The sequence below is a fragment of the Gorilla gorilla genome, chromosome 10 (assembly GCF_029281585.2).
Source record: "Gorilla gorilla gorilla isolate KB3781 chromosome 10, NHGRI_mGorGor1-v2.1_pri, whole genome shotgun sequence".
NCBI classification, from domain to species: Eukaryota; Metazoa; Chordata; class Mammalia; order Primates; family Hominidae; genus Gorilla; species Gorilla gorilla.
Genome location: NC_073234.2, coordinates 43,368,362 through 43,430,588, shown reverse-complemented (window position 1 = coordinate 43,430,588; position 62,227 = coordinate 43,368,362). Strand labels below are relative to the sequence as shown.

The following is a 62,227-nucleotide window of genomic DNA, read 5'->3' as shown; positions in this document are numbered from 1 at the left end:
GGGGTAGGATGAGGGGTGAAAAATTAACTATTGGGTACAATGTTCACTGTTTGGGTGATGGGTACACTAGAAGCCCAGACCTCACCACTACACAGTATATCTGTATAATAAACCTACACATAAACCACCTGAATCTATGTATTAAAAAAGAAAGCATGAAAAATAATCCAAATAGTATTTCAAATGTGTATAGGCTATGGTCCATTTCTAGGCATATCTAGCCTGCCTTCAGTATTCCAAACTAATCACACTGAATTGTAATGGCTTAGTTTTCCATATGTGTGTTTTAGTTCAATAACTGGATTGAAAGCTAGTTGTGTGGTCCTAGATAAATTATTGAATTTTGCTGAGCCCACTTTATCTGCAAATTAGAGAGAATACTTACTTTGCAGGGTTGTAGTGAGGATTGGAAATAATGTATCCAAGGTGAATTTAATTAAAAAGTAGTTACTATTTTTTTTGACTTCTGGCTTTAATAGTGTATGTACATAGGAGTTGTTTGTATTTTTATAATATTCCAAATGAATGACTATCCTAGCATCCCACTCAATTTAGATATTGAGCATCTATGACACATAAAGCACTGTTCATAACCCTAAAGGCCTGGTGAGCCTATATTTTTCAGATATGTTTCTTACATAAACCACATGCTGCTCTTCATCTTCAGCAATTTTCTTAGTCATGTGTTTCCTCAGTCTCTCACACCTTGCCTGGCCCATCATAGTAGGTGCTGAATAAATGTGTGAGCTGAGTGGAATAATTTAGTAGGAAAAGAGAAACACACAAATTGGATAAAACCTGGCAGGCTACGATGAAAATGATTAACAGGTACAAAGTACTTTGTACATTGGGAGATCAGGAGACATTAATTTTGATTAAGGTATCTGGGAATGCCGTGTGGAGTAGGCAGATTTGACCTGGGCCCCAATCATAGGGGCTGAGGCAAGGAGCTTAAAGATGGAAATGACAGTATGAGTTAAGGCTGAGAGGTAGAAGTAAACAGGGTGCACTTTGTTATCAGGGAGTTATTGGTGGGGGGTGGGGCAGAAGAGTAGGGTAAGCGAATGGGTACAGATGGGAAGAAAAAATGTAGTTAGTTCCTACATTTTGAGGATTTTGATGTGACTAGTCATTCTTTATAGTTTTAAAACGTTTCTGAAAAACACTGCTTTCAGTATGGCCAGAGGCATCTTTGGGCAGAGTGGATCTGAGGGATGGCAGGGGTCGGGAAAGTGGCGGGCCAGAAATGACAACTGGCTTGCCCCGGAAGAAGGCAGGGAGTGGGAGGATGGCCGAGACCTTCGGCGGCACAAGAGCAGTTAGTGGCCAATATTCGCCCCGAGGTGAGGAAGGAGTGTCTGCGAGGAGGCGGGACACCCTTAGAGCTCAGCAGGCAGCAGGAAGCTGCAGAACAACGCTTATAAAGACACGTCACCCACACTGGGAGAGCAGCAGCTAAGTCCGCGGCAGCCGGGGTGTTGCCTTTGAGGGAAGTCGCAAGACCCAGCTCCGCCCATCAGCATCCGGCCCCGCGCCCCGCCCCATGCCCTCGCCCCGCCCCTCATCCCTCGCCCCGCCCCTCATCCCTCGCCCCGCCCCTTATCCCTCGCCCCGCCCCCTCACCTCTCGCCCCGCCCCTCGCCTCTCGTCCCGCCTCCCGCGCTCCCCGTCAGGTTCAAAGCCCCCTCCCGCCTAACGTCTTCAGACCAGCCAGGCTGCCCTTCTTCCCTACGGAGGGAGAGCCTGGGCGGTCGGGTTGGCGGGAGGGAGGTTACGTTTCCCAGTCTCGCTCTGGCCGCCCGAGCCAGGAGGAAGCAGCGGCGAGGTCTGCGGGAGGCATGGCGGGAGCTCCGGACGAGCGCGGGCGGGGCCCCGCGGCAGGGGAGCAGCTGCAGCAGCAACACGTCTCTTGCCAGGTCTTCCCCGAGCGTCTGGCCCAGGGGAATCCCCAGCAAGGGTTCTTCTCCAGCTTCTTCACCAGCAACCAGAAGTGCCAGCTTAGGCTCCTGAAGACGCTGGAGACAAGTAGGAGCCATGACCTGGAGGCTGGGGTTCGGCAGAATGGGTCTGAGACCGGGTGGGCGAGGAAGGGCCTGGGCAACACCTGGCCAGGGGCTTCAGGTTCAGCACAGAGTCTAGACAGACTGGGCATCATGGGGGCTGGGTTGGGAGCCTGGGGCTCAGTTTCCCCACTAGAGGTGGCGCTGAGACCCTTTTCGTCGCTGTTTTTGGCTTGTGGAATGAATTTGTCTGCCCTTTTTTGTCACTCACTGTTGTGACAGATCCTCCGATTTCTTACGTAAGTTATGCAGCCACACTGTGACTTCAGGGTAAGGGTGAGGCCGAGTTTTAAAGTGCCAGCCAGGTTAATTAAGGCACACAAAGGCTGTAAAAATGTAAAAATGTAATTAAGGCATACAAAGGCTGTAAAAATATAAAAGCAGTTTTGCAAACCTACCGTTCCTTGGAAGCGGTTCGTGCATGAATGGGCTTCAGAGCTTAGAAATCCCTGAAATGGTCTGTGAAATCGTGTGTATGCGTGTGTGTGTGCCCCTAAGTGCATTTTTTTTTTTTTTTTTTTTTTTTGAGACGGAGTCTCGCTCTGTCGCCCAGGCTGGGGTGCGGTGGCGCGATCTTTGCTCACTGCAAGCTCCGCCTACTGGGTTCACGCCGTTCTCCTGCCTCAGCCTCCCGAGTAGCTGGGACTACAGGCGCTCGCCACCACACCCTGCTAATTTTTTGTATTTTTAGTAGAGACGGGTTTTCACCGTGTTAGCCAGGATGGTCTTGATCTCCTGACCTCGTGATCTGCCCGCCTCGGCCTCCCAAAGTGCTGGGATTACAGGCGTGAGTCACTGCCCCCGGCCCTAAGTGTATTTTTTTTTTGGTCGGGGGAGAGAGTTAATAGCTTCATCATATTCTCAAAGAGGCCAACGACCCCACAAAGGTTAAGAACTGCTGTGGGTTAAACAGGGACACAACTACCCATTGACAAATTTCTCTCCCGTCCCAGAGACATTGCACTAGAGAAGATTTTTTAATTCCTTTACATTGACAGAGACTTCTTAAGTTTACTTTCAGATACATTTAGAAAATTAGTCTTAAACATACTTGTCCCAAAGCAAGGTTACTATTTCATAGCTAGTCAGTCACAGTTCAAAAGTCAACCACCGAAAGATTTTCCAACCTTCTTGGGATTACCTGCTTGTAGAGACTCAGGGAGGTAGGAGGAGGAAGGGGAGTCGAGGGTAAAAGGGGAGAGAATGATGATATTGTATTTACTGTACAAATATGTATTGAGTGCCTCCCAGGTTCTGGTGGGGGAAGTAGAAAGATGAGTTAGCACCCTGCCTTGAAGGTGCTTCAAAGTGGAATAGAGTGGAAAGAGTATGGGTTGCAGAGTTAGATGTGGGTTCAAATGCGGATCCCTTTCCTCAGGTGTGGAAGGTGACTTAACTTCTCTGATCCTCACTATCCTTATTGTAAAAAAAGAGAAGGGGAAAAATACCTTTTTTAGGGTTGTTGTGAAGAATAGATTTTATGGGGCTGGGTACGGTGGCTCATGCCTGTAATCTCAGCACTTTAGGGAGCCAAGGCAGGGGGATTGCTTGAGCTCAGATGTTTAAGACCAGCCTGGGTAATATAGGGAGACCCTGTCTCTACAAAAAATAAAAAAAATTAGCTGGATGTGGTGGCTCATGCCTGCAGTCCCAACTATTTAGGAGGCTGAGGCAGGAGATTTGCTTGAACCCAGGAGGCTGAGGCTGCAGTGAGCTGTTATTGCATCACTGCACTCCAGCCTGGGCAACAGAGCGAGACCCTGTCTAAAAAAAAAAAGTATTGATTTTATGAATGTAAAGTACCAGCATATCAGGAGCTGAGCTGAATAAATAGTAGGTGTTTTTACAGTGGAAGGGCCACACAGTGGAGGAAGAGTGGAAATAGATAGGATGTGAGGAAGGCGGGGTGCTGAACATGAGCCCCAGTAGGAGTCAATGGACCTTGATCTTCCAAGAGCAGGGTGGCTGGGAGGGCCTGTTGGTGGTATTAAAGTGTCAACCTGCAGCTTTAAAATGCTATCCCTGGGTGGGGCGTGGTGGTGGAAACCAGACCTCATGGGAGACTCTTTTTTTTTTTTCACCAAAGCAATTTTATTCTAAATATTGCTGCAGGTCCTTTTTGAAGTACTAAACCATGGTGCTGCCTGCATTTTTTTTTTTTTTTAAGTACAAGGACTACAGACTTTTGAAACTGTTTTAATTTTGTAAAATTCTCCTAGTTGCATGAATAATAATGTGCTTAATATGGTGCCTGCTACCTGGTATTCACTCAATTAATAATACTTATTGTTAACAATAATTATTCTACTGTGAACACTCTTGCAAGGGGCAGGTTGGTAAAGCAGTAACCTATACCTGACTTTCTCATCTCACATTTCTTTTTCTCACCTATTTTTGCCTTCAACATTTTTTTTAAACCTTAGTTTCTTTTTCACTTTTTTTGGGTTATATCATATAATTGGCTGTGCATTTATATTCGCAGACAAGATGCCTATGTGAAAAGTTAATATCAGAAGCATTTGGGTTCCTTGTACTTTCCTGTAGTAGTCACAGGCCCATAGAGTCTTAGATGTGGAAGGGCCCTCAGGAATCGTCTAGGCCTCCCCATCCCCTTACAGGGAAACCTCTGTGCTATTGCTGGCCAGATACTCTACAGACCTCTCCTGGAATACAGTTACCTGTTCCTTGAGGCTCTTTCAATCTACTGTCTATTGTTTCACCAGCTTTAATTGTTGGAGAAAAATCCTTTCTCATACTGAGCTGAAATCTGCCACATGTAACTTCCATACTTTGGTCCTTGTTCTGCCCTTTGAAGAAATATTAACTGGATCTAGTCCCACATGGCACCCCTTCAATACTTGAAAGTACTGTGGTCCTAGTTAAGTCTTCTGTCTCCTTTCCAACCCCCCAAATCCTTTCTTGCTTCTTACTGGAAATAGTCCTGTAGTACCCTAGTCACCATCCCCTGTGGAAGAGCTTCAGTGGCAGGTCCCATTTAGAAGGTGGTAGTACTCAGCATGGGACATGGTATTGCCGGTATGATCTGATCAGGACGGAACAGTGTGGCTACTGGCTTCCTCAAATCTGGGTACTGTGCTGTTGTTCACTTCTAAGAATGTGGCCCTAGATTCCCTCAGTCTTTTGGTATATACTGTAATACAACATGTTTGATCATTTAACTAAAAATGAACTTTAAAAGCATAGTTGATATTGTCTAAGATGCTTAGTAGTACCATCTTGGTATTTGTATTAGTGTTTTATTTCAGTACAAACTTGCTTTGATGTTGATTTAAGCTTGGCCTCTCATGTCAATTTTTACCAATTTTAAGATAACATTACTTTTTTTTGAGACAGAGTCACTCTATCGTCCAGGCTGGAGTGCAGTGGTGTGATCTCAGCTCACTGTAATGTCTGTCTTCTGGGTTCAAGTGATTCTCATGCCTCAGCTTCCTAAGTAGCTGGGACTACAGGCGTGTGCCACCATGCCCAGCTAATTTTTGTATTTTTAGTAGAGATGGGGTTTGCCATGTTGGTCAGGCTGGGCTTGAACTCCTGGCCTCAAATGATCCACCCGCCTCAACCTCCTAAAGTGCTGGGATTACAGGCATGAGCCACTGCATCTGGCCTGTGAGTTACTTTTTGATAATATCTTACACTGCTATTTGGGTAGTTTAATTGGTGCTACTTTTCCAATTACTTAATTAAATCAATATCTTTTTTAGATCCATATGTCAAACTTCTGCTTGATGCTATGAAACACTCAGGTTGGTAAGTAACTCTTTTTGAAGTGCTGCTCTGAGGTCTGGCTGCTGAAAACAAAAACCAAGTTCTCTTCTTAAGAGAACTGCTTAAGATTTCTCTGAGGTCACAAAGTCTTTTCCATAGGGTAAATAGAGGTAATTGGCTGCATTGTCTCCAGGCAGGCCTTGTTCTCTTTGAACATCTTCTGCCCTAACTCATGTTTTTTTTTTTTTTTTTTTTTTTTTTTGGGATAGAGTCTTGCTCTTGTTGTCCAGGCGGGAGTGCATTGGCGCTGTCTCGGCTCAGTGCAACCTCCGTCTCCCAGGTTCAAGCAATTCTTCTCCCTCAGTCTCCCAAGTAGCTGGGTTTACAGGTGCACGCCACCATGCCTGGCTAATTTTTGTATTTTTAGTAGAAATGGGGTCTTACCATGTTGACCAGACTGGTCTCGAACTCCTGTCCTCAAGTGATCCACCCACCTCGGCCTCCCAAAGTGCTGGGATTACAGGTGTGAGCCACTGCGCCAGCCCAGCTCATTTTCTAGTTCTTAACATTCACCTTGGGTGATTAATAAAGACAGTACTCAAAATTTTCTTGTAAGTAATTACCAAGCCTGGCCTTTCTGCTACACCAGCCTGAGCACTGTTTTTAATGGAAAAGAAATCTCAGCTTGTTATGTAGGAACCTTGCAGATGTTGTATAACTTTGAGGGGTTTAAAGGAAGTGACTTCTGACATCCACTTCTTAACATTCTGGCCCAAGGGCAGGAACTCCAGCATACTTGCAATATGGCCATAATCAGTTGAACAAATTTTTTTTTTTTTTTTTTTTTTTTTTGAGATGGAGTTTTGCTCTTTTTTTTTGCCCAGGCTGGAATGCAGTGGCACGATCTCGGCTCACCGCAACCTCCGCCTCCCGGGTTCAAGAGATTCTCCTGCCTCAGCCTCCTGAATAGCTGGGATTATAGGCGCCCACCACCACCCCGGCTAATTTTGTATTTTTAGTAGAGATGGGGGTTCTCCACGTTGGTCAGGCTGGTCTTGAACTCCCGACCTCAGGTGATCCACCTGCCTCGGCCTCCCAAAGTGCTGGGATTACAGGCGTGAGCCACCGCACCTGGTGGACAAATGTTTTATGGAATCATATCTATAGAATTTGAACTAGAATGGATTTTGCATACAACCTCCTTATTTTACAGGTGAGATAACAGTCCTCAAGATGTTGTTTCTTTCCCAAGATTTCCTGTGTGTTAGTAGTAGAGGGGATTTACTATATGGTGGAGGGTCTCCTGAGCCCTGGCCCAGGGCTGTTTGCCACATACACACTGTTTCTGGACATTGTCTCCTTTTCTTGCCTTTTAGTGCTGTTAACAAAGATAGACACTTTTCTTGCGAAGACTGTAATGGAAATGTCAGTGGAGGTTTTGATGCTTCAACATCTCAGGTAGGCATTATTGCCAAATTGTTTCCTTCCCTTTAATCCTCTCTCTTTATATTTTTTGAGCATCTTCCACATGCTCGGCATTCTGTTTGGTAGACTTTATGTAGGACTAAAAAAGTGAATTAGTTATCCTTACTCTAAGGAGTTTACTCTTAAAATCTCTTAAGGAGTTTACAGTCTTACAGGAAAGATAAGACATGAACACAGATAATTATAAAATGAGGCAAGCTAAACCATTTTAGGTGGGCTTGGTTACCACAGTGGAACAGTGATGTGATTGATTGAAAGATGCCAACAGATTCGACTAGAGGATATAAAGCCTCCTTAGGGGCAGAGCAGGGACAGAGCAGGGGCAGCATGAGCAAAAGTGCATGCTACGAAACTGCATGGCAAGTGTAGGGAATGGCATATTGTCTAGTTTATCTGGAGGGCAGGAACATGTGGGGAATGAGGGAAAATAGGATTGGAAAGAAATGTAAGCCCTATGGTGGGAGGTTTTGAATGCTAAATTAAAGGGTTTTTACCTTTACGTGGTGAGAAGTGATACTGCCTGTGAAAATTTTTTATTAGGGGAGTTTTCTAATCTGTACAATTTGGGCAACGATTATATCTATTTTATGGAATGATTATGAGAATTAAATGAGATATCTCTTATAGAGTTGCTTATCTTAGTGCCTGGCCCATAGTAAGCATTCAATAAATTTTATTATTAGTTTTAAGTCATCAGAGAATTTCGACAGAGTCTTGGAGGTGGTAGATAATGTCATGTGATCAGGGTAAATGATGGTGTTATAAGTAACTGTTTCCCACTTGAATGTATAATTCACACTTAACTACACTTAACTGTTCCCTGCTGGAGAATTTTATATGTATTTAGGTTATTTATAGCATTTTTACAGTAATCATGTGAAGTGGCAATATAGAACAAGGATGAGAAGTCTAGATTTTGGAGTCAGACTTGAGTTCAAATCCTAGTTTCCTTGCTTATTATCTGTGGGGCTTGGGCAAGTTATTTTTCTTCTTCTCAGTTTCCTCATTTGTAAACTGGTAATCACAATACCTATAGCTCTCAAAATGGCTCTGGATAAGTTCACTCCCTTCTCGGTCCCCCCAGGGTTAAATAGAGTGCACATCTTGAACTTTCATCCTAATTCTCAGCAGTGTTGAACACAGTTGGGCACCCTCTCCTTTTATTTTATTATTATTTTTTAAATTATTATTATTTTTGAGACAGAGTCTTACTCTGTCACCCAGGCTGGAATGCAGTGGTACAATATGGGCTCACTGCAACCTCTGCCTCCTGGGTTCAAGTGATTCTCCTGCCTCAGCCTCCTGAGTAGCTGGGATTGCAGGCATGTGCCACCATGCCCAGCTAATTTTTGTATTTTTAGTAGAGTCAGGGTTTCACCATATTGGCCAGGCTGGTCTCGAACCCCTGACCTCAGGTGATCCACCCATCTTGGCCTCCCAAACTGCTAGGATTACAGGTGTGAGCCACTGTGCCTGGCCTATTTTTTTTTTTTTTTTTTTATTGATCATTCTTGGGTGTTTCTCGCAGAGGGGGATTTGGTAGGGTTACAGGACAATAGTGGAGGGAAGATCAGCAGATAAGCAAGTGAACAAAGTTCTCTGGTTTCCCTAGGCAGAGGACCCTGCGGCCTTCCGCAGTGTTTGTGTCCCTGGGTACTTGAGATTAGGGAGTGGTGATGGCTCTTAACGAGCATGCTGCCTTCAAGCAACTGTTTAACAAAGCACATCTTGCACCGCCCTTAATCCATTCAACCCTGAGTGGATACAGCACATGTTTCAGAGAGCACAGGGTTGGGGGTAGGGTCACAGATCAACAGGATCCCAAGGCAGAAGAATTTTTTCTTAGTACAGAACAAAATGAAAAGTCTCCCATGTCTACCTCTTTCTACACAGACACGGCAACCATCCGATTTCTCAATCTTTTCCCCACCTTTCCCCCCTTTCCATTCCACAAAACCGCCATTGTCATCATGACCCGTTCTCAATGAGCTGTTGGGTACACCTCCAAGCCGGGGTGGTGGCCGGGCAGAGGGGCTCCTCACTTCCCAGTAGGGGCGGCCGGGCAGAGGTGCCCCTCACCTCCCGGACGGGGTGGCTGGCTGGGCAGTGGGCTGACCCCCCCACCTCCCTCCCGGACGGGGCGGCTGGCCAGGCGGGGGGCTGACCCCCCCCCCACCTCCCTCCTGGACGGGTTGGCTGGCCCGGTGGGGGGCTGACCCCCCCACCTCCCTCCCGGACAGGGTGGCAGGCTGGGCGGTGGGCTGACCCCCCCACCTCCCTCCCGGACGGGGCGGCTGGCCGAGCTGAGGGGCTCCTCACTTCCCAGTAGGGGCGGCCGGGCAGAGGTGCCCCTCACCTCCCGGACGGGGCGGCTGGCCAGGCGGGGGGTTGACCCCCCCACCTCCCTTCCGGACGGGGTGGCTGGCCGGGCGGGGGGCTGACCCCCCCACCTCCCTCCCGGACAGAGCGGCTGGCCGGGCAGAGGGGCTCCTCACTTCCCAGTAGGGGCGGCCGGGCAGAGGCGCCCCTCACCTCTCGGACCGGGTGGCCAGCCAGGCGGGGGGCCGAACCCCCGCCTCCCTCCTGGACAGGGCGGCAGGCTGGGCGGTGGGCTAACCCCCCCACCTCCCTTCCGGACGGGGCGGCTCGCCGGGCGGGGGGCTGGCCCCCCCACCTCCCTCCCGGACGGGGCGGCTGGCCGGGCGGGGGACTGACCCCCCCCCCACCTCCCTCCTGGACGGGTTGGCTGGCCCGGCGGGGGGCTGACCCCCCCACCTCCCTCCCGGACAGGGTGGCAGGCTGGGCGGTGGGCTGACCCCCCCACCTCCCTCCCGGACGGGGCGGCTGGCCGGGCTGAGGGGCTCCTCACTTCCCAGTAGGGGCGGCCGGGCAGAGGCGCCCCTCACCTCCCGGACGGGGCGGCTTGCTTGGCGGGGGGCTGACCCCCCCACCTCCCTCCCGGACGGGGCGGCTGGCCGGGCGGGGGGGGCTCCTCACTTCCCAGTAGGGGCGGCCGGGCAGAGGTGCCCCTCACCTCCCGGACGGGGTGGCTGGCCGGGCGGGGGGCTGACCCCCCCACCTCCCTTCCGGACGGGGCGGCTGGCCGGGCAGAGGGGCTCCTCACTTCCCAGTAGGGGCGGCCGGGCAGAGGCGCCCCTCACCTCTCGGACCGGGTGGCCGGCCAGGCGGGGGGCCGAACCCCCACCTCCCTCCTGGACAGGGCGGCAGGCTGGGCGGTGGGCTAACCCCCCCACCTCCCTTCCGGACGGGGCGGCTCGCCGGGCGGGGGGCTGGCCCCCCCACCTCCCTCCCGGACGGGGCGGCTGGCCGGGCGGGGGACTGACCCCCCCCACCTCCCTCCTGGACGGGTTGGCTGGCCGGGCGGGGGGCTGACCCCCCCACCTCCCTCCCGGACGGAGCGGCTGGCCGGGCAGAGGGGCTCCTCACTTCCCAGTAGGGGTGGCCGGGCAGAGGCGCCCCTCACCTCCCGGACAGGGTGGCTGGCCGGGCGGGGGGCTGATCCCTCCACCTCCCTCCCGGACGAGGTGGCTGCCGGGCGGAGACGCTCCTCACTTCCCAGACGGGGTGGCTGCTGGGCGGAGGGGCTCCTCACTTCTCGGGCGGGGTGGCTGCCGGGCGGAGGGGCTCCTCACTTCTCAGACGGGGCGGTTGCCAGGCAGCGGGTCTCCTCACTTCTCAGACGGGGCTGCCGGGCAGAGACGCTCCTCACATCCCGGACTGGGCGGCAGGGCAGAGGTGCTCCCCACATCTCAGACGATGGGCGGCCGGGCAGAGAGGCTCCTCACTTCCCAGATGTGATGGCGGCTGGGAAGAGGCGCTCCTTGTTTCCTAGATGGGATGGCGGCCGGGCAGAGACGCTCCTCACTTTCCAGACTGGGCAGCCAGGCAGAGGGGCTCCTCACATCCCGGACGATGGGCGGCCAGGCGGAGACGCTCCTCACTTCCCAGACGGGGCGGCAGCCGGGCAGAGGCTGCAATCTCGGCACTTTGGGAGGCCAAGGCAGGCGGCTGGGAGGTGGTTGTAGTGGGCCAAGATCACGCCACTGCACTCCAGCCTGGGCACCATTGAGCACTGAGTTAACCAGACTCTGTCTGCAATCCCGGCACCTCGGGAGGCCGAGGCTGGCTGATCACTCGCGGTTAGGAGCTGGAGACCAGCCCAGCCAACACAGCGAAACCCCGTCTCCACCAAAAAAATACGAAAACCAGTCAGGCGGGGCGGTGCGCGCCTGCAATCGCAGGCACTCGGCAGGCTGAGGCAGGAGAATCAGGCAGGGAGGTTGCAGTGAGCTGAGATGGCAGCAGTACCGTCCAGCTTCGGCTCGGCATCAGAGGGAGACCGTGGAAAGAGGGGAGAGGGAGAGGGAGAGGGAGAGGGAGAGGGAGAGGGAGAGGGAGAGGGAGAGGGAGAGGGCTGGCCTATTTTTTTAAATGAAAATTTTTATTATGAAGTATCTCATTCATACAGAAGAGTAAAACATCTATATGTACACTTTCAGTAATAATAAAGTGCACACCTATGTAACCACCACCCAGACTAGAGAAAAAGAACATTACTAGGACTTCAGAAGCCTTTGTGGTCCTCTTGAATCAGGTCCTTTTCCCTTCCTTATCCTGACTTTTGTGGTAACCATTCCCTGCTTTTCTGAATGGCTTTACCATCTACATATACAATCCAACAGTGTGTTATTTAGTTGCCTGCTTTTGAGCTTTATACATATTATACTTTGAGTTTTATGTAGCATTTTGTAGTATGAAATTGTACAGTATATAGTCTCCAATTACTTTCCACCTTCAGCATTTGTGAGATTCTTTCTTGTTGTTGTGTGTACCTCTCTGGTTTATTTAGTTTCCCTGTTATATAGTATTTATTCTGTTGTGTGTTTATACTACGGTTTACTCTAATATTGATTGTTTCCAACTTTGTTATTATGAACAATGCTGCTATGAATATTCTTGACCTTCGCTACTGGTGCACATGTGCAAGAGTTTCTCTAAGGTATATGCTCAAGAGCAGAATTACTGGATCATATAGTTTGTATACACTTGACTTCAGCTGTTAATGCCAAACACTTTCTTTGGTTTCTAGTATACAGCACTCTTCTGGTTGCTCCTTTGCTAGCTTACCTTCCTCTACTAGCATTTAAATGTCAAAGTCCCTCAATCCTTGGTCATAGAGCCCCTTCTTTTCTTACTCTGTACTCTGCCAAGGAGGTCTCATCAATTTTCTGGGGTCAAAGCTCACTTTTAAGAACTCCACATTCCATATATCCAAGTGCCCATTTAACACTTCTACTTGAGCATCTTTTTATTTATTTATTTATTTTTATTTTTAAGGAAAAAAAATTTTTTTGGGACAGGGTCTTGCTCTGTCGCCTAGGCTGGAATGCAGTGGCGCAATCATGGCTCACTACAGCCTTGAACTCCTGGGCTCAAGCGATCCTCCCATCTCAGCCTCCTGAGTAGTTGGGACTACAGGAGTGCATCACTGGACCCGGCTAACTTTTAAAATTTTTTGTAGAGATGAGGTCTCACTATGTTGCCCAGGCTGGTCTTAAACTCCTGGCCTCAAATGATCCTTCCACCTCAGCCTCCCAAAGTGCTGGGATTACAAGTGAGAGCCACTGCTCCCCACCTACTTAAGTGTCTTAAGGACACTTCAGACTTGAAATGTGTAAGTCCAAATTCATGATTTTTACCATCCCCCATCCCCACCCAACCCAGTCTTTTAGTTTTGCATGTGTCAGTGAATGGTGCTACCATCGATCCTATTAGCCAAGCCAGAAATTTATGGATCATCTTTGATACCCCTGATTCCTTCCCCATATTCTATCAACATATTTTGTCTAATTTACCTCCTAAATAACTCTTTCGGCTTCCACCATTCTAGCTGAAGTGCTATTCTCTCTTGCCTAGAATATTAGCCTTCAGCTAATTTCTCTGCATCCAGTTTTGGCCATCTCCTGCCTATTCTTCCAACTATAGTTAAAAGGATAAAAGCAAAATAAAACAAAAGCAGTCTTCTGTTTCAACATTCCCTTTATCCTGAGAGCTTCCCATTGCTCTTAGGGTAAAGACAAGGTCTTCAGGGATTTGGCTCCCCGACCTCACCAGCCGTATCTGTTGCCTACCACCCCCACCGCTGTGCTTCAACTCTAGGGCTCTCCTTTTAGCTTCTCAAGCATTTTCTTCCGTCAACCCTCCCTCTACGCTTTGCATAGGTTTTTCTTTTTCTTTTTCTTTTTTTTAAATTCAAGAGCTTTATTGTACAACATAGTGACTATAGTTAATAATATATTGCATTCTTGAAAAATGCTGAGAGTGGATGTAAAGTGTTCTCACCACAAAAATAATAACTATGTAACATAATGCATATATGTTAATTAGCTAGATTTAGTCATTTTACAATGTATATATAATTTAAAACATCATGTTGTATGTGGTAGATACATTCAATTTTGTCTGTCAATTTCATTTTATTTTATTTTATTTTTTTTCCAGAGTGAAATATTTTGGGATTTCTTTTTTTTCTTTTTTTTTTTTTATTATACTTTAAGTTTTAGGGTACATGTGCACATTGTGCAGGTTAGTTACATATGTATACATGTGCCATGCTGGTGCGCCGCACCCACTAACTCGTCATCTAGCATTAGGTATATCTCCCAATGCTATCCCTCCCCCCTCCCCCCACCCCACAACAGTCCCCAGAGTGTGATATTCCCCTTCCTGTGTCCATGTGATCTCATTGTTCAATTCCCACCTATGAGTGAGAATATGCGGTGTTTGGTTTTTTGTTCTTGCGATAGTTTACTGAGAATGATGGTTTCCAATTTCATCCATGTCCCTACAAAGGACATGAACTCATCATTTTTTATGGCTGCATAGTATTCCATGGTGTATATGTGCCACATTTTCTTAATCCAGTCTATCATTGTTGGACATTTGGGTTGGTTCCAAGTCTTTGCTATTGTGAATAATGCCGCAATAAACATACGTGTGCATGTGTCTTTATAGCAGCATGATTTATAGTCCTTTGGGTATATACCCAGTAATGGGATGGCTGGGTCAAATGGTATTTCTAGTTCTAGATCCCTGAGGAATCGCCACACTGACTTCCACAATGGTTGAACTAGTTTACAGTCCCACCAACAGTGTAAAAGTGTTCCTATTTCTCCACATCCTCTCCAGCACCTGTTGTTTCCTGACTTTTTAATGATTGCCATTCTAACTGGTGTGAGATGATATCTCATAGTGGTTTTGATTTGCATTTCTCTGATGGCCAGTGATGATGAGCATTTTTTCATGTGTTTTTTGGCTGCATAAATGTCTTCTTTTGAGAAGTGTCTGTTCATATCCTTCGCCCACTTTTTGATGGAGTTGTTTGTTTTTTTCTTGTAAATTTGTTTGAGTTCATTGTAGATTCTGGATATTAGCCCTTTGTCAGATGAGTAGGTTGTGAAAATTTTCTCCCATGTTATAGGTTGCCTGTTCACTCTGATGGTAGTTTCTTTTGCTGTGCAGAAGCTCTTTAGTTTAATTAGATCCCATTTGTCAATTTTGTCTTTTGTTGCCATTGCTTTTGGTGTTTTGGACATGAAGTCCTTGCCCACGCCTATGTCCTGAATGGTAATGCCTAGGTTTTCTTCTAGGGTTTTTATGGTTTTAGGTCTAACGTTTAAATCTTTAATCCATCTTGAATTGATTTTTGTATAAGGTGTAAGGAAGGGATCCAGTTTCAGCTTTCTACATATGGCTAGCCAGTTTTCCCAGCACCATTTATTAAATAGGGAATCCTTTCCCCATTGCTTGTTTTTCTCAGGTTTGTCAAAGATCAGATAGTTGTAGGTATGCGGCGTTATTTCTGAGGGCTCTGTTCTGTTCCATTGATCTATATCTCTGTTTTGGTACCAGTACCATGCTGTTTTTGTTACTGTAGCCTTGTAGTATAGTTTGAAGTCAGGTAGTGTGATGCCTCCAGCTTTGTTCTTTTGGCTTAGGATTGACTTGGCAATGTGGGCTCTTTTTTGGTTCCATATGAACTTTAAAGTAGTTTTTTCCAATTCTGTGAAGAAAGTCATTGGTAGCTTGATGGGGATGGCATTGAATCTGTAAATGACCTTGGGCAGTATGGCCATTTTCACGATATTGATTCTTCCTACCCATGAGCATGGAATGTTGTTCCATTTGTTTGTATCCTCTTTTATTTCCTTGAGCAGTGGTTTGTAGTTCTCCTTGAAGAGGTCCTTCACATCCCTTGTAAGTTGGATTCCTAGGTATTTTATTCTCTTTGAAGCAATTGTGAATGGGAGTTCACTCATGATTTGGCTCTCTGTTTGTCTGTTGTTGGTGTATAAGAATGCTTGTGATTTTTGCACATTGATTTTGTATCCTGAGACTTTGCTGAAGTTGCTTATCAGCTTAAGGAGATTTTGGGCTGAGACAATGGGGTTTTCTAGATAAACAATCATGTCGTCTGCAAACAGGGACAATTTGACTTCCTCTTTTCCTAATTGAATACCCTTTATTTCCTTCTCCTGCCTGATTGCCCTGGCCAGAACTTCCAACACTATGTTGAATAGGAGCGGTGAGAGAGGGCATCCCTGTCTTGTGCCAGTTTTCAAAGGGAATGCTTCCAGTTTTTGCCCATTCAGTATGATATTGGCTGTGGGTTTGTCATAGATAGCTCTTATTATTTTGAAATACGTCCCATCAATACCTAATTTATTGAGAGTTTTTAGCATGAAGGGTTGTTGAATTTTGTCAAAGGCTTTTTCTGCATCTATTGAGATAATCATGTGGTTTTTGTCTTTGGCTCTGTTTATATGCTGGATTACATTTATTGATTTGCGTATATTGAACCAGCCTTGCATCCCAGGGATGAAGCCCACTTGATCATGGTGGATAAGCTTTTTGATGTGCTGCTGGATTCGGTTTGCCAGTATTTTATTGAGGATTTTTGCATCAATGTTCATCAAGGATATTGGTCTAAAATTCTCTTTTTTTGGCTGTGTCTCTGCCCGGCTTTGGTATCAGAATGATGCTGGCCTCATAAAATGAGTTAGGGAGGATTCCCTCTTTTTCTATTGATTGGAATAGTTTCAGAAGCAATGGTACCAGTTCCTCCTTGTACCTCTGGTAGAATTCGGCTGTGAATCCATCTGGTCCTGGACTCTTTTTGGTTGGTAAACTATTGATTATTGCCACAATTTCAGCTCCTGTTATTGGTCTATTCAGAGATTCAACTTCTTCCTGGTTTAGTCTTGGGAGAGTGTATGTGTCAAGGAATGTATCCATTTCTTCTAGATTTTCTAGTTTATTTGCGTAGAGGTGTTTGTAGTATTCTCTGATGGTAGTTTGTATTTCTGTGGGATCGGTGGTGATATCCCCTTTATCATTTTTTATTGTGTCTATTTGATTCTTATCTCTTTTCTTCTTTATTAGTCTTGCTAGCGGTCTATCAATTTTGTTGATCCTTTCAAAAAACCAGCTCCTGGATTCATTGATTTTTTGAAGGGTTTTTTGTGTCTCTATTTCCTTCAGTTCTGCTCTGATTTTAGTTATTTCTTGCCTTCTGCTAGCTTTTGAATGTGTTTGCTCTTGCTTTTCTAGTTCTTTTAATTGTGATGTTAGGGTGTCAATTTTGGATCTTTCCTGCTTTCTCTTGTGGGCATTTAGTGCTATAAATTTCCCTCTACACACTGCTTTGAATGCATCCCAGAGATTCTGGTATGTTGTGTCTTTGTTCTCGTTGGTTTCAAAGAACATCTTTATTTCTGCCTTCATTTTGTTATGTACCCAGTAGTCATTCAGGAGCAGGTTGTTCAGTTTCCATGTAGTTGAGCGGCTTTGAGTGAGATTTTTAATCCTGAGTTCTAGTTTGATTGCACTGTGGTCTGAGAGATAGTTTGTTATAATTTCTGTTCTTTTACATTTGCTGAGGAGAGCTTTACTTCCAAGTATGTGGTCAATTTTGGAATAGGTGTGGTGTGGTGCTGAAAAAAATGTATATTCTATTGATTTGGGGTGGAGAGTTCTGTAGATGTCTATTAGGTCCGCTTGGTGCAGAGCTGAGTTCAATTCCTGGGTATCCTTGTGACTTTCTGTCTCGTTGATCTGTCTAATGTTGACAGTGGGGTGTTAAAGTCTCCCATTATTAATGTGTGGGAGTCTAAGTCTCTTTGTAGGTCACTCAGGACTTGCTTTATGAATCTGGGTGCTCCTGTATTGGGTGCATATATATTTAGGATAGTTAGCTCCTCTTGTTGAATTGATCCCTTTACCATTATGTAATGGCCTTCTTTGTCTCTTTTGATCTTTGTTGGTTTAAAGTCTGTTTTATCAGAGACTAGGATTGCAACCCCTGCCTTTTTTTGTTTTCCATTTGCTTGGTAGATCTTCCTCCATCCTTTTATTTTGAGCCTATGTGTGTCTCTGCACGTGAGATGGGTTTCCTGAATACGGCACACTGATGGGTCTTGACTCTTTATCCAACTTGCCAGTCTGTGTCTTTTAATTGGAGAATTTAGTCCATTTACATTTAAAGTCAATATTGTTATGTGTGAATTTGATCCTGTCATTATGATGTTAGCTGGTGATTTTGCTCATTAGTTGATGCAGTTTCTTCCTAGTCTCGATGGTCTTTACATTTTGGCATGATTTTGCAGCGGCTGGTACCGGTTGTTCCTTTCCATGTTTAGCGCTTCCTTCAGGAGCTCTTTTAGGGCAGGCCTGGTGGTGACAAAATCTCTCAGCATTTGCTTGTCTGTAAAGTATTTTATTCCTCCTTCACTTATGAAGCTTAGTTTGGCTGGATATGAAATTCTGGGTTGAAAATTCTGTTCTTTAAGAATGTTGAATATTGGCCCCCACTCTCTTCTGGCTTGTAGGGTTTCTGCCGAGAAATCCGCTGTTAGTCTGATGGGCTTCCCTTTGAGGGTAACCCGACCTTTCTCTCTGGCTGCCCTTAACATTTTTTCCTTCATTTCAACTTTGGTGAATCTGACAATTATGTGTCTTGGAGTTGCTCTTCTCGAGGAGTATCTTTGTGGCGTTCTCTGTATTTCCTGAATCTGAATGTTGGCCTGCCTTGCTAGATTGGGGAAGTTCTCCTGGATAATATCCTGCAGAGTGTTTTCCAACTTGGTTCCATTCTCCGCATCACTTTCAGGTACACCAATCAGACGTAGATTTGGTCTTTTCACATAGTCCCATACTTCTTGGAGGCTTTGCTCATTTCTTTTTATTCTTTTTTCTCTAGACTTCCCTTCTCGCTTCATTTCATTCATTTCATCTTCCATTGCTGATACCCTTTCTTCCAGTTGATCGCATCGGCTCCTGAGGCTTCTGCATTCTTCATGTAGTTCTCGAGCCTTGGTTTTCAGCTCCATCAGCTCCTTTAAGCACTTCTCTGTATTGGTTATTCTAGTTATACATTCGTCTAAATTTTTTTCAAAGTTTTCAACTTCTTTGCCTTTGGTTTGAATGTCCTCCCGTAGCTCAGAGTAATTTGATCGTCTGAAGCCTTCTTCTCTCAGCTCGTCAAAATCATTCTCCATCCAGCTTTGTTCTGTTGCTGGTGAGGAACTGCGTTCCTTTGGAGGAGGAGAGGTGCTCTGCGTTTTAGAGTTTCCAGTTTTTCTGTTCTGTTTTTTCCCCATCTTTGTGGTTTTATCTACTTTTGGTCTTTGATGATGGTGATGTACAGATGGGTTTTCGGTGTGGATGTCCTTTCTGTTTGTTAGTTTTCCTTCTAACAGACAGGACCCTCAGCTGCAGGTCTGTTGGAATACCCTGCCGTGTGAGGTGGCAGTGTGCCCCTGCTGGGGGGTGCCTCCCAGTTAGGCTGCTCGGGGGTCAGGGGTCAGGGACCCACTTGAGGAGGCAGTCTGCCCGTTCTCAGATCTCCAGCTGCGTGCTGGGAGAACCACTGCTCTCTTCAAAGCTGTCAGACAGGGACATTTACGTCTGCAGAGGTTACTGCTGTCTTTTTGTTTGTCTGTGCCCTGCTCCCAGAGGTGGAGCCTACAGAGGCAGGCAAGCCTCCTTGAGCTGTGGTGGGCTCCACCCAGTTCGAGCTTCCCGGCTGCTTTGTTTACCTAAGCAAGCCTGGGCAATGGCGGGCGCCCCTCCCCCAGCCTCGCTGCCGCCTTGCAGTTTGATCTCAGACTGCTGTGCTAGCAATCAGCGAGATTCCGTGGGCGTAGGACCCTCCGAGTCAGGTGTGGGATATAGTCTCGTGGTGCGCCGTTTTTTAAGCCGGTCTGAAAAGCGCAATATTCGGGTGGGAGTGACCCGATTTTCCAGGTGCGCCCGTCACCCCTTTCTTTGACTCGGAAAGGGAACTCCCTGACCCCTTGCGCTTCCCAGGTGAGGCAATGCCTCGCCCTGCTTCGGCTCGCGCACGGTGCGCGCACCCACTGGCCTGCGCCCACTGTCTGGCACTCCCTAGTGAGATGAACCTGGTACCTCAGATGGAAATGCAGAAATCACCCGTCTTCTGCGTCGCTCACGCTGGGAGCTGTAGACCGGAGCTGTTCCTATTCGGCCGTCTTGGCTCCTCTTGCATAGGTTTTTCTCTCTGCCTAGAATACTCCCTTCCCCTCCGCACCTCAAATTTCACTTCTATTCCTCCATTAGATACCAGTTTAACCATTCCTTCCACAGAGAAACCTTTCCCCACCTCCAGAGTAGGTCAGGCATTCTTTCTTTTTCTTTTTTTTTTTTTTTGACACAGGGTCTCCCTTTCTTGCCCAGGCTGGAGTTCAGTGGCGTGTTCCTGGCTCACTGCAGCACCAACCTCCTGGGCTCAAGTGATCCTCCTACCTCAGCCTTCCAAGTAGCTGGGACTATAGGCATGTGCCACCATGCCTGGCTAATTTTTATTTTATTTTTTTTATAGAGATGGGGTTTTGCTCTGTTGCCCAGGCTGGTCCCGAACTCCTGGGCTCAAGCAATCTGCCTGCCTCAGCCTCTCAAAGTACTGGGATTACAGGCATGAACCACTGCACCCAACCTCATTGTATATGCTCATGACAACCTGGGTTTTTCTTCATGACAACTGTCATTGCATGTATGTAAACATTTTGGTAAATATTTGGTTAGTTTCTATCTCCATCAGTAGATTATAATCTATTATTAGGTCTCAATAAGTATTAGTTGAATCAATGGATGTTGAATGAATGTATATAAATATCTGGCACATATCCCAGTGTCTGGCAGTAGTACATAATCAATGGCAGCTATTACTATTAGGATCCCTTGTGTCTTTCTTATTCTTATAGGGTCCTGCTCAGTGTGCTGTTGCATTTTGCACTTCTTTCTGAAGGTCTTTCTGAGGAGTTTTCCCTGGCATTTGCCCTCATTCTAGTAAAATGAGGACAGTGGTGGTCATTCCTTGTTCATTCAATGCTCATTCAGAAACTTGATAAGAAGTATTTTACATATATTCTCATTTAATTCTCACAGTTCTATGAGGTAGCTACCCTAATTATCTCCTTTTTATAGTTGAGGAAACTGAGGTACAGAGAGATTAAGAAACTTGCCCAAGGTCACTGAGTTAGTAAGGGGTGGAGCTGGAATTTGAATCTGTGTGCTTCATTCCAAAGCCCACTCTCTTAACCATAATGCTGTGGAGTCCGAGACAGACTAGTATGATCAGCCCAGTAAGGATGGTGTGTGAATACGTGTCCTTAATCTAAGTACTGCTGTAGTCCAGAGAGAGGAGAAGGGAGAAGTTAGTCACTGGGCGAGGCAATTGGAGCATGTACACTTAGGACTAGGACTTGTCCCATGGGTAGATGTGCGGCCAATGGAGAAGAGTGGGTAGAGATATTCCAGGCAGGTGAACTTGTGGGGGAGAGGTGAGGTCATGTGGGAGAGAAGATCGAGTCTATGGAAGGAGATTTTAGAAATCACTGAACTTCTTTTATTTTGGTGTCTCCTAGATAGTTTTGTGCCAGAATAATATCCATAATCAGGCCCATATGAACAGAGTGGTCACACACGAGCTCATTCATGCATTTGATCATTGTCGTGCCCATGTCGACTGGTTCACCAACATCAGACATTTGGCGTGCTCAGAGGTGAGTTTTATTGTATTTTTCTCCAGAATACTCTATGCTTGAATATTTTATTCAAGTGTAATTTATTTAAATGTATTCCTTTTCTTACTGTCATAGTTCTACCTTAGTCTTGAATTTCGGTTTTTAACTAACATTGAATACCATTTTTGATATACAGTTAGAGAAATTTAAAGTGTATTTTTAGAATTCTCTTAACTATATCCTGTAAGTCCTAGTAATAGTGATGACTGACGTTAATAAGCTATTAATTTTTTCCTATGGAATATATTTTATAATGTATTCCATAGGAGACATTAATAATAAAAATAAAAATAAAAAAATAGTTAAAATTTACTGAGGGCTGTGTTCCAAACACTGTTCTGTTTGCACAGATTCTTATTTAATCTTCACAGTAACCTACTGAGATAGATATTATACTATTATTGTCCCTGTTTTACGTATGTGGAAAGTGAGACAGTTGTTTAGATTCCAAAGTTAGTAAGTGGCAGAGGCAGGATTACAACTAGTGTTTTTAACTAGCTTGCCCAGCTGCCTTCCATAGAGCTCCTTGCTTGCCCTAGAGTAAAACATGCTCTTTTCAAAAATACAACATAAAAAGATATTTATTACTAAGCACGTTGGATTGCTCTTGGAATATGCTCCTAGAGAGAGCATATTCTGCATATGCATATACTTGGATGTCATTAATTGAAGAGTTAATTAAAATAATCTAAATCTCAAGCCTATACTATATAACTTAGATTATTTCCCTTTCTCTTGAAATTAATATGTAGCCCCCTGCATCTAATTATAATTCCAATTATTTGGAGAATAGACTGAAACCTGAGTTTTTAAATAGGTCTCTTTCTTGGGTACTGTGAGAATTAATGCCTTTTAGCTAGTTAAAGTGTGTTAAGTACTTTGAGCTCCTCAGAGGAATGAGGCCATAATATTGAAGAAGGAACAAGAAGTGGGCCATTCTGTTAGCAATGAATTAGCAAAAATTTGGTCAAGCTGCCTGTAGAATCTATGTGGGTAGTTCTAAGACTTTTTCATTCATTGAAGTATAGTAAATCTGAAAATATGTCCTAATTTCAGGCTGTCATGCTCATAGCGTGACCAGTTTGGAATGTTCTTGATTCTTTGTGTTTTGTATTGCTTCATTTTTCATAGGACAATCAAGTCCCTAGAGGAAGGTCATGAACTTATACAGGTTTGAGGGAAGCTCCAAGGGAGATTCGGGCAAGGGTTGGGAGGGGCATATTCTCAAAGTCTCAGATATTAATGCATTCAGTTTTAAGCTCACATTGAAACTCAGTTTATTTCAAGAATGCTTCCTTGAAGTACTTTTGGCAATTTCTACAAGTATTTGTATCTTGTAGAGTGTGTAGTTTAACTCTGAGGTCTAGCTCTCTGACTTTTGGTTCCAAAAGAAATTAGTTCTGTCAGTAAAGCTACGCTTAAAGTTTAGAAAATTTCCTTTGGTAGGTGATTGAACTTTTCCCCATCTCTCCAGTGTATTTGGCATTGTCTAGCGTAGCTCATAGATATTTGCTCTCGTTGTCAATAGAGTTTAAAAAGTCCTTTAAGAAGAAGTGTTACAAATACTCATTTCTCAAAGATGCTAATTTTATATTCTTTTCTAATTTTTAAAAATTGGTTGATATCATAAAGATATATAGAGCATGAGCGTTTATTTCTTTTTATTTGTCTTCTGTGTAATAGGTTCGAGCTGCTAACCTTAGTGGAGACTGCTCACTTGTCAATGAAATATTCAGGTTACATTTTGGATTAAAACAACACCACCAGGTAAAAACTAACATGAAATCACCTCCCCTCCAGAGTGTTACGAGTGGAAATAATGAATAAAGAAATGAAAAGTACATTCAGTATTTGAAATTTGTAAGAACTTCGTATGTGAAAAGAATACAAAGTATGTACCATTTAAACAAAGTAGATGGAATTTAGTTCTACTTTGTAATTATGGGCAAGCTATGTGACTCAATGAGTGTGTGAGATAGTCTAATAATGAAAAGAGGCCTGGCGCGGTGGCTTATGCCTCCCAGCAGTTTGGGAGGCCGAGGCAGGGGGATCATGAGGTCAGGAGATCGAGACCAGCGTGGCCAACATGGTGAAACCCCGTGTCTACTAAAAATACAAAAAAATTAGCGGGGCGTAGTGGCGCACACCTGTAGTCCCAACTACTATGGAGGCTGAGGCAGGAGAATCACTTGAATCTGGGAGATGGAGGTTGCAGTGAGCCGAGATCATGCCACTGCACTCCAGTCTGGGCCACAGAGTGAGACTCCATCTCAAAAAAAAAAAAGGAGCTAAGATCTTGCATCTGGGATACTTTTCGATGGGGGTGGATAAGGAATGGAAGTGAAATCACAGCATGTCTTACTGTTATTCTAACAATTCTTGACTTCTATTTTGAATCTACCATAGCATTCTGGAGACAAAAGATGTAATCCCTTTCAGAACAGAGAGTGTGTTGCTGCACAAGTTATGGCTATGTGTCAGTGTACCTGTAAAGGCTATATAATGTGATAGAAAACCTTTGGCTTAGCACAGACTTGAGTATGATGAGCTTAGCTGAGAGGGATTTGTGTAAACAAAACAAAAACAAAAAACAAAAGAGAGCTATAAGGCAAGATTATCCTGCTAGAAAGGCTTTGAGATCTGTATTAGGTGGACGTGGGGAAAGGAAGTATAGGACTCATGGATTGATAATGAATGTGAGCAGTTCTGCCTGGGCCTGTGTCCACATTTAGGAGAAAGGCTGGTCAGTCATTTTCTACAGTAAGAGCCTGCTGAGTCAGTTTGTGAAGTATATGAGCATCACGATATCAGTTCCAACTAGATGAAAGAAGATAGGCTTAGGACAACAGGAAGGCCCTTGGTTTTCTGGAGAAGACAGTAACTCAACTCTGGAGTGGGGGGTGGAAAGTCACAGTGAGCTACTCAGAAATTGTGAACTTAGTGAATGGGAGGGAGAAGAAAAGCCTTCTGCCTGGAAAGGGTGATTACTTTAGACAGTGAGGTGTTCAGCCTCTGCCAGGTCAGCTTAGTGATATGCCAGTGACTTGTCTTGTGCTGCATGTTTTCTGTGCCCTTGAGTCCCTGCTTCTGTGGTGAATTCTGTGTGTTCTGGCTGTCAGTGGAGAGGGTGGAAGCAGGGTACACATCAGCACGCCCCTAGAGAAGAGAATAATGTGGTTAAAGCATGTGCTGGCATAGCTCATGGATATCTGCTCTTGTCAATAGAGTTTGAAAAATTCCTTAAAAAAAAAAACTATTACGTATACTCTGTTTTTAGAAAAATATGCCAATTTTATATTCTTTTCCAATTAAAAAATCAGTTGATATACTAAAGAAATAGAGCATGATTTTTTTTTTAATGCACCTTCTATCTTTGTGATAGGTTTGTGATGCACACAATCTTTGAAAGAGGAAGTTTTCCTCTTTTTACCGTTGGGTAGCAGCAGCAGAAAACAAATAGAAACAGCAATAGGACAGAAAATAAGTGGAGGTAGTAGGAATCTGGCTGAGGGAGAAGAGTCTTAGAGAATGGAGTCCCTGCTTTTGTACAGCATGTACCCAGGAAATAGAAACAGCAAGTACAGTTACTGATTGTAAAATTGCATAGTCATATCTTTATTTTAACATAAATTTATTATGTCTGAAAAGAAGTAAATCTGTGGTCTACACTTGTGTCTCCCAACCCTGTGGCTTCAGGATACAAATTTTTGTACCTTTTTTCCCTGGAGGGGAGAAATTTCCTCTCTTTTTAGCAACTGTTGTTTTGGCTTCACATGGTTCTTACTTTTCTTGTTCCTTTATGCCTGGGGTTTATTTTTTAAAATCAGCGTTTAGTAAAATTCAGGTTGAGAAACACTATATTCCAATGTTAGTGAGTATCTCCAGCTTGAGCACACTGACCAGGCCAATGAAAAACTGGGAACATGCAGAGAAAACGGATGGCTGTCAGGATGCACAGCCATCCAAACCAGTGTTTGATTATTTTTAGGAAAAGGTCAAATGCCATTCTTTTGAGTTTTAGATTGGTCCTGGGGAGAAATAAGTGGATTAAAAGCTCTCCAAGAATTGGAATGGCAGGGCCTTATGTTTCTTAAATATTTAAATTAGAGTATTGAGAAATTCTAGCCTATTACTATGAAACATTAGGTAAATTATTATCTTAGAACTTTAATATCTGTGTAAAGAACAATCAGGAAAAAAAAGTTGTTTAATTTCCACCCCCCCTAAAAAATTAAGGTACTTTCCAAGTTTGGGTGGATATGTGTATGGTTTCCTGTTGCCTCCAGAGAGGACTTACCCTTCTCAAAGGAAAAGTGATCTAGCATTGGTCAACTGAAAAGAAAGAGAGGTACAGAAGTGAAGTATATTTTAAATTTAATTAAATTTTATCAAAAAGTCAATCAGGACCTTATAGACTTTTTTTTTTTTTTTTTTTTTTTTTTTTTTTGGCGAGTTTGCAAATTGGGAGATATTGTTTGGCAGACACTGCCAAGAATTTCTGAGAATGACATCTGCTTATATCAGTGGGAAAGATGAGAAAATAGAGAAGGTCTTACTTATGCCTAAATAATTTTAGGTTGAGCTAAAAATACTCCTTAAGTGTTATGGATCTTTGTTCATTTTGTTTTCTTCTTTGGAATGACAGAAATTAGTAAAATAATGAGGAAATTAATTTTAATTAATTCAGACATTAGATAAAATGTATTATTTTGTGATTAAATGTTTATATAAAATTAGAGCCTCATACTTTTCCTTCTTTTTAGACTTGTGTGAGAGACAGAGCCACTCTTTCTATCCTGGCTGTTAGGAATATCAGCAAAGAAGTAGCTAAAAATGCTGTTGATGAAGTTTTTGAATCTTGTTTCAATGACCATGAACCTTTTGGAAGGATCCCACATAACAAGACTTATGCAAGATATGCTCATAGAGACTTTGAAAACCGTGATCGGTATTATTCAAATATATGAGCGCAATGACATTTTTATATTACAGAGCTTCCATCATCATGAAGAAAAAAAATTTGGTTCTCAAGTGAACAAACATATAAAATGTAAACAATCCTACAATCCAGATAAAACAGAGAAGACTGTGATTCTAGCATATTATCAGAAAAAGTAACTATGGCAAAAAATGAAACTGCTTTAAACTCCAAGGCAGAAATTGTATCTTTATAGCTAACCATTTAGTAAATAAATATATTACATTTTTATATTTTAGTCATTTGTTTTTATTACATGTGATTATTTTAAAATTTGATTATGAAATCTGTGAAGTGTGCTCTTCCATGATGTTGATAGGTGACCACTGTTGGTATTTACATTAAATGTAAAGAAATGCGTACTGATCTCATTGTAGGATACTTATTGAGCTGTTGTTATGATGAAAATTGGAAATAATTCATTCAGTGGTCAATGCTATCCTCTCCCTATTCTTTTATCATATATGTGGGACCCATATGGCCTAATTTTCTGGGGACAGTCCTGGTTAGATCTTTTTCTTTTTAATAAAGGCAGTGCTCGAATTTTAGCTCCAGATCGACTGCAAGAACAAACCAGCAATACTGAGAGGACCCACAGACCCTCTGAAGGAAGCGACTGCTCCTACAGTACCCAGGAGACACCCCAAATACTGTGAGTGCCCAACTGCAGAAGTGGGAAAGGGAGACCCTCCTCTCCCACACACACACCCCCACTGGAGAAACTGAAGGTCTGTTTGTGGGAGAAGTTTCCGACCTTACCTGGAACTGAGTTAATTTAGAGAGCCGAGCGAAATACAGGGGTAGAGCAAGCAGCAGGAAGGCCCAGGGAGCTCGCTGGGTCCCCAAGCAGCCCATTCCTGCCTGTCACCACAGGGATCCATTGCAAGGGCAGCCAGAGGAGCAGCGGGTAAAACTCCACAGGGAGAAGGACATCTCTAGCTGAACTTTGTAACTATTTCAATGGGGCAAGAAGCCTCCCAGCCAGAACTTGGGAGAGGGCGCAAATCCCATGTGCAGAATCCACAGAGGGGAAGAACCAAGCTCTTTTCTTTCACAGCTGGGAGGTGGGTAGCCTGGGGCAAGTTTTCAAGCCTGTCTCACCCACCACCTGGAAGCAGACTGGGGGCTGTGGTTGGGGGGCATGGTGGGAGTGAGACTGGCCCTTCGGTTTGTGTGGGAGCTGGGTGAGGCCTGTGACTGCCGGCTTTCCCCCACTTCCCTGACAACCTGCATGACTCCCCAGAGGCAGCCATAATCCTCCTAGGGATACAACTCCATTGACCTGGGAATCTCACCCTCATCTCCCACAACAGTCACAGCAAGACCTGCCCAAGGAGAGTCTGAGCTCAGACATGCCTATCCCTGCCCCGACCTGATGTTCCTTCCCTACCCACCTGGTATCTGAACAAAAAGGGCATACAATCTTGGGAGTTCTAGGGCCCCACTCACCACAAGTTCTTCTCCATACTACCACAACTGATGCTCTCTGGAAAGGGCCACCTCCTGGCAGGAGGCCAGCCAGCACAAAAATAGAGCCTTCAACCACCAAAGCTAAGAATGCTCATGGAGTCCATTGCACCCCCCTGCCACCTCCACTGGAACAGGTGCTGGTATCCACAGCCGAGAGACCCATAGACGGTTCACATCACAGGATTCTGTGCAGGCAACCCCCAGTACCAGCATGGAGCTGGGTAGACTCACTGGGTGGCTAGACCCAGAAGAGAGACAACAATCACAGAAGTTTGGCTTACAGGAAGCCACATCCATAGGAAAAGGGGGAGGGTACTACATCAAGGGAACACCCTGTGGGACAAAGGAACCTGAACAATGGCCTTCAGCCCTAGACCTTCCCTTTGACAGAGACTACCCAAATGAGAAGGAACCAGAAAACTAACCCTGGTAATATGACAAAACAAAAGCTGTTTAACACCCACAAAAAAATCACACTAGTTCACCAGCAATGGATTCAAACCAAGAAGAAATCCCTGATTTACCTGAAAAAGAATTCAGGAGGTTAGTTATTAAGCTAATCAGGGAGGCACCAGAGAAAGGCAAAGCCCAGTGCAAGGAAATCCAAAAAATGATACAAGAAGTGAAGGGAGAAATATTCAAGGAAATGGAGAGCTTAAAGAAAAAAGAATAAAAAGTTCAGGAAACTTTGGACACACTTTTAGAAATGCAAAATGCTCTGGAAAATCTCAGCAATAGAATTGAACAAGTAGAAGAAAGAAATTCAGAGCTTGAAGACAAGGTCTTCAAATTAACCCAATCCAACAAAGACAAAGAAAAAAGAATAAGAAAATATGAACAAAGCTTCCAAGAAGTCTAGGATTATGTTAAGTGACCAAAACTAAGAATAATCAGTGTTCCTGAGGAAGAAGAGAATTCTAAAAGCTTGGAAGACATATATGGGGGAAATAATCAAGGAAAACTTCTCTGGCCTTGCGAGAGACCTAGACATTCAAATACAAGAAGCACAAAGAACACCTGGGAAATTCATCACAAAAAGATCATTGTTTAGGTACATTGTCACTAGGTTATCCAAAGTTAAGATGAAGGAAAGAATCTTAAGAGCTGTGAGACAGAAGCACCAGGTAACCTATAAAGGAAAACCTATCAGATTAACAACAGATTTCTCAGCAGAAACCCTACAAGCCAGAAGGGATTGGGGCCCTATCTTCAGCCTCCTCAAACAAAACAATTATCAGCCAAGGATTTTGTATCCAGTGAAGCAAAGCATCATATATGAAGGAAAGATACAGTCTTTTTTCAGACAAATAAGTGCTGGGAGAATTCACCACTACCAAGCCACCACCACAAGAACTGCTAAAAGGAGCTCTAAATCTTGAAACAAATCCTGGAAATGCAACACATCAAAACAGAACCTCTTTAAAGCATAAATCACACAGGATCTGTAAAACAAAAATACAAATTAAAAAGCAAAAGTAAAAAACCAAAATACAGAGGCAACAAAGAGCATGATGAATGCAATGATACCTCACATTTCAATTATAACATTGAATGTAAATGGCCTAAATGCTCCACCTAAAAGAAATAGAACCACAGAATGGATAAAAACTCACCAACCAACTATTTGCTGCCTTCAGGAGACTCACCTAACACATAAGGACTCGCATAAACTTAAAGTAAAGGGGTGGAATAAAGCATTTGATGCAAATGGACACCAAAAGTGAGCAGGGGTGGCTATTCTTATATCAGACAAAACAAACTTTAAAACAACAGCAGTTAAAAGAGACAAAGAGGGACATTACACAATGGTAAAAGGCCATGTCCAACAGGAAAATATTACTGTCCTAAACATATATGCACCTAACACTGGAGCTTCCAAATTTATAAAACAATTACTAATAGACCTAAGAAATGAGAGACAGCAACACAACAAGAGTGGGGGACTTCAGTACTCCACTGACAGCATTAGACAGGTCATCAAGACAGAAAGTCAACAAAGAAACAAGGGATTTAAACTATAACTTGGAACAAATGGACTTAACCGATATATACAGAACATTTCATGCAACAACCACAGAATACACATTCTATTCAACAGTGCATGGAACTTTCTCCAAGGTAGACCTTAGGATAGGCCATAAAATGAGCCTCAATAAATTTAAGAAAATCAAAATTATATCAAGCACTCTGTCTGACCACAGTGGAATAAAACTGGAAATCAACTCCAAAAGGAACCATCAAAACCATGCAAATACATGGAAATTAAATAACTTGCTCCTGAATGAGTATTGGGTCAAGAACGAAATCAAGATGGAAATTAAAAAATTCTTTGAACTGAATGATAATAATGACACAACCTACCAAACCCCTGGGATAAAGCAAAGGTGGTGCTAGGAGGAAGGTTCATAGCCCTAAATGCTGATATCAAAAAGACTAAAAGAGCACAAACTGACATTCTAAGGTCACACCTCAAGGAACTAGAGAAACAAGAACAAACCAAACCCAAACCCAGTAGAAGAAAGAAGTAACCAAGATCAGAGCAGAACTAAAGGAAATTGAAACAGCAACAACAACAACAAAAATACAAAAGATAAATGAAACAAAAAGCTGGTTCTTTGATAAGTAAAATTGATAGACTATTAGCAAGATTAACTGAGAAAATAAGAAAGAAAATCCAAATAATTTCACTAATAAACAAAACAGGAGATATTACAACTGACACCACTGAAATACAAAGGATCATTCAAAGCTACTATGAACACCTTTATGCACATAAACTGGAAAACCTAGAAGAGGTGGATAAATTCTTGGAAAAACACAATCCTCCTAGCTTAAACCAGGAAGAATTAGATACCCTGAACAGACTAATAACAAGCAGCGAGATTGAAATGGTAATTAAAAAATTACCAACAAAAAAAGTCCCGGACCAGATGGATTCACAGCAGAATTCTACCAGACATTCAAAGAAGAATTGATACCAATCCTTTTGACACTATTCCACAAGACAGAGAAAGAAGAAACCCTTCCTAATTCATTCTATGAAGCCAGCATCACCCTAATACCAAAATCAGGGCAGGACATAACCATAAAAAAAACTACAGACCAATATCCTTGATGAACATAGATGCTAAAATCATTAACAAAATACTAGCTAACTGAATTCAACAACATATCAAAAAGATAATCCACCATGATTAAGTGGGTTTCATACCAAGGATGCAGGGATGGTTTAACATACACAATTCAATAAATGTGATACACCACACAAACAATTAAAAACAAAAATCATGTGATCATCTCAATAGATGCAGAAAAAGCATTCAACAAAATCCAGCATTGCTTTATGATTAAAACTCTCAGCAAAATGGGCAGACAAGGGACGGGTATGTCCCTTGTAATAAAAGCCATCTATGATAGACCCACAGCCAACATAATACTGAGTGGGGAAAAGTTGAAAGCATTCCCTGTGAGAACTGGAACAAGACAAGGATGCCCACTCTCACCACTCCTCTTCAACGTAGTACTGGAAGTCCAAGCCAGAGCAATCAGACAAGAGAAAGAAATAAAGGGCATCCAAATTGGTAAAGGGAAAGTCAGACTGTCACTGTTTGCTGGTGATATGATTGTTTACCTTGAAAACTCCAAAGACTCCTCCAGAAAGCTCTTAGAACTGATAAAAGAATTCAGCAAAGTTTCTGGATACAAGATTAATGTACACAAATCAGTAGCTCTTCTATATACCAACAGCAACCAAGCAGAGAATGAAGTAAAGAACTCAGCCCCTTTTACAATAGCTGCAAAAAAAAAAAAAAAAAAAAAAAAAAAAGGAATATATCTAACCAAGGAGTCAAAATAGCTCTACAGGGAAACTACAAAACACTGCTGAAAGAAATCATAGATGACACAAACAAATGGAAACATCCCGTGCTCATGAATAGGTAGAATCAATATTGTGAACATGACCGTACTGCCAAAAGCAGTCTACAAATTCAATGCAATCCCCATCAAAATACCACCATCATTCTTCACAGAATTAGACAAAGCAATTCTAACATTCATATGGAACCAAAAAAGAGCCCGCATAGCCAAAGCAAGACTAAGCAAAAAGAACAAATCTCGAGGCATCACACTACCTGATTTCAAACTATATTATAAGGCCATAGTCACCAAAACAGCATGGTAGTGGTCCTGGTATAAATAGGCACATAGACCAATAGAACAGAATAGAGAACCTAGAAATAAACCCAAATACTTACAGCCAACTGATCTTTGACAAAGCAAACAACATTAAGTGGGGAAAGGACACCCTTTTCAACAAATGGTGCTGGCAGAATTGGATAGCCACATGTAGAAGAATGAAGCTGGATCCTCATCTCTCACCTTATACCAAAATCAACTCAAGATGGATTAAGGACTTAAACCTAAGACCTGAAAGTATTAAAATTCTAGAAGATAACATTGGAAAAATTCTAGACATTGGCTTAGGCAAGGATTTCATGACCAAGAACCCAAAAACAAATATGACAAAAACAAAGATAAATAGCTGGGACCTAATTAAACTAAAGAGCTTTTGCATGGCAAAAGGAACAGTCAGCAGACTAAACACAACCTACAGAGTAGGAGAAAATATTCACAGTCTATACATCTGACGAAGGACTAATATCCAGAATCTACAATGAACACAAACAAATCAGTAAGAAGAAAACAATCCCATCAAAAAGTGGGCTAAGGACATGAATAGAAAATTCTCAAAAGAAGATATACAAATTGCCAACAAACATATGAAAAAATGCTCAACATCATTAATGATCAGGGAAATGCAAATCAAAACCACAATGCAGTACCACCATACTCCTGCAAGAATGGCCATAATAAAAAAGTCAAATAACAGTAGATGTTGACGTGGATGCGGTGATCAGGGAACACTTCTACACTGCTGGTGGGAATGTAAAGTATACAGCCACTATGGAAAACAGTGTGGATATTCCTTAAAGAACTAAAAGTAGAACTTCCATTTGATCCAGCAATCCCACTACTGGATATCTACCCAGAGGAAAAGAAGTCATTATTCAAAAAAGACACTTGCACACACATGTTTATAGGAGCACAATTCACAATTGCAAAATTGTGGAACCAACCCAAATGCCCATCAATCAACGAGTGGATAAAGAAACTGCCATATATATATATATATATATATACATATATATATATGTATATATATATATATATGATGGAATACTACTCAGCCATAAAAAGGAATGAATTAACAGCATGTGCAGTGACCTGGATGAGACTGGAGACTATTATTCTAAGTGAAGTAACTCAGGAATGGAAACCCAAACATCATGTGTTCTCACTGATATATGGGAGCTAAGCTATGAGGACACAAAGGCATAAGAATAATTCAATGGACTTCGGGGACTTGTGGGGAAGAAGAGGAGGAGGGCCGAGGAATAAAAGACTAAAAATATGGTGCAATGTATACTCTTCGGGAGATGGGTGCACCAAAATCTCACAAATCACCACTAAAGAACTTACATAACCAAATACCACCTGTACCCCAATAACTTATGGAAAAAAAATTAAGCAAACTAAAACCATAACAGAAAAAAGGCAGTGCATTAAATTCATAATACAATCCAATTTAATTTTTATATATTTATAATATTTTTCATATAATCATTCTCAAATCTTTTTTAGGCACCATATCTGAATTTTGGATCCAGAAAGCATGGTCATTGTATCTATACCCCTTAACACAGGCATTAGCTGCATCTTCTACCTGCTCTTAGCAGCTGCATCTTTAACCCGCTCCTAGCAAACATCATTTGGCCTATGTCTAGATTGATAGGTGATGATGCCTATGTGTAGATGTGACTGATTAGAGGTTTAAAGACTGAAGCTAGCAGGATTCATTCTCTTGAGTTAAAATTTTATTAAATATAAATTATAAAGTAATACCTGAAGCCTTGTCAAACATTTAAAACAAAATTTGAGGATTCTGGGAAGATAATGGAGAAGGAAGCACCAGAAATCTGTCTTCCCACTTAGGTAAAAATTATAGTAGTAGAACCTCTCTGATGTAACTGTTTTGGAACTCTGGGTCTATTGAAGGCTTGCAACGTCCAGGGGAAAGCTTGGATATTAAATTGTGGTTCATTTTGGTCAATTTTAGTTCTTAGCACAGTAGCAGCTACCCATCCCTCATCCCCTATCCTTGTGGCAGGTGGGTGTGCACATGTTCCTCGAGCAGCTTGCATGCAGGTTGTGGGAGCCAGGGTGGACAAAAAAAGACTCTGTCCTCCAAATAGTGGAGATCTGTGCTTTGATTGCTAATTGCTGCTTCTGATTACAGAGGTTCAGAGGTGGACATTGTGGTTTCACCTCCCTCCATTGTTGCAAGCTCCCCCTACCCTCTGGCTGAAGTGACTTCCTGGTTATTTAAAAGGCTGGTGCCTTTTTGTTTTTCCTGTGCCCTTCATTTTTCTCTTTTCCCCCCTTTGGGAGCCAGACACTGAAGACTATGACATTCAAAAGTAACCTCATATACAAGAGAAATTAGAAAGTTACAGTACATGTGCAGGGGAAGGTGCAAGCTCTGAAAACACCCTAATTTTATACCTCAGACTGATCCTCAGCACAGGGATAGCTTACAACAAAAATAAAAACACAAAACAGCAAACCCTGGAGAGAGAGTATCTGACTTTTAGACTTACCAGATTATTAGATTAAAATGTCCAGTTTTGAACAAAAATCACAAGAGATAGAAACAGGAAATTATGGCCCATTCTATGGAAAAAAGCAAACAAACAGAAACTGTCCCTGAAAAAGACCTGTTGGCAGATTTACTAGAAAAAAACTTTAAAATAACTGTCTTAAAGATGCTCAAAGACCACACGATCCAGCCATCTCACTCTTAAGTATATCCCCAAAAGAAAGGAAATTAGTATATCAAGTGGTATCTGTACGCTCACATTTATTGTAGCACTATTCACAATAGCCAAGATTTGGAAGCAACCTACACAATGGAGTACATTCAGCCGTATAAAAGAATGAGATCCTGTCATTTGCAGCAACATGGGTGAAACTAGAGGTCATTATGTTAAGTGAAATAAGCCAAACTTTGCATGTTCTCACCCATGGGAGCTAAACATTAAAACAATTGAACTCATGGAGATAGCAGAATGATAGTTACCAGAGGCTAGGAAGGGTAGTGGGGTGGGGGTGGGGGCATGGGGGTAAGGGAGAGGAAATTGGGGATGGCTAATGGGTACAAAAAAATAGAATGAACAAGACAGTATTTGCTAGCACAACAGGGTGACTGTAGTAAAAAGTAATTTAATTGTACATTTAAAAATAACTAAAAGTGTATAATTGGATTGTTCATATCACAAAGTGAGGGACTGAGGGGCTAAATTGGCTGGACTTCCTGGGTCAATAGGGACGTCCCTAAGGGGACTTTCCCCTAAGCCAAAATGAGTCACAGCTGCAAGCTAAGGGATTGAACTTCAACCAGTCACATAGGGAGTTTAAGCTCTAGCTGCAGCCTGATGTTTTTAACCAATCAGGCCTGCCAACCCGCAAGCAGATTGAAAAATAAGCTAATTCTATAGGACAGAAAAAGGAAAAGAGGAGGGGTTTTAAGGGGATATAAGCATAAGACACCCAAGCGAAAAACGGCAACTCTTCTGTGTCCCCTTCCACCGTGTGGAAGCTTTACTTTTGCTTTACTTTCACTTTCACTTTAATAAATCTTGCTGCTGCACACTCTTGGGGTCCGTGCGTTTCTCTAATCAAGTTGTAACACTCACTGTTGCAGTCCATGGCTTCATTCCTTGAAGCCCTTGAGACCACGAACCATTCAATCTAGAAAAACCTTAGATTGGAAGAAGACTTCTTGTCTCAAAAGGATAAATGCTTGAGGTGGGGGATACCCCATTTATCCAGATGTGATTATTATGCATTGCATGCCTGTATCAAAATGTCTCATGTATCCTATAAATACACCTAATGTGTTCCCACAAAAATTAAAAATAAAAATTTAATTAAAAAAGAACTAGCAAAAGATGCTCAAAGAACTAAAGGAAGACATGGAGAAAGTTAAGAAAACTATGTATAAACAAAATAGGAATATTAAGAGAAAACCTAGAAAGGAAAAAGAAATTCTGAAGCTGAAAAGTTCAATAATTGAAATAAGAAATTTACTAGAGAGATTCAAAGGCAGATTTGAGCAAGCAGAAGAAAATCAGCAAACTCAAAGATAGGACAATGGAAATTAGCAAGTCTGAGGAACAGAAAGGAAAAAGATTGAAGAAAAGTAAGCACAGCCTAGGAGTCCCATGGGACAATATCAAGCAGACCAATATATACATTGTAGGAGTTCCAGCAGAAGAGAGAAAGGGGCAGAGAGAATATTGGAAGAAATAATGGATGAAAACTTTTCAAGTTTGATAAAAGACATGAATATAAACATCCAAGAAGCTCAGCAAACTCCAAGTATGATGAACTCAAAGATAGCCACATTGAGACATATTATAATCAAACTGTCAAAAGACAAACACAGGCCTTTGTCTCTCACTGCAGCCAGAGCTCCCAGTCTTGTGTTCACTTCTCTGTTTCTTCTGCTTCTAGAGGCCCAGCCTCTGTGGCCCTGTGACCTGCAGGTATTGGGAGATCCACTGCTAAGATGCCAGGACCCCCTGGAAGCCTAGAAATGAGATCATTGACATTTACGGAGGTGGCCATAGAATTATCTCTGGAGGAATGGCAATGCCTGGACACTGCACAGCAGAATTTATATAGGAATGTGATGTTAGGGAACTACAGAAACCTGGTCTTCCTGGGTATATTGCTGTCTCTAAGCCAGACCTGATCACCTGTCTGGAGGAAAAAAAAAAAAGAAAAAAAGCCCTGGAATATGAAGAGACATGAAATGGTAGCCAAACCCCCAGTTATATGTTTTTCTTTTGCCCAAGACCTTTGGCCAGAGTAGGACACGGAAGTTTTTTTCCAAAAAGTTATACTGAGAAGATATGGAAAATGTGAACATTAGAATTTACAGTTAAGAAAAGCTATAAAAGTGTGGATGAGTGTAAGGTGCACAAAAAAGGTCATAATGGACTTAACCAGTGTTTGACAACTAATGAGAGCAAAATATTTAAATGTGATAAATGTGTGAAAGTTTTTTTATAAATTTTCAAATTCAAATAGACATAAGATAAGACATACTAGAAAGGAATCTTTCAAATGTGTGTCAAACATTTTGCATGCTTTCACACCTAATTCAACATAAAAGAATTTACACTAAAGATAATTCCTACAAATGTAAAGAATGTGGCAAAGCCTTTAACTGGTCCTCAGGCCTTACTAAACATAAGATAATTCATATTGCAGAGAAACCCTACAAATGTGAAGAATGTGGCAAAGTTTTTTAACCAATCCTCGCACCTTACTATTCATAAGACAATTCATACTGGAAAGAAACCCTACAAATGTGAAGAATGTGGCCAATTTTTTAACTGGTCCTCACAACTTACTATACATAAGTAATTCATATGGGAGAGAAACCCTACAAATGTGAAGAATGTGGCAAAGCTCTTAACCAGTTCTCAAACCTTACTAAACGTAAGAAAATTTATACTAAAGAGAAACCCTCCAAGTGTGAAGAATGTGGCAAATCCTTCAGCGAATCCTCAATTCTTAAGAGACGCAAGATAATTCATACTGGAGAGAAATTCTACAAACCTGAAAGATGTGACAATGCTTTTGGCAACACTTCAAACTTTTCTAAACATAAAATAAATCATACTGATGAGAAATCCTAGAAATGTGAAGAATGTGACAAGCCTTTAAATGGTTGTCACACTTGATTATAGGTCGGATAATTCATAGTGGAGAAAACTCCTACAAATGTGAAAAATGTGGCAAAACTTTTAACCAATCCTCACACCTTGTTGCAGAGAAAAGCATTTATACTTGAGAAAAAATTAACAAACAAAAAGAATGTAAAAAAGCCATTAATATCTGTTCACATCTTACTATCAGAGAGTTCATACTTAGTGAAAGCATTATAAGTGCAATTACTGTCAAAAATGTTTTTCAGAAAATATAAGCTTTTAAAGTGAAGAAAAGTATGTATTTTGAAGACAACATTATAGATATAAAGGAGGTTGTAGCACCTTTACTTGTATCACAGATCTTATTGTACACATTTTTACTACAATAAGAGCCTGAAGCAGTTGCTTAAACTTTGTTCAACATCAAATAATTTATATTGAAGAAAAACCCGGCAAATGTAATAAATTTGGAAAAACATTTTTTCAATAACTACAGCTTAAAAATACCAGAGAGTTTATACTAAAATATAATTTTGCAGATGCAGTAAACTATGTAAATATCAGAGAATTCAGAGTAGAAATAACTAAGGCACCAACACTTCAGACATTACACTAAATCAGAGTACTGAGTAGAGAAAATAATCCAAAACCAAAGCTGGTAGACAAATTATTTGTATATAATTAAAAAGGAGTAGAAGATTTTTTGAAGAGTTATAATTATGTTTAAAGTGTACTTTTTTTGAAAAATCTACTTTAAAAAAAATTCAATAATGATATAATTCAACTCTAAAATTCATGCTGTTTCTTCATTCCTATTGTGTTTACATGTGAAAGCATGTGATAAATTGTTTCTGCATTAAAGATATGACAGATTCTTTTTTATTAGGTGGACATTATTTATGACCTTTTCTATGGAGGAGTAATGACATTAAAATGTAAAATGCATGATGAATATCTTAAAAAGGCTCTTTGTGGTTATTTTGTGATACATTAGGTAGGTGTTCAGAGTAATATTCTTCTGCATTATCATGAGAGAAAAACATTCTTAATTCTAGTTAAAATTATATTAAAGTTAATTAAATTAGTAGTATATTATTTTACTAATTGTACTTTTATGTAATAAAATGCAGTACATACAAAAAGACAAATACAAAGAGAATTCTGAAAGCAGCAAGAGAAAATTGACTTGTTGCATACAAAGGCTGATCTTCAATAAGATTGTTAGCATATTTATCATCAGAAACTTTTAACAAAGCAGAGTGGACTGATATATTTAAAGTGCTAAAAGAATAAAACTGGCAACCAAGAATCCTATATCTGGTAAAACTGCCCTTCAAAAGTGAGTAAGAAATTAAGACACTCCCAGATAAACAAAAGCAGAGGCACTTCACTACCATTAGATCTGTCCTGCAAGAAATGCTAAGAGAGTCCTGCAGGTTGAAATAATGACTGGATAGTAACATGAAACCGTATGAAGAAATAAAGATTTCAGTTAAGGTAAACACATAGGCAATTATAAAAGCCACTATTATTGTAACGATGTGTAATTTTACCTTTGCTTTCTACGTGATTTGAGACTAATACATTAAAAAAACAATGATTACTCTAAAAGTATTATTGTAATTTGGTTTGTAACTCCATATTTTGTTTCCTACATAATTTAAGAGACTAACACATTAAAAATTTTTATGTTTTTGGACCCACACTATTAAAGATGTAATTTTGCAGCATCAACAATGGAAAGGGATGGGGATAGAGCTGTTAAAGAAGTAGAGTTTCTATATGTTATTAAAGTTAATCTAGTATAAATTCAAATTAGAGTGTTATAACTTTATGATGTTAAATGTTATCTGCATGGTAACCATAGAAAAAATAGCTAAATAATGTACACAAAAGGAAATGAGAAAGGAATTTAAAGATTTCACTAAAAAAATGAACTGAACAGAAAAGAAGATAGTAATGCATGAAATGAGGCATAAAAAAGCTATAAGGCATATAGAAAGAAAATAGCAAATTGATAGAAATCCCTCCTTATGAGCAATTACTTTAAATGTAAATGAGTTAAACTCTCCAAGCCATAAGGATTTAACTATATGCTGCTTACAAGAGACTCATCTTGGATCCAAAGATACAAAAAGATTGAAAGCAAAAGGATAGAAAAGGTTATTCCGTGCAAATAGTAATTAAAAGAGAGCAGGGGTGACTACACTAATATCAGACAAAATAGACTAAACAAAAAATCTTACTCGAGACAAGGACAGTGTATATCAATAAAAAGGTTCAATGCAGCAAGAAGATATAACAATTATAAGCATTTATACAACTAATGACAAAGTATAAGAAGCAAAAATTGACAGACTCAAAGGGAGAAATAGTTCTGCAATAATAGTTGGAAACATCAATATTCCCCCTCTGAATAATGGATAGACCAGCCAGCCAGATGATAAGAGTGACATATATATATATACACACACATATATATGTGTATATATGTGTATATATATATGTATATATGTATGTGTATATATATATATCTCTTATCATCTGGCTGGCTGGTCTATCCATTATATATATACATATATACATATATATATGTGTGTATATATATGTGTACGTGTATATGTGTATGTGTGTATATATATGTGTCTGTGTGTATATATATGTGTGTATATATATATGTGTATGTGTATATATATGTGTAGGTGTGTATATGTGTGTGTGTGCGTGCCATATATATATATGTATTTTTGATCTTTTCAAAGAAACAAATCTTAATTTCATGATGTATATATATATATATATATATATATATATATACATCACCATCACTGGCCATCAGAGAAATGCAAATCAAAACCACAATGAGATACCATCTCAAACCAGTTAGAATGGCAATCATTAAAAAGTCAGGAAACAACAGGTGCTGGAGAGGATGTGGAGAAATAGGAACACTTTTACACTGTTGGTGGGACTGTAAACTAGTTCAACCCTTGTGGAAGTCAGTGTGGCCATTCCTCAGGGATCTAGAACTAGAAATACCATTTGACCCAGCCATCCCATTACTGGGTATATACCCAAAGGACTGTAAATCATGCTGCTATAAAGACACATGCACACGTATGTTTATTGCGGCACTATTCACAATAGCAAAGACTTGGAACCAACCCAAATGTCCAACAATGATAGAGTGGATTGAGAAAATGTGGCACATATACACCATGGAATACTATGCAGACATAAAAAATGATGAGTTCATGTCCTTTGTAGGGACATGGATGAAATTGGAAATCATCATTCTCAGTAAACTATCGCAAGAACAAAAAACCAAACACCACATATTCTCACTCATAGGTGGGAACTGAACAATGAGAACGCATGGACACAGGAAGGGGAACATCACACTCTGGGAACTGTTGTGGGGTGGGGGGAGCGGGGAGGGATAGCTTTAGGAGATATACCTAATGCTAAATGACGAGTTAATGGGTGCAGCACACCAGCATGGCACATGTATACATATGTAACTAACCTGCACATTGTGCACATGTACCCTAAAACTTAAAGTATAATAATAATAAAATAAAATAAAAAAAGAAACTGCAGACCAATGTTCCTTATGAACATCGATGCAAAAAACCTCAACAAAATACTAGCAAACTAATCCCAGCAGCATAATAAATGGATTATAAACATGACCAAGTGGGATGCATTCTTGGAATACAAGGATGCCTTAACATATGAAAATTCACCATTATAATACATAACATTAACAGAATAAAGGAAAAGAAACATCATCATTTCAATTATTGCAGAAAAGGCATATGACAAAATTCAATACACATAAAAACACTCAACATGCTAGGAATAGAGAGAAACTACCTTAACATAATAGAAGCCTTATGAAAACTCATACAGAACATCATAATCAATGGTAAAAGACTGAAAGTGTTTCCTCTAAGGTCAAAAACAAGGTAAGGATGCCCACTTTTACTACTTCTATTCAATATAGTGCTAGAAGTTTTAGCCAGAGCAATTAGGTAAGACAAAGGCATCGAATGAAAGGCATCCTAATTAGAAAGGAATAATTAAAATTGTTTATGCTCACAAATGATATTTATCTTCTGTTATCTTGTATTTCTGCTCACAGATAATATGAAAACCTTAAAGATTCTACAAAGAAACTATTAGAACAAATAAATAAATTCAGCAAAGTAGTAGGATACAAAGTTAACATACAAAAAGCTGCACTTTTATAAATTAATAATAAACAGTCTGGGCAGGGCACACTGTGGCTCACACCTATAATCCAAGCACTTTGGGAGGCTGAGGTAGGTGGATCACTTAAGCTCAGGAGTTCAAGACCAGCCTCGGCAACATGGTGAAACCCTGTCTGTACAAAAAATTACTACAATTAGCAGGGTATGGTGGTATGTGCCAGTAATCCCAACTACCCGAGAGGGTGAGGTGGGAAGATTGGTTGGGCTGCAGTAAGCCATGATCATGTCATTGCACTCCAGTCTGGAAAACAGAGTGGGACTCTGTCTCAAAAAACCCCAAAAACCAGTCTGAAAAGGAGATTAAGTAAATAATTCAATTTAAAATAGTATCAACAAGAATAAATTATTTAGGAATTAACCAAGAAGGTAAAAGACTTGTGAAAAAACAATGAAAACTACAAAATATTTCTGAGAGAAATTAGAGAAGATGTAAATAAATGGAAAGACACCATGCTCATGGGTTGGCAAACTTAATATCATTAAGATGTCAATACTGCCCAAAGTGTTGTACGTATTTAATGCAATCCCTGACATAATTCCAATTTTTTTTTGCAGAAATAGAAAAACTCATTCTAAAATTAATATGGCATGGTGGCTCATACCTGTAATCTCTACACTTTGGGAGGCTGAGGCAGAAGGATTGCTTCAGCTCTGGAGGTCGAGGCTGCAGTGAGCCAAGATCACATCATTGCACTCCAGCCTCAGCAACAGAGTGAGAGTTTGTCTCAAAAAAAAAAAAAAATTAAAATAAAATGAACGTGGAATCTCAAGGGACCAAAATAGCCAAAACAACCCTGTAAAAGAACAAAGCTGGAGGACTCCCACTTCCTGATTTCAAAACTTACCACAAAGCTACAGTAATCAAAACAGTGTGGTGGTGGCATAAAGACACATATACAGATCAATGAAACAGACTAGGGAGTTCAGGAATATATCTTCACTTACATGGTCAAATGATTTTCAACAGTGTGCCAAGACTCTTCAATTGAGGAAAAAACAGTCTTTTCAACCAGTGGTATTGGGAATACTGGATGTCCACATCCAAAAGAATAAAGTTGGATCCTTAGCTAACACCATATACAAAATTAACTCCAAATTGATCTGCTACTTAAATACAAGAGCTAAAATTATGAAATTCTTAGAGGAAAACATAGGGGAAGCGCTTCACGAAATTGGATTTGGCAATCATTGCTTGGATATGACACCAAAAGCATAAGGAAACAAGAGAAAAAACAGACAAATTGGACTTCACGAAAAAGACAACCCACAGAATGGGAGAAAATATTTGCTAATCATGTATCCGATACGAGATTAATGGCCAGAATATATAGATAACCCTTAAGACTCAAGAAGAAAATGCCAAACAACCTGATTCAAAAATGGGCAAAGGACTTGAATAGACATTTCTCCAAAGAAGATATACAAATGACCAATAAGCACATGAAAAGATGCTCAACATCACTAATCATTAGGGAAATGCAAGCAAATTAAAACTATGAGATACCACCTCATACTTGCTAGGATGGCTACTACCAAAATAGTAGTACAAACAGAAAATAAGTGTTGAAAAGGACGTGGAGAAATTGGAGCCCTTGTGGATGGTTGGTGGGAATGTAAAACGATACAACTGCTATAGAAAACAGCATAGTGGTTTCCCAAAGAGTTAAAAATAGTTTTATCTGAAAGTCTTAATAAAGAAAAAAAGAGAAAGAAAAAAGTTAAAAGTAGAATTTCCATATGATCCCGAAATTCCACTTCTGGGTGTTACTCACAAGAATTGAAAGTGGGATCTCAAAGACATATTTGTGCACCATGCTCACAGCAGGAGCATTCACAATAGCTAAAACATGGAGGCAACTCAAGTGTCCATTGATGCATGCATCGATAAACAAAATATGGTATATCTGCACAATGGAATATTATTTATGTATAAAAAGGAAGGAAATTCTGACACATGCTATGACATAGATGAACCTTGAAGTCTTTATACTGAGTAAAATAATCCAGACAAAAAACGACAAATATTTTATGATTCCATTTATATGAGGTACTTACAGTAGTCAAAATATTAGAGAAAGAAGGTGGTTCAGAGCTTGGGAGAGAAGAGAATGGGGAGTTATTGTTTAATGGATATGAGGTTTTAATTTTGAAAGATGAAAAGAATTCTGGAGATGGAGGGTGCTGGTGGTTACACAAGAGTATGAATGTACTTAATACCACTGAACTGTACACTTAAAAATAGTTAAGATAGTAAGTTGACTTGCTATCTCCTCCTCATACTCCAGGTTTCAGTTTAAATGTTACTTTTTCTGGACATTTTTTCTTGAGCCTCCAACCTGGGTCTCAACACAGGTTATATATCCTCAAATATATGCTGTATTACATACCCCAGATCACCCTGCACTTCCTCCTTGATGAAGCTGTTCCCCATGGTGACAAAGACTCAGCTCATGTTGGTCCTTCCTGTATCCCTGGTGCCTACATCAGCACATAGTAGACAGTGAGTGTTTAGTAAATACTTATGGAATGGGTACAATGTCTATTTTTTCTTCAGATTGAGTCCCTTTTCATGCAGTGGTTGGGAGAATGAGTGGGAGCTGTAGTTTCCTAGTGAGCCCTGATCTGAGTCCAGCCACCTTGACTCTTCTGAGGCTCCTCAGGGCTTCCTACTAATAGGTGGCCCCATTAGTGGGCTGCCTGGTATGGCTTTGACCCTACAGATCCAGATTTGGAGTGTGCGTATCACTTTGACCTTTGCTCTGGGACTCTGAAGCATTATGTTAGGAGAGTGTTTTTGGCTCATTGTAATTTCCCCCCCCTCGTATTTGATCACTTTGGTTATGAGGTAGCATGAATGCAGTTAGCACTCAGAGAAGCTGCCACTTGCCACTTAGGGCATCACACAATTTTTGTTTTCCTTCTAACTTAACATCGGTACCTGTTGAATAAACAGTGTTGTTCAATAAAACCGCAGATATTCTACTTGGTAATTTCTATAGAACCAAATTCAGCTCTTGGGGACTGTAACACTCGCATTGCAAAAGTTAGAAGTAGAAATCAGCAGGGAAGAGAAAGAAGAAAGAGAATAATGAAAGAAAAATGCAGGCTTATTAGCAGAATGCTTGGCTCTTGCTTCTCGAATATTTTAAATTCAGAAAGAAGTTAAAAAATTCAAGTGCAACATTATCATTAATATAAATTAACATTTATTAATTATACACTTAGGGCATTGCTCTGAAGTGAGTTTAATGAACAAATAACTAGGTTTGGTAATATCTTGGCTGAATATCACTATCCTCTTGAGAAGGTGAATAGTTGAAATAGCATGGTCTGATTGCTACAGACTAACATTATTCTGTTTCATTCTTCACTCTGCTCTTCCTTCTCCCAAGGGCACAAATGAACAAAACAATGGTTTCTTAATTGTTTAGCACTCAATTTTCTGCCTAGCAAAAACTGTGCGGTTATGCCAGTTCTCATACAGTTTTAGTTAAAATAGAAGATTATTGCAATTAGAATTCAGTGCATATTAACCTTTAATTCATTTCTACCAGTTTAAACAAACTCTATTGTAGAAAATTTCAAACATTTACACAGCAAACCAAGTATAATAAATATCCTTGCACCCATGACTCAGGTTTGACAATTATCAACATTCTGCCCTTTTGTTTAATCTATACTTTCAGCCACTATCCACATCACATTCATTTTTTAAAGGTAAATTTCACCTCTAGTGAGATACCCAAATAATAACTATACAATTTGGACAATATGTACATTTGTGAACCCACATCATAAAATTTAGAACACCCCATCACCCCAGAAAGTTCCTTCCTCTTTTTTCTCAGTTAGTTTCCCTCTTTCCCACCATCCAGCTTACCACTTTTCTAAATTTTTTTCACCATAGATTGGTTTTTCCTGTTCTAGAATTTCATACACATGGAATCATTAAATATATTTTCTTTTGTATCAGGTTTCTTTTGCCCAGCATGTCTGTGAGTTTCATTGATATTATTGCATTTATTATTAATTCATTCTCTTTTTATTGCTAAGACATGTCCCATGGTATGAATATAAAACAGTTTGCTTATTCATCCTCCTGTTTATATATAATGGGTTGTTTTTAGTTTTAGGTGTTGTAAATAAGGCTGTTAAGAACATTCTTGTACAAGTCTTTTTGTGGATATGTTTTCCTTTCCACAAATAAGTAAAATACCTATGATAGAATAGCAGAGTCAAAAGATATGTGTATATTTAACTTTAAATGAAACAGAAACCTTTGCCCAAAGTGGTTGTGTTATTTCAGATTCCTACCAGTAGTGTATGTGAGTTCTATTTGCTCTTATATTCTAACAAACATTGTCAGTTGTCTTTTTAATTTTAGTCATTATAGTAGGTGTGTAGTGGTTTCTTATTGTAGTTTCAATTTCCACTTCTTTGATAACTAATGATATTAAACAATTTTGTTGTGTTTATCAGACAATTTTAAATTTTAAAATAAATTTCCTTTGTAAAAGTGTTTGTTCAAATATTTTGCCCATTTTTTCTTCGATTGTTTTTCTTTTTACTATTGAGTTATAAAAAGCCTTTGTATTTTCACTTAAAAGTTTTTTTATCAGATAAATGTTTCATGAATATTTTCTTCCAGTCTGTGGCTTGCCTATTCATGTTCTTAACATTTTCAATGAGCAGAGGTCTTTAATTTTGAAGTTTAATTTACCAATTAAAAACATTTTGTGGTTATTGCTTTCTGTGTCCTAACAAATTTTTGTCTACTCCTAGTTGTGAAAATAGTCTTTTACATTTTATTCTAAGAGCTTTATAGTTTTAGCTTTTATATTTGAGTCTATAATATTTATATGAAATTCATTTTTGTTTATGGTGTGAAGTAAGAGTTCAGGTTTACTCTTTTTCTTATAGCTGTCCAGATGTTCTAGAACCATTTGCTGAAAATACTTTCCTCATTGAATTGCTCTGGTGTCTGTTGCAAATCAATGGACTATGTATGTGTGGGTCTATTTCCAGATTTTATATTTGGTTCTACTGATCTATTTATTTATGTTTAAGCCAGTAATACACTGTCTTGGTTACTTTATAGTAAGTCTTAAGGTCAGAAGTGTAAGTCCTTCAGCTTTGTTTTTCTTTTACAAGGTTGTTTTGACCATTCTAGGTCTTCTGCATTTCTATACACATTTTAGAATCAGCTTGTCAATTTCTATGAAAAAGCCTGCTGAGATTTATGAATGGGATTGCACTGAAGCTATAGATCAATTAGGGGAAAATTCTCAACAGTATCAAGTCTTCCAAATTATGAACATTCAAATTAATGGACATAGAATATGTCTCAATTTATTTAAATCTTCCTTTTTTTTTAGCAATTTTAAATATTTTTCTTTTTTCTTGTTTATTTATTTAAGACGGAGTCTTGCTCTGTTGCCCAGTTTGGAATGTGGCAGTACAATCATAGCTCACTGTAACCATGAACTCTTGGGCTCAAGTGATCCTCTTGCCTCAGCCTCTTGAGTGCGTGGGAGAGAGGTATATGCCACCACATCTGGCTAATTCAAAATTTTGTTTTGAGAACTTGTTTGGAGGTTCTAGCAAGGGAGCGCAGCTACTCCTATACCCTTGACCAAAGACTGCAGTCCTCCTCTATCAGGAATGGTCATCCTCTTTGACCGAGTGCACAAAGGGCTAATATACATGGAGCAGTGAGGGAGGAAAGGGAAACCCGCCTAGCCAGCCAGATCAGCCAAATCAACCCTGGCCATCAATAGGGTGACAGATGTCACAGCCAGATCAAGTCAGCTTCATCCCTTGGATGTAAGCCTGGTTCAACATATGCAAATCAATAAATGTAATCCATCACATAAACAGAACCAATGACAAAAACCACATGATTATCTCAATAGATGCAGAAAAGGCCTACCTTTGAAAAAATTCAGCACCCCTTCATGCTAAAAACTCTCAATAAGATAGGTATTGATGGACTGTATCTCAAAATAATAACAGCTATTTATGACAAACCCACAGCCAATATCACATTGAATGGGCAAAAGCTGGAAGCATTCCCTTTGAAAACTGGCACAAGACAAGGATGCTCTCTCTCACCACTCCTATTCAACATAGTATTGGAAGTTCTGGCCAGAACAATCAGGCAAGAGAAAGAAATAAAGAGAAAGAAACGGCAACAGAGCAAGACTCTGTCTTAAATAAATAAACAAGAAAAAAGAAAAATATTAAAAATTGCTTAAAAAAGGAAGATTTAAATAAATGGAGACATTCAAATAGGAAAAGAGGAAATCAAATTGTCTTTGTTTGTAGATGACATGATTGTATATTTAGAAAACTCCATCATCTCAGCCCCAAATCTCCTTAAGCTGATAAGCAACTTCAGCAAAGTCTTAGGATACAAAATCAATGTGCAAAAATCAAGCATTCCTATACACCAGTAATAGACAAACAGAGAGCCAAATCATGAGTGAACTCCCACTCACAATTTCTACAAAGAGAATAAAATACCTTGGAATACAACTTACAAGGGATGTGAAGGACCTTTTCAAAGAGAACTACAAACCGCTTCTCAAGGAAATAAGAGTGGACACAAACAAATGGAAAAACATTCCATGCTCATGGATAGGAAGAATCAATATCATGAAAATGGACATACTGTCCAAAGTAATTTATAGATTCAATGCTATCTCCATCAAGCTACCATTGACTTTCTTCACAGAATTGGAGAAAACTACTTTACATTTCATATGGAATCAAAAAAGGGCCTGTATAGCCAAGACAATCCTAAGCAAAAAGAACACAGCTGGAGCCATCGTGCTACCTGACTTCAAACTATACTACAAGGCTACTACAAGGTTATAGTAACCTACACAGCATGGTACTGGTACCAAAACAGATATATAGACCAATGGAACAGAAGAGAGGCCTCAGAAATAACACCACACATCTACAATCATCTGATCTTTGACAAACCTGGCAAAAACAAGCAATGGGGAAAGATTCCCTGTTTAATAAATGGTGTTGGGAAAACTGGCTAGCCATAGGCAGAAAACTTAAACTGGACCCCTTCCTTACACCTTATACAAAAATTAACTCAAGATGGATTAAAGACTTAATTGAAAGACCTAAAACCATAAAAACACTAGAAGAAAACCTAGGCAATACCATTCAGGACATAGGCATGGGCAAAGACTTCATGACTAAAACACCAAAAGCAATTACAACAAAAGCCAAAATTGACAAATGGGATCTAATTAAACTAAAGAGCTTCTGCACAGCAAAAGAAACTATCATCAGAGTGAACAGGCAAACTACAGAATGGGAGAAAAATTTTTGCAATCTATCCATCTGACAAAGGGCTAATATCCAGAATCTACAAGGAACTTAAACAAATTTACAAGAAAAAATCAACCCCATCAAAAAGTGGGAGAAAGACATGAACAGACACTTCTCAAAAGAAGACATTTATGTGGCCAATAAACATATGAAAAAAAGCTCATCATCCCTGGTCATTAGAGAAATGCAAATCAAAACCACAATCAGATACTATCTCATGCCAGTTAGAATGGTGATCATTAAAAAGTCAGGAAATAACAGATGCTGGAGAGGATGTGGAGAAATAGGAACGTTTTTACACTGTTGGTTGGAGTGTAAATTAGTTCAACCATTGTGGAAGACAGTGTGGCTATTCCTCAAGGATCTAGAACCAGAAATACTATTTGACCTAGCAATCCCATTACTGGGTATATACCCAACAGATTATAAGTCATTCTACTATAAAGACATATGCACACGTATGTTTATTGCAGTATTATTCAGAATAGCAAAGACTTGGAACCAACCCAAATGCACATCAATGATAGACTAGATAAAGGAAATGTGGCACATATGCACCATGGAATACTATGCAGCCATAAAAAAGGATGAATTCATGTCCTTTGCAGGGACATGGATGAAGCTGGAAACCATCATTCTCAGCAGACTAACACAGGAACAGAAAACCAAACACCAAATGTTCTCACTCGTAGGTGGGAGTTGAACAATGAGAACACAACAGGTAGAGGAACATCACACACCGGGGCCTGTTGGGGAGTAGGGGGCTAGGGGAGGGATAGCATTAGGACAAATATCTAATGTATATGACGGGTTGATGGGTGCAGCAAACCACCATGGCACGTGTATACCTATGTAACAAACCTGCATGTTCTGCACATGTATCTCAGTCCTTAAAGTATTAAAAAAAAAAAACCACAAAAATTAGCTGGGCGTGGTGTCACATGCCTGTAGTCCCAGCTACTCAGGAGGCTGAGGCAGGAGAATCGCTTGAACCCAGGAGATGGAGGTTGCAGTGAGCAGAGATCACATCACTGCACTTCAGCCTGCGTGACAAAGTGAGACTGTGTGAAAAAAAAAAAGGCATTGGCTTTGAGGTGAAATATGAATGCTTAAGGCAGAATACCTCAATACCAGTTTATATTATTAATTCTGGAAAGATTTTAAAGACAGTGTTATATGCACTGTTTTCTACAACGTGTCCCTATAAACCATTTTTGAGGGCATTGGAAGATTATGGTGGCTGTTTCCATATTAAAATGTTAATGTCTGAGTCAAGTTGGTGGTTTTTGAACCTGGAAGATCAAATAGTTCAATTTAATTGTATTAACCAAATTGATTTTAAACCAGCGGAATTATTTGCAGTGCTTAAAAAGTCATTATTTTCCATTCAAGTGAGATAAATGGGTCACCTTGGGATTTGCAGCTGGAGTTTTCCTTTATGAAAATATATTGGGAACCAAGTCATTTGTCCTAATGACACTCTCAGCAAAGGTTCACCAAACCTGTCTTGATTAATTTTTCAAAAGCACTTGAAGAGATTGACCAATTACACTTTCAGGGGTTGATTTGATCAGCTCCACATGGTTGCACAATCTGCATCTTGCTACTTTAAGCTCCAACAGACCAAAATGGTTAAAAGAGGTCTGATGGAAATAAACTATGAACTCAATTCTAATGTGGTCTAAACTTGTATGCTTTAAATTACTGCATATTTGGGATGCTGCATATAAAATGATCTAATGCAAATTCTCAAGTTCTGAAAAAGTAGTGAGGGAGCAAATATTAATTCCATTTTGCCAGTGAGAGATACTGTGACAGAAAACGATAAAGGAACTGAAGATGGCACACTGAACACCACCACAGGACGATTAATCGTTTTCTTTCATCTCCGCTCCCATCCTTCGTTTCTGTGGCAGTTGTCGTTACATTCTGGCAGTAATGTGGTGGTAAGTAATCTGCATTTTCAATTCACACAGACATTATATAGTTCCATATTGAAACAAATTCCTTTTTCTTTTTTGGTCTCTTCTAAAATCTTTCTTCTCAAAGTATGGTCCTTGGCTTAGCAGCAATGGCATCAACTAGCTGCTAATTAGAAATGCCCAGATTCTGCTAGATCAATCTGTTTCATTCATGTGTATATTAAAATCAAGAAGCACTCTCTGGCCAGGCGCAGTAGCTCACACTTGTAATACCAGCGACTCTGGAGGCTGAGGCAGAAGGATCTCTTGAGGCCAGGAGTTTGAGACCAGCCTGGACAACATAGTGAGACCGTGTTTCTAAAATAAATGAATAAATAAAAAAAATTAGCCAGGCATGGTGGTGCACCTAGTCCCAACTACTTGGGAAGTTGATGTGGGAGGATCGCTTGAGGCCAAGAGTTCGGGGCTGCAGTGAACTGTGATTGTGCCACTGTACTCCAGCCTGGGTGACAGAGTGAGAATCTGTCTCAAAAACAAACACACAAAATCCCAAAAAACTTCCACAAGTTCAGCTGTGCAAGCTTGAGAATCACTGCTTTAGCATAATGTTGCATCTGGGTGGCCTCACTTTCAAACTTACCATTCGTAAAACGGAATTTTTATATGCTTTTTATATAGTATGTTTGTTGCTCCATAAAGGAAGTTGAGGAATTCAGGATTGTTCTTACTTAATCCATCCATTAATTAAATAACTCTTCTTTTAAGAACAAATGATTTTAATCTCATGACTAACAAACCTTGTTATGTCAATTTGTGCATTAAGCATTGTTATGTGAAAACCTACTCAGTGTTTCACAAAATGTGAGGAAAGAAATAGAAAATAAAGAAACGTGCTTGGTTTTAGTCATTATTATGGTAGGATAAACTCTGATTATCATAACAGAAAAGAATTTCAATTATGAAATTCAGAGCACACATGAGAATAGATAAGGTCACTAGGTAAGATACAGGAAATCCAGTTAAATTTGAATTTCAGATCAACTGTAAATATTTTTTTTACCTAAGAATTTAGCATTTTTTAGTATAAGTATTTAGTAGAAATAAGTTCCATGAAAGTACCTGGGACATAGTTTTATTTGCTAAATCTGGCAACCCTAAGAAATAAGCCAGGCAAAATGAGGGGTAAATTATTATATTTATAATCATTAAAAATTGGAACCTATATGATATGCTATCAGGCCAGCTACATAAATTCCCTTTTATAGAATATTTTACAATTAAAGAGCAATAATGTATGCTGTGTTCCATGATTGCAGCTCAATATGAAATCTCTAAGTAATTTTGATGAAGAAATTTCTTTGCGTTGATGTCGAAACACAAGCAATAATAATTTAAAATAATCCCATACATCCTGATTACCATTCTACTAATTTTATTAATTTATGTGTAAAATGTTGAACCAAAACAATACACTGCAATGTTCTTAAAAGAAGAGGAGAGAGAGAAAAAAAAAGAGAAAAAGAAAAGCCACACCGAAATTCTGAGCTGTTGGAAAACTCAGCCAGCAGCAGAGGGCACTAATGCATCACTGATGAATTGTGCATCGCAAGAGGCCTAAACATTTTTTTTTTTTTTGCCTCGCACTAATAAACTTTTATTTCACTCAAATTAGAGCAATAATCTTCCATACATAAGTATCTTCCCTGCCCAATAATTCAAATAAAAAAATCCAAAATGATTAATAAAGAAAAATATAAGAATTAACAGACCCTTTAAATTTGTTTTACATATTTTTAAGGTTTAAAAAGGGTTTAAAGTTTGTAATTCCTAGTAGGAAAACATTATCTGAATGAATACCCTAATGGCAAACCACTGTAAAATGCTTCAGCTGCATTCGGGGGAGAGGGATAGGGATTATCTTCAAAGCACTCCAGCTCTCTTGATGAGAAGGTCAGAGGTACACCGGTTTGTATTACTGCATCATCCATATGGTGATCTAGGTTGCTTTTCCTTCAGCAATGCCTTTATTTATCAGAAGGGCATTACGCTTGACCTCCAAATTTGGCTGACAATTTACTGATAAGATTCATAACCTTTGGGTTGCTCTGGTATTTTGACATATTTGCTGGGTTCTGAGCCACATCCTGGAAGGCCACCATGACTTCTGGATCCTGCATGGCTGCAGGAACCTCTGGATCACTAAGAATTTCATTGGGTCCAGGCCTTCCGGCCATCCTAGGTATGCCCCCTCCATTCCAGGTATTCTTCTGGGAAAATTACCAGGCATTTCCCCAGGAAAGCCACCTGGAAAAAAGCCAGACTGAGCTCCTGACTATTGTCTGGCTTCTTCCTCCCTCTGGGCTCTCTCGTGCTCTTCCGAGTCTTCTTAACTCTTTCTATTCTTTCTTTGGTCTCTCGCTCTTCACGTTTTCGCTCATACTTTCTCCGATGTTCTGTAATTTCCTGTGTCCTAGGTTGAATCAGGATTTATTTCAATGACTCTGTCACAGTCTCGGATGGCAGAATTTGGCTTCTGTAATTTGACGAAGACACTGGCCCTCTTGGCATACAAAATAGCCAAGTGAGGATTCAGCTTGATGGAATCTGTGAATAAGTCAATGGCTTTCTGCAGTTCACCATCATTTAGGGCTTCAACAGCAGCCACTTTCTTATCATTTGCCTGATCCATCATCTCCTCTGTTATCTCTGCATTTTCATCTCCCATTTCTTGAGGGGCATCAGTGTCTGGTTCAATCACACCTTCATTATTAATTTCTAGATAACTTTCTTCATTTGATGGTTCATCTGCCTTTAAGTCTTCCTCCACATTCTTACTACCAGATTTTTCTTCCTTGGTATTTTCTTCTGATTTAGCTTTCTGACTAGCAGGTGGCACTTTACTCCCCATGCTCTCCACCCACTCCCTCAGGAAGCACATTTCCTTGGTGTGCAGAACGCTGAGATCCTGCTTACACATTTTCACAAAGGCCCGAAGCGTGTTCACTTCGGGAGGCGGTGGGCGAAGCTAAGGGGCTGTGGCTGGTTCCAGGCCCAGGTGCTGGCTTGGCATGACCTCGTAGAAGCAGGTGGCTGCCGGGAGACAGAACACACTAGAACCTTCCTGGCCACTGGCTCCTCTCACCCAACGGTCTCGTGACCCCAGGTCCTCTGCCTGCTCATTCCTATTCCCTCTGTGCTGCTCCTGCCCTCTCCCTAGAACCTTCTAGAAGCGTGGCTGTTCGTGCTATTGCCTGCCTTTCTGCGCACACATGCTCATATTCTTAACTAGGAACCAGCTCCCTGGATGGGGCAACCCCTGCCATGGGTGCCTTCAAGGAGGCGGGGGATAGCAGCCCTTTCAGGGAGCAATGTCCAAGAGCATATTCTTGGACAAGTGTTATGCGTGCACTTGAGGCTTAAACATTTTTGTAATGCTTTATTCAACTTAGATTTTATTTAAATATTTATTTTAATCAACTTTGCCATGCAGTGTTGTTAAAACAGATTAGAAACTAAAAGCAGTTCTAGTGTACTGTTCAGCACTTGCATGACCCTAAATAACATATATATATATATTTGCTTAAGATCCTTCGCTAAAACAGTACTTAACCATTTTGGCAGCTGGATGTACTATGTTTCTGGTTTATGCTTGAATGCCTGGGTCTTTACAAGTGTGTTGACTGTGTGTGAGGGATCATAGGTCTAATTAAGGAAGGCAGTGGTGGGTGGAGGCTTGTGAAGTTAAGGAACTAAATCTAGCTGGGTGGGAGATGGCCATGGCTGGACTGACTTAACTCCTGAACCAGACAATGAAGTGTCATATGATACATTTCTGTCCCCAGGCATACAAACCTATACAGAGGTGTGTATAAGTGCAGTAAAATTCAGGACGATTTCGTTTTCCCCACAGTAATGCCTTTATGGACAGAGAAGGAGAGTTCATTTTGGCCCTCTTTGTGCTAGCCTTGGCATTGCATATATTTGATTTCATTCCAGTTTCATGACAACCCTGTGAGGTAGGTGTTATTATCATCTGTTTACAGATGAAAAAATCCCCAGGGCTGAAAGAAAGGATATATTTCAATGAACACTATCCTTGTGTATAGTGGGCACTCAACATTCATCTAATGTAGCATTTCTTAAACTTTGGTCTGTAAGACACTGGTACCATTCAAGGTTTCATAAGTTTTCCTTATCAAACAATTATGGGAAATATTGCAAATTTTAACTGTCTCTTAGAGTTTCACAATGCACAAAAATGTTTTAAACTTTCTTAAGAAATTATGTGGTAATGCAACTTATTTAACTTTATGCTTAGGTTTCTCAATCTTATTTAGCTAAATAATTTTTCTTTTCCTCCCATTTTTAGTAGAACTACCATCCATGTGGCAAGGCATACACCTTTTGTGAAACATGTTTTGAGAAACATGGGTCTAATTATGTATGGAATATATTTTCTGGTAAGAATTAGAGGAGTTAGTTCATTATTATCATCATTCTTAGAAAATATGTATCTGGGTGGCGATTCCTCAAGGATCTAGAAACAGAAATACCATTTTTTCCCAGCAATTCCATTACTGGGTATATACCCAAAGGATTATAAATCATTCTACTATAAAGACACATGCACATGTATGTTTATTGTGGCACTATTCACAATAGCAAAGACTTGGAACCAACCCGAATGCCCATCAATGATAGACTGGATAAAGAAAATGTGGCACATATACACGATGGAATACTATGCAGCCATAACAAAGAATGAGCTCATGTCCTTTGCAGGGACATGGATGAAACTGGAAACCATCATTCTCAGCAAACTAACACAAGAATGGAAAACTAAACACTGTATGCTCTCACTCATAAGTGTGATTTGAACAATGAGAACACATGGACACAGGTAGGGGAACATCACACACCAGGGCCTGTTTGGGTGTGGGGGCAAGGGAGGGGAGAGCATTAGGACAAATACCTAATGCATGCAGGGCTTAAAACCTAGATGATGGGTTGATGGGTGCAGCAAACCACCATGGCACATGTATACCCATGTAACAAGCCTGCACAGTCTGCACATATATCCCAGAACTTAAAGTATAATAATAAAAAAAAGAAAATAGGTGTTTGGTACCTTCAATTTGTAGGGCATTGGGATAGAATCCAGAGATATGACACAAACCCTGTTAGAGAGAGAGAGGAGTTTACAGGTTATATGAAGAGGCAAAAATGTCTTTGGTTTGAGTGGGAATGTAACTTTAACTCCAGTGCTCTTCTTTCTTTAATTTTTAGCGTAGGATGGTGGTCATGGATAACAGGGTTTCCAATGATTTCTTAATGTGACATTCTGTTTTGTTCCCCTAGTAAACAATTACCACTTTCTTCCATTAATTTAGTATGGCTTAGATATTTGGAAGGATGAAAAACTTAAACATTTGAATACAAGTAAATCCCAGATAGAAGTCATTAAGAATCGTACATCTTTGACACATCCTAGGAAAACAGGTGTCTTCCTTTTCACACACATTCAAATGCACACACACATTCCATTTCATCTCATCAGCACATCACATCTTTATGTCATTTGTTAGATAAACAAAAGCAAATGAAGGTTGTGGATATCTGTGTCAAGGGATTGGTCAAAGGATTTGAAGTTCATAGACTAAAAATTTCAGTTGTTTTTCAGTAATTTTGAAGGCTGGCAAGTTACTACTATGCCAGAGATCTCTAGCCTTTCTTCTTTAGGGATGTGATGATATTTTGCACTGTTCTGGCACCTTTTTCTAATAATCTTTTAAAACCTTATCAAGCAATGTAACATATTACCAACAAGGAAATGAAATTAATTTGTAGTTGTAACATTAACAGGGGAGTTGGAAATGAAATATTCAGCTGTGATTGGATATGCAAGGGGAAATGTGAAGATGATGAACAATAAACCAATAACACAATCTTGAAATATTTTTTTCTTGAGGTATTCAGATACTTATAACAAAAGAAGATTTTCCTCCCTGCATCACCTTATTTAAGCCAGCCCCAGCACTTCACTGTATGTGTCCCTTCGAAGTAGGGCATTGCTTAGAAAGGCTCTGGGTGTGCAGCCTTGCTTTTTTGAAAGGATCGTGACTTGCACCTCCATCTCATATTCTTGGGGAGGACAGAGAAGGGGGTTTATCTTTACTTCTATATATCTTAGCAGCATTCTTATCCTATTAAGCCATAGGCCTTATTTATTCAGGTCACAAATAACTGAGAAGTGTAGAAATGATAGGCTACTGATGGCAAATTGTATTTTTCCATATTATGACTATAAATAAGTTACCTGAGACAATATTTTAGAAGCCAATTTCACTATAGTGGTTTAAACCGAAACTCAATGAAAGGAAGTCATTTTTTCACACAATGCAGTAGTGATAAAGAATGATTATTTTCTCTTTACATTGATAACACCTAATCTTTAATCCTCCTTATGAGATTTGCTTTAATATCTAAAAATAATGAACATTTCTAAAAAATGTGCCTCCAATGGAACTACAAACTCACTAGAAATTGCAGAGGATGTCCATGTGGAGATGTTTCATATGAAACTGCAAGTGGCTCATGACATTACTTTTGGATAGTTCCCCTGGGGGAACATGACACACATCTGACAATATAAATGAGATAATTCGTATCTTGGCCTAAAGCAGGCTTTCTGCTTTGGTGTCTCTTCATTTCAAATAATAACACTGGGGGGCCTGGAAGAAAGAGGCAGATTCATCATTTAAACTGTGTTTCCTACATTAAGAGATTGGGAATGCAAAACAAAGGAAGTTGAGCCCCAGAGTTTCTGGTTGTTATCTCTTTCAGCACTACTAGTAGCAGAGCCATTGTAAACTTTTTGGGGCAACATGGGCAACTGGCGACTCTCTAGTCACTTGTTTATAACAGAAATCAATGCTTTTTAAACATCTTTAACTCCAGTTGTGGCTTAAAGTCATCAGTAGATTCAGTTAAGCAAAAACCTTTCTTTAATTCTTATATTGAATTTCTTCAAAAACATTTATTAAGCACCTATTTTATGCCAGGCACTGTTCTAGGTAGTGGGTCACTGGTGAACATGGTGGGTGAAGTCTCAGCTCTCTTAGAGTTTACTTTTCCCTGGGAATAAAGACAATAAACAAGTTAACAAAGAGCCTATAAAAAGAATAAAATAGGTTAATGTAATAGAGAGTGACACGTGTGGGGTGGAAAAGGCATCCCTGAGGGGGTATTATTTAAGAAAATGGAATCAGCTAGAGAAGGGGAAGGAAAAGAGCACCCCAGTCATTGGAAACAAGTGCAAAGGCCCGAGGCAGGAGCAAACTTGGCATACTTAAGGTACTGGAAGGAGCTCTTGTAGCCAGAGCCTGGTGAGCAAAGGAGGGATAATGGAAGATAAGCCAGGAGAGGCAGGCAGGGATTGGACCATCTGGGATCTTGTAAGATCTCGATGAAGAGTTTAGATTTTATTGTACGTGCAATTCTAGCTGCTGTGAGGAGAATGACTGTGCAGGCAAGAGCGGGCGCAGGAAGAGCACCAGGGCTATTTCAGACAAGCCAGGTAAGTCCAGGGTCTTGGTCTAAGGTGGAAATAGTAGAAATGGTGACAAGCAGTTGATTCCTAAATATATTTTAGAGAGAGAAACCACAGGATATATTGATGGATTAGATGTGGGGATTGAGGGAAAGAGTTCTTTGTCCTGAACAATCTCCTGAGATGGGAAAGAAGAGGTTTAGGGGGTGGAAATTAAGGATTTGATTTGAATGTGCTTAGTTTCAGATGCCTACTGGGCATCAAAACACTGATATCAGATAAGTCAGAGCTGAAGATACACACTTGGGTGTTATTTGTATATAGGTGGCATTGGAAGATCAGGGCCATGACCAGCTGATGTTGGGAGAGAGTATAGATCCAAGAGAAGGTGGTGCAGAACTGCGTCTCCAAGTCACAACATTGTTGAAGTTGGGAAGAGGAAGTGGAACAGCAAAAAAAAAGGAGAAGGACCAGCCAGTGTAACAGGCAGGAAGATGGAGAGGTGTAGCTATGGAAATCAATAGAAAAAGTGTTTTAGGGAGGAAGAGTATAGTGCTGCAGAGAGGTAAAGTAAGATGCGAACAGAGAGATAGCCATCAGATTTGTCTCTCAAAGGTCATGAGTGACCTTGAGAAGAGTGCGGTTAACAAACAGGATGAAACTCAACCTTTCTCTTCAGAGAACTGACAGTGTAGCCACAGAAACAAAAACCAGTCTAAAGTGGAACTTTATTTTGTGGCTCTACTTAACTTCTCAGGGTAACTGTAACCATAGAAACCCACTGTGATTTAAGAACCCCTAGAGGTTGGATAGTCCAAACTTTCACCTTGGGCCTTCCAGGACAGGCTGACAGATGTTAAAAATTTACACAAACATTTCCAGGACTGGAAGTTCATCTTATGATAGTTCACTTTGTGGCTGAATAGCTTTGTCTGTTAAAATAAAAGCCTTTGACAACTTAAATTTAGCAGAGTTTATTTGAGCAAAAATAATTCATGCATTGGCAGTACTTAGAACCAGCAAAAGTTCAGAGAGCTCACTAAGCACAGTTGGAAGTGAGTATGTTTACACAGTAAAGGGAAGTGCAGAAAGAGCTTGACTTGCTACAGCTTGATATTTGCCCTATTTGAACATGATCTGAGCAGGTGGCAGCCTGTGATTGGCTGGAGCTCAGCTGCTATGGTTGGCCAAGACTGACCATTTGTCATATTCCAAAGTTAGATTTTCAGTTTGTTTACTCACTAAGTTGCAATTTGTTTGTAGGAACTCAAGGTATGGAGATGGCCTCAGACCAATGGCCTCCTACTTATTTAAGAGATCTCTTTCAGAGCATGGAGATGTCTCATGCCAGGATGTTTATTTGTTATTATTAAATTAATTAATTTTTATTATTACCATTTTGTTATTATTTTATTTTATTTAACCAACGGAGACTGACTGTATATTATTTTTAACTTACTATTTTATTATTATTAATTACCATCTTGTTTTTACAGGATTTTTTTTTTTGTTTTTTTGAGATGGAGTCTCACTCTGTCGCCCAGGCTGGAGTGCAGCGGCACGATTTTGGCTCACTGCAAGCTCCGCCTCCCAGGTTCACGCCATTCTCCTGCCTCAGCCTCTCAAGTAGCTAGGACTACAGGTGCCTGCTACCACGCCTAGCTAATTTTTTTGTATTTTTAGTAGAGACGAGGTTTCACTGTGTTAGCCAGGATGGTCTCGCTCTCCTGACCTCGTGATCTGCCTGCCTCGGCCTCCCAAAGTGCTGGGATTACAGGCGTGAGCCACTGCGCCCAGCCTTTTACAGGATGTTTTTAATGTCTTTTTGCTATTTATTCGTTTTCTCCGCCTACTCTGTATGTGTGTGTGTGCATATGTGTGTGTGTGCATATGTGTGTGTGTGCATATGTGTGTGTGTGCTTGTGTATGTGTGTGTGTGTAGTGGGGGGAGGTGGGAGAGGAAAAAGCATGGGCTTCTGAGCTAGACAAAAGTTCGTTCTTGGCTCTGGCACTTAATAATTGTTCAGTTTTAGACAAGTTATTTTATTTTTAGGGGATTAGTCTCTTGATCAGTAAAATAGAGACAACACATAGTTCATAGGGCATATTATGGGGCTAGAATGAGATGATCTGTGTTAACACTTACTGATATGGTTTGGGTGTGTCCTCTCCCGAATCTCATCTTGAATTGTAACTCTCATAATTACCACATGTTGTGGGAGGGACCCAGTGGGAAATATTTGAATCGTGGGGGTGGGTCTTTTCTGTGCTATTCTCGTGATGGTGAATAAGTCTCACGAGATCTGATGGTTTTATAAAGGGGATTTCCCTGCACAAGCTTTCTTCTCTTGTCTGCCATCATGTGAGATGTGCCTTTCACCTTCTGCCATGATTGTGAGGCCTCCCCAGCCACGTGGACCTATGAATACATTAAAATTCTTTCTTTTGTAGATTGCTGAGTCTTGGGTGTGTCTTTATTAGCAGCGTGAAAACAGGCTAATACACTCGCTAAGCACCTGGTAAGTGGCAGGTGTGGAGTAGATGTTCATTACCCTCCCCTCCCTCAGCTCTTGTGAGGAGACCAGCTCTTGGCTTTGCTGGGGGCTTCCTCTTGGAAATGTTCCTTGACACTCCTCACCCTTCCCAGCCACACTCAATCAAGCTTTCTTCTTTTTTCTTTGTGTGTGCCTTTATCATACCATCTATGATACGTGATTGGTTTCTACATTTCTCTCCAACTAGACTGTAAACCTTCAGAGGTTGGGAAGGGTTTTCACCTTTAGGGATGAAAAATAGCATACTGATTAAAGATGCAGCTTGAAGCCAAACAACTTGTTCCATCGGTGTCAGCTGAGGTCTTGAGCAATTTACTTAACCGCTCTGTGCCTCGTTTCCTCATTTGAGGAGTGGGTCTGACATAATTGGGTGAGGATTAAATGAGATAGCTCTGATAAGTTCTTGAGACAGTGCCTGCCACATAGCACTCCATAAATGTTTGCTATTACAAGGATTGTCTTTGTAGCCTCTGCAGTGCCTGGTCTGGGGACTGGTGCCCCAAAGGAGCTAGTCTGTGGGATGACTGAACAAAGTGACCAAATAGAGAGCATGGATTATTACCTAGGTGGGTAAGTATGTTGCAGATAATATTATTATTTTAGATGACTCTTTGAAAAATAAAATTTCAGAAGTTTTACATAAAAACATGCTTATTATAAAAAATTCAACTAATATAGAATTGTATCAAGTAGAAAGAAAAACACCTTATTTCATCGCCAGCTCTTCATCTTTTCATGTGTTAAGTTTGGTGTATAACCTTCCAACCTTTATTTTTTAATACATTTACTGTTTTCTCTTTGTGGTTCAGGCATTGGCTCTCATGCCCATAGACTGAAAAACAAACTCTACTACCCATTTGCCAAAAATGTCAGAGACTAAGAATTTGAATTAATCA

General features: G+C 40.6%; 1 protein-coding gene and 1 pseudogene across 4 annotated transcripts; one reads left to right on the top strand and one right to left on the bottom strand.

Moving 5' to 3' along the window:
* The first annotated feature begins 1,622 nt into the window (after positions 1-1,622).
* On the top strand, positions 1,623-35,045 carry ATP23 (ATP23 metallopeptidase and ATP synthase assembly factor homolog). Of its 4 annotated transcripts, none has more exons than XM_004053482.4 (6): positions 1,623-2,025; positions 5,783-5,828; positions 7,163-7,244; positions 21,236-21,373; positions 23,078-23,161; positions 26,158-26,603. In XM_004053482.4, the coding sequence occupies exons 1-6, from the start codon at positions 1,839-1,841 to the stop codon at positions 26,359-26,361; spliced, it is 741 nt and encodes a 246-aa protein (XP_004053530.2). In that variant the 5' UTR covers positions 1,623-1,838; the 3' UTR covers positions 26,362-26,603. The 4 variants fall into 4 exon arrangements, with proteins under 4 accessions (XP_004053530.2, XP_055215218.1, XP_063549933.1 ...); XM_055359243.2 differs by lacking the exon at positions 26,158-26,603 and adding an exon at positions 26,922-35,045 and having other exon boundaries at positions 1,649-2,025; XM_063693862.1 differs by lacking the exon at positions 1,623-2,025 and adding an exon at positions 5,434-5,687.
* An 18,210-nt stretch (positions 35,046-53,255) lies between these two features.
* LOC101126484 (hsc70-interacting protein-like) lies at positions 53,256-61,617 on the bottom strand (annotated as a pseudogene).
* Between the last annotated feature and the right edge of the window lie 610 nt (positions 61,618-62,227).

Coding starts and splice junctions, on each gene's coding strand:
- ATP23 (XM_004053482.4), top strand. CDS start 1,839: ATGGCGGGAGCTCCGGACGAGCGCGGGCGGGGCCCCGCGGCAGGGGAG. Junction 2,026..5,782: donor CCTGAAGACGCTGGAGACAA/GTAGGAGCCATG, acceptor TATCTTTTTTAG/ATCCATATGTCAAACTTCTG. Junction 21,374..23,077: donor GACATTTGGCGTGCTCAGAG/GTGAGTTTTATT, acceptor TCTGTGTAATAG/GTTCGAGCTGCTAACCTTAG.